General features: G+C 34.7%; 1 protein-coding gene across 1 annotated transcript; it reads left to right on the forward strand.

Moving 5' to 3' along the window:
* Window positions 1–22,273: 22,273 nt before the first annotated feature.
* On the forward strand, window positions 22,274–35,095 carry LOC149562273 (glutaredoxin-like). Its single transcript, XM_089825803.1, has 4 exons — window positions 22,274–22,465; window positions 22,631–22,719; window positions 32,611–32,709; window positions 34,803–35,095. The coding sequence occupies exons 1-4, from the start codon at window positions 22,410–22,412 to the stop codon at window positions 34,865–34,867; spliced, it is 309 nt and encodes a 102-aa protein (XP_089681929.1). The 5' UTR covers window positions 22,274–22,409; the 3' UTR covers window positions 34,868–35,095.
* Window positions 35,096–72,089: the final 36,994 nt, after the last annotated feature.

Below are 72,089 nucleotides of genomic sequence, written 5' to 3' on the forward strand. Positions count from 1 at the left end.
TTGGTTACCATAAGAACTTTGTGAATATGCAGTGTTAACTAAGTTCACTTGGTTAACATAGGAAAATCATTTATGAGTTAGGGTCAACAGAGCACGGCTAGCTAACGAAGGATTTTATTGTTTAGGCATATTAAGTTCAATTGATTTGGTTGTTGATTCTAGTCAACTAAGAAGATGAATATTAATTATTCTAGTCGACTAAGAAGATGAATATTAATTATTCTAAGTTGTATTCAAGTTGACTTGACTATGTGTAAGATATAAATATAAGGTCAAGCTGAGGATTGAATGTGTGGAAGTGATTAAAAGATTGCATGATGCTTAGAGGAAGTGAATTGGAAGGATAAGAAGAATATCCTTATTGAGCTAAAAATATACATTCGATCAGGAAGGATCAAGTATACAAGCCATAATTGAGATCTATAATCAACAATTCAGTTGCATCAGAAATTAGGTCATCTCATTGTTACATTCTAACCATTGTATCAATGATCTAAATCTCTTAACTAAATCAGCTTAACAACTATTTGTAAATCCTCTAACAAGGTGGTGTTTCTATTTGAAGTGTCTAAAGACCTCTAACAAGGCCACTCCTAATAGGGTGAGTAAATCCTCTAACAGGGCCACACCAAATCGTATGCTTTATAGCCTTTAACTAGGTTGGCTCCTAACATAGCTCACTTCAGAAGAGTGAAAATCAGTAACTAGTTGCAAATGGTGGTTTTTCCCAAATTAGGTTTCCATGTTAAATCTTGTTGTCACTTGTGTTCATGTTATTTCTCTTATGTGTATGCAACTAATTGAAGTAATATTAACCATAGATAATATCTTAAAGATTTTCATGTTAAGCAATTATCAAGTTATTTCAATGTTTACTGAGTTACAACATAATACAATTTAATTAGAGTTTTGATTTGTATTCACATCTAAGGGATCTGGGATTTATTTTAGTGATAACTGATTCAACCCTCCCCTCTCAGTTACTCCTCTTATATTTCCAACAATTGGTATCAGAGCTTATTGGTGCTTGTAGAAAAGGTTTCAATGACTTGGGCTAAAGATTAGGATGTCTTATAGAAGAGAGATTCCCAAGTTAAATAGAGACAACTTTGTAGCATGGTAGGAACTTATAAAGTGGCATCTTGCAACCATCAACAATTCAAGGTTTTGTAGATCCTAGCAAAGTAGATATGGTTTGTAAATTACACAAAGCTTTGTATGGTCTCAAGCAAGCTCCCAAAGCTTGGTATGAAAGACTTCATAACTACTTAGTAAAGATTGGTTTTCAAAGGACAAATGATAACAATAGTTTGTATATAAAAGGACCAAACAAAAAGATTGTGTTGGTAGAAATATTTGTGGATGACACTTTATTTACAAGAAATGGTGACTTATGCAAGGCATTTTTAGTAAAGATTTTGAGATGTCCATGTTTGGAGAGATAAAATTCTTTGTTGGATTGTAGATACAATATAAGAAAGATGGTATCTATATTACTCAATCCAAATATATCAAAGAGATACTGAAGAAGTTTGGAATGGAAGATTCAAAACCCATTGGAATACCTATGTCTACTAGACACAAGCTTTCCAAAAAGGATGATTTTGAAGAAGTAGATCAGATGACATACAGATCAATGATTGGAAAATTGTAATAGTTAGTGCACACAAGGCCTGATATTACATTAGTAGTTGGTATGGTGGAAAGATTCTCAACAAATCCCAAAGAAAATCACAAGATGGTAATCAAGATAATCATGAGATATCTAAAAGGTATTGAAGGATATGGTTTATGTTACAAAAAGGGAGGCAATTTGGATTTGAAAGCATTCACAGATGCTGATTGGACAGGAAGTGTTGATGACAGGAAGAGCACAAGTAGTGGAACATTCTTTCTTAGTAAAAGGCTAGTGTCTTGGACAAGAAAGAAGTAGAATTGTATTTCTCAGTCCACAACATAAGTAGAATATGTGGTAGCAACAATTAATTGTTCTAATGTTGTTTGGTTCAAGGAACTATTGGCAAGTATGAAGATAGAAATCAAGGATCTAGTGGTTATCTTCTGTGATAACACCAGTGCAATTAATATATCAAAGAATCCTATGATGCATACCAAAATGAGGCACATTGCCGTAAAATATCATTTTATGAGAGAATTGGTACATGATAAAGGGGTAAGATTGGAATATGTGAATACTAAAGAGAAAATTGCAAATATATTCACTAAGCCATTACCTAAGGATGCAAATGAATAAAGGAAGATATCACTAAACCTTTTGTTATATTATGTAACAACACAAGTTCTACAAACATATCTAAAAATATAGTGATGCATACCACGACAAGGAGTATTGCTATCAAGTACCATTACTTGATAGAGTTGGTATAAGACAAAGAAGTGAGATTGGAGTATGTGAATATGAAGGAACAAAAAGCTGATATATTCACAAAAGCTTTACCTAAGGATGCTCATGAATATCTACGAGGTAAATTGGGGGTTATTCCCCTAACTGAGGCTACTTAAGCTAAGCTGGAGCTCTACATCAAATGTTTTGATCAAAATATCATACAAATTGATGCAGAAGGTCCCACTTTATGACCTATTTAAAGATGTGAGGAGACAAGCACAAGATGTTGAACAAGTCATAAGTAAGATGACAGAGAGAGAATCTAGAGTTGAAAAAGATATATCTACATGTTTAAGATGTATGAGACAAAGTTAATTGAAGATGTTGAAGTGTCTTTGGCATTATTGTCAAAGAGGGAGAGTTATACAGTTACCATGAGAAGCATGAATAAAAATAAGGAGAATAAAAGAAGTAGAGTTATACAGTTACCATGTGAAGTATGAAAAAGGAAGAGTATGTCAGTAATGAGGGAGAAGTTTGTAAAGCTACCTCACAACAAGAGGGAGATCATGAAGAAGTTACCAAAGAGAGATTGTAAAGTGAGATTATGAAGCAGAGATATCTATCAAAGAGGGAGTATATATTGTTCTGATAGAAGGAGTTAAGACTAGAGGTGTTTTCAATTAGAGTTGCAAAAATGAGAATCAAAATGAGACTAAGGATATTAATGAAGATGTGATACTAAACACAGAGGTCGTTGATTATTGTTTAGTCAAGTATTTTGGCTTGCATGGTAACTTGAAGTGAGGTGTTGTCATCAATGCCAAAGAGGGAGATTATTGGAAACTACAATTGGAACAATTTTTATGTTGTCATTGATTTCAAACTTTATTGGTGAGATAGTTGATACCTGAGTAGAGTGTCATATCAAGATGATTGATAAAGAGAATTTGAGAAGAAGAGATAACAAGAGGACCTAGTGGAAAGGTTGAGTTATGTGGAACTACAATAGGCACTTGCTTAGTTGGGTCTTGACAAGATAATGTGTTTTTTAATCATAACACTAAATGGAGAAGATAGTTGTGATGAAGCCTAGAAGAGATGATCAATGAAGGACCAAATGCATAGGCTAAATTGAGCTTCAAAGAAGAAGATTAAGGAGCTTATAGTTGAAGTCAAGTTGTGTTAGTGTTGACTAAGTGAATAATAGAAGATGAGAAAATAAAGTGTTGATTGTGCACAAGTAAAGACAGAGTAATAGAAAAGTTAGACCGAACAAAGACAGTGTAAGCCGAGAAAGATAGTTAGTATTGACTAATTTATCTAGTGATGACCGAGACTGAGGAACACAATATTGACCAAGTATCAACATTTGTTATTTTTTAAAGGAGTTGAGATGCATGGCCAACATAGTTTGAATTTTGGAAATATGTAAAGCATGTTTAAGATAAGGAATGATGAGCTAGAGTATTTAATGTTGAGAAACCATGTTTGAGATTTTATTTGCAAGGATTTAAGAGAAGTTTATTTTAAGGAAGAAGATGAATGAGAAGGTGGACAGATTCACGCTATATGTTGAATCTAATCATAACCCTAAGATTGATGGTGATGTTTAAGTGGCAAAAGATCAAATCTACCCATCTAAGGAGGCATAAGGATTAACCTATAGAGGTTAGAAGAACTATAAAGGTTGGAGCAATTGTTGATTCTGTTGATTGATGAACTTGAGCATAAGACTTAACAATGAAGGGTTGAGGTGAAGAGTGATTGCTTGAAGGGTTTCCAAGAAAAAAGGTGATGGAGATGATAATGGAGGCCAATAAATGAATCAACTGTTGAACTGAATTGAGATCTGTATTTGCAAAGTGAGTTGTATTTATCATATCAACCTATTGTTACCTTCTAACCATTGTATCACTTAAAATCCTTTTATTTAAGATTGACCTAAGAATCATTTGTAAACCCTTTAATCAAGGTGACATTCTAATGGAATGTTCTAAAGTCCTCTAACAATGCCACTACTAATAGGGTGATTAAATCCTTTAATAGGGTCATGCCTAACAATGTGTATTGTAACCTTTAATAGGGTTGACTCCTAATAGAGCTCACTTCAGAAGAGTGAAAAATTGGTAGCATGTTACTAGTGGTTTTTCCAAAATTAGGTTTCCCCATTGAATCTCGGTGTCTTACTTGTGTGAATGTTATTTGAGATGTTTTATTGTTCAATGTTTTACATTCTGGAACTTAGTTACTATTGGGACACTAAATTGCAAGTTTATGTTATTGATAAGGTGCTATTGAGACCTAGTTGTTTAAAGACAAGATCTAAGTTTTTTTAAGTATTCAAAAGTTTAATTGGTACATCTGGACCTAAGGATTATTGATTCAATCCCCTTCTCCCCCCCTTCTTAGTTATTCTAAATCATTTAATAGTCCAATGCCCTAATTTCTATGGCATTACCTTCATTAAAAACTTAGAAAAGGTTAAAGTCCTAATAAAATTATCTCCCAAAGTGGAGCCCTTACACTGACCCACCTAGAGGTCCTTACTTTTTCTTTTTATTGTTTGTAAATTTCTTTGGTTACCACTAACTACTCCTATACCAACCCCTATATCCCTTTGGTCTTTAGAAGACAAGCATCATTTTCTAATAGTAGTCCTAACATTTGGTTTTTTCTTACCCTTTTTCCTGCCTACAACATTCCAATCAATTTTATCCTTAAAAGGGGTATCTAAGATATCTATAATAGGATAAAACCCAAGAGATGAGCTCTAAGGTCTTTAGGCCTGCCCAATAGGCGAGGAGGAAGGGAGGAAAATTACCCCAGACATAATTCTTCTAAAACATAGTCCAACAAAGGTAGAGAACTAGGAGCTCGAGGAGCTAGAGGCATATCACAATCACTAAGAACCTAGCTTCCCTTGTTACAATTAATCAAGAAATAGCCAAATCTAGTTCAACTTGATGGGGGTGGGAAGAGGATTTCTTGGGTTGAGTGACTCTAAGGATTCAAGGCTGCACCACTATGCAATTGAACCTCATCAACAACAATGGGGCCACCTTAACAAGCATTTTAGAAAAAACATAAATACCCAAAGGGCCCTTCAAACATGTGTTCGCAGTTGACAAGGAATCACCATTTGTGTTATGAGAGGGATCAACTATCTTAGTTAGTGAGACAACTTTCATATCCTTGTAGGAGTTATTTAAGTGACCATACTTTCTCTAAGTCGAACATGACAAATTTGCATTTTTGTATTCTAGGTTCTAGAGGTAGGACCCATACTTGGGTTCTAATGTGATTGAGGTTAGGAGTATAATGCTAACTTCCACACTAACACAAATCTTGGAAAAAATGAGTTGGTATTTGGTTTGGATAATCCTATCCACCATAATAAGGGATCCAAAAGAGCCCACAATGCCTCTAAACACTTCATTATTAAACAATTCCAATAGAAGGCTCAAGAGATGGACCCAAGTAGGGACATAAGCACCTAGGTCACATAGAATTGAGACCAAGCTTCCATTTACAAAGAGCCAAAATATTCCTATTGTTGTTGTCATATGTCTAGGGACCATTAGTGAGCACTAAGAGAATGTCCTCTCTATTCACAGACCCTAATAGGAACATGTCATGGCACAACACATTAATTTTAACGCTGCCCTTTAAGGTACAGGTAGCAATAACCCATTTCCTTAATTGGTCAACTAAGGGTCTAAAAGAAAAGAATCTTCCCACCAAGGATAGATCTAGGGAGCTAACCATATCAATCAATAGTTCAAGGACCTAAATCTTATTACTATGTATTGAACTATTTACCCAAAGCTCTACTTCTCCATGGGCTTAGTATAGGAGCCAAGAAACTTCTCTAAAAATGATGACTTGGGAGAGAAGGGGATGGCATAACCATTAGAACCTTCAAGTGCAATAAAGGAGGGTGAGGGAGAAGTCCTAGAGGAAGTCTCACCTGAAAATGAACCAAAAGTAGCGGTCCCAACAGAGAGAAGAGAAACATCCGTAGCACTCAAAATAGGAATTAGGGGATCCAAAGAGACCACCATTAAGGAGATCAGGATAGAGTTGAGAAGGGTGACACAAATAACAATAGGGGGAATAACGAGTTTGTCACTATGTTGCATAGTTTATTGATAGAGAAAGAAAATAGTAATTGGGAGGTCATAGATTCAACACCTTCATCCACCCAACCCCACACTGCCCTCAACACCCCCCCACACACCAAAAATAAAAAATAAAAAATAAAAATAATACAAATTTTCTTATTTATATATTGACTCTTATAAAAAAGAAATCTATTTATGTTATTGTGGATCTTTATGAGAACAAAGTATATTCAAATTTTATAAATGGATAGTTTCGAGGGAAAAAATATTATAAATAATAGTGCCATGATTTTATTTTTATCTTATAAAGAATTAATATGAGAAATTATGCATGAAAGAGGTAACATTGTCCTTGAGTTTTAATTTTGAATATATGTTTTCTTCGTTGTCCCTTTTGATTGGTTAAAGATGTCTTGGGAAAGGGCGTTAAATATGGATAATCAGATAAGGCTAGACATTTTCATTTTACCTACCTATTAATAGTAGTTTGGTATTAAATTCTTAGGCCTAAGATATGGAGACATGTGTTAGTTCTACTTAGACTTATTAGGAAAGTAGATAGGATCACAACTTGTATCAGATTACTTTTAATCCATCGATGCTAAGTTGCTAGGTTTCTCGTGCAGGGTCGGTGCACTCTTTATTTCAGGATGAGTCTCAAGGGAGCTAACCACTTTGTGGTTAGGTGGAAAAAGCATATGGACCACACTCTCATCTTGATATTTGCAAATGGACAAGTGTCCAATGGCTTAGTAGACATGAGTTTACATATAGATGATGATTTGCATGTATATTACTCTATTTTAAACTATAGGTCATGTACTTGATGCAATTTGCATAGTCATGATGTATGATGCATGGCATTTTGATCAACATCTTGATGTAGTTTTTTCATTTGTACAAAATGGTTTATCAGGTCCTTAAAAATAATCAATTAGACTTATTATATTTATTTATTTTGGAAATGGAAAAGTACTTTTGATTTAGTCTTAGTAATTGACCCACTATAACTATGTTGGTTCAATTTTCTAAGCTTTTTTTTATATCACTTATGTGGCATTGTTAGTAAAATCAATCTTTACAATAATACAATTTCATCTAAATTTAGAAAATTGAGTGGTGGAATCTACTTTGCTTAAATAAGACACTTTAAATATGTAAATAAAGATCACACTTGTTTTTGTTTATTTTATACAAAAATTACAACTAAGTCATTACACATAATGGGCATCAAAGTATCAAAATGTAACATAGTATTAATTTAATTCAATTCAAAGTGACTTTACAAATAAGACTTGTGGATGTTAACTACATCTCTAATGTCAAATATCCTTTTGTCCTTTTTAATTTCCTATAAAAATTTCATTACCAAATTTATTATTCCATGAGAACATTGAATACGAATGCTTTCTTCTTTCTATTGAACTCATTTCTTATTGTAAGTCATATATCTTTTTGCAATGAACTGTTGTCTCTTATCTTGAAATAAAATTCAAATGAAGAGTCAACTTATGTACTTAGATTTAGTCAAATGATAAGTGGTAGTTGATAAACATTTGCATTCACAATCATAAGAATGCAAAGTTTCTCCACTAGGAATACACCAACCCCTAAAATTGAACCCATAAAAAAGAAAAGCTAAGGCTCTGGAAAAAAAGAAGAAGAACAATTACTTATTAGTACACTCGAAAGTGTCCCGCTCTAAACCATTCTATCCAAACGATTCCATGAGTTGGAATGCTTGGATGCAGGCTTAGAGCTCCCTATCCACAGACTGCAAGAGAGTGTATTTCAAGTTCAAGGGCTCTCAGATGAGCCTTAGAGATACTCTTCTTGCTAGGAAAAAATGTGCACTCGAAAGTGTCCTGCTCTAAACCATTCTATCCAAACGATTCCATGAGTTGGAATGCTTGGATGCCAGCTTAGAGCTCCCTATCCACGGAGTGCAAGAGAGTGTATTTCAAGTTCAAGGGCTCTCAGATGAGCCTTAGAGATACTCTTCTTGCTAGTAAACCATGCAATGGGAGGTTCCAAAGACAAGATGCAAGAATGCAAATGTCCCAAGGAGTTCCTCAAGGATGCAATGCAAATGGAGATTAAGCTAGAATGAAATGTAAAGTGTAGCTATCCTAAACATGTATGAGAGTGTTACAATACCATTATTAAGCTATGTGAGATTAAGCTACATGTAAAAATGAAAGCTAAGCTAAGCTAGAATGCCATGATGCCATGGATGAGAGAATGTAGACAAGAAATAGAAGTTCTCCACAAAGCTCCAAAGAAACCTGTTAGAAAACCTGTAGCATAACAATATTCAAAATGAGGATTGATTGAGGGGGAAAGCTCTCTCCCTTTTAAAGATGTATGGATGGTAGAGATCAAGATGAAGATGGTGGACGATCAACGGTGGAATTTGAAAATAGGAGTGATCCATGTGCACACACAAGTTAACCAATAGAATATAAGTTGACTTGTCATATAAGACAAAAGTCACAAAGCCTTTCTTTTTAATTGCAAAATAGAAAAAGGACTTTATGTGTGCACTTTAAATGGGTTAGAAGAATGGAGTGTTTTATTTAATTAAAAGGGGACATGTTCTTTTAATCAAATAATGAACTGAGGATAGCATAGTCAAACTATAGGTTATAATCAAATAAATTGATTATTAGCAACTTGCTCTAGGTAAATGATTAAATTAATTTAGCCAAAATGTTGAAAAGGGGGCTAATAGTCTAGATGACCATTTTTAGGTGATTACATTTGCCCCTCTTTGAATAATGTGTGATCAATCTGGGAACACATTATGTCAAAGAAAATAGAAAGCCAAGTAGGCGGTGATAGATATAGATATCTAATTTTGAAGAACGAAATGCAGAAATAGATATCAAGTCCTGAATGCACAGCCTGATAGCAGTAGTACTGAACATTAGGAAGATGATGTTAGGATCCGAAAAGAATTCTAACATCTAGCAAAGTGAATAGATCAAGAGAAAGTGATAAGGTCAAACAAATGCTCCTAAGAAATAGATAGCTGTAACAATCAGCAATAGAGTATTTTTACCCCCTCGGGATCGAAATTGAAATGACGTAAGGGGATGCAAAAACTGGCTAGACATGAGAAAATTAGAATATAGCAATGTCCAAGATGACAGATAGATGATTAGAACCCATGAATGACTAGAAAAAAAAATGATAAAATGCCCCAGTTTGACTAGAGTTGACCTTGAAGGATATAGCATAAAAATTAGGTCGAAATGAGTAGAAAGGTGATTTTAGACATGAAATAGTGAATTTAAGTAGATATGAAGTATGGAAATGATGAAGACATGAAGAAATGAAGAAGCCCAAGTGATGATTTAGAGATTAGATCTCAAAAGGTCAGCTAACTACTCAGAAGAAAGTAGAATTTTAAAAGACAATTTTGACCATCAAGATGAACTCGAATTTGGATTTCGATCCCGAAAATGAATCTAGGATGTTGAAATTATTTAAGAGATCAAAACTTTATATAATGTGATGATAAGATAGAAATGAGATGAAGTGAAAGATTAAGAAGGTGAAAAGACATGAACAAGAAGAAAGTAAAGAAATATATGAAAGGAGTTAGCCGATATGTCCACAAAAAGATGAAGAGAGAGCTCTCCCCATATGCAAGAATGCAAGACTAAGCTATAAAATGAACCTAAAATGCAAGCTAATATGCAAAGTGGTTTGCCAGCAAGAAGCGCATAACAATTAGACTCTTAATTTCATCATTGAGCATTTATTAGGGACATCATGAGATCATACAACCATCACTAGTATAACTATGAGGATATGAATATGATCGATATTAGATAGGTATGTGGAAATCCAATCTAAGCATGAGAGACTTGTAAGTCAAGATAACTACGTGATTAGATTCCCTAAGTTTAATTTAGCAAGATTACACCTGTATCAAGGCATAAGTGCCAGGATAAACCCCAAGTGCGGTCTTGCGAAACAGTCAAGGATGATACATTTGTAAGTCAACATGTTGGATAGGACAAGCATAAATGCTTACAACACTATAGACAAACAAAGTATACCCACAAGCAAAAATCAAGAAAGTATGTCCCATGCCCCCAGTCTTCTAGTCAATGACATCCTTGAAAGACTATTAGGGAGGGAACACATGGAAAAGAAATCATCATAGACAACACACAAAGTAGATAAAGATTAGCATAGCTTAGTTGTTTAAGTGTTAAAGTGTGTGTGTGTAAGTCACTTGGCCATTTCTTCCAGACTTGATTCTGATAGTGAGAAATATCACGACATCGGAGACCGTAGGTAAACTATCTGTAAAGTGTTGAAAAACACTTGATGTCAAAGTGGGGGAAGTGTTGAGAAACACTATTTTGTGAGTTGTCCAAGAAACCCTAATGCACAAGAATACCTCAATAGGCTAAGCAGTTGTGCCCCCAAGATGAGGACAAGAAACAATTCCAAGCCAGGAAATGTGTAGCGAAGTGGATGATTGAGACTGATAGACATAGGTGTGAGGGTTTCAAGTAGCGCCTATTTCCAGGTTTTCACGACTTGACAGATTTATTTATTTTTTTCAATTTTTTTTGTATTTTTGTATTTTTTACTTTTTTTGGTGATACATCAAAGTGCCTATTGCTAGGTTTTCACTAAGAAGATCTTTTTTTTAGGACATTTTTTGATTTTTAAGATTTTTTTAGCATCATATATGATTTTTTGGATTTTTTAGAAGGTTTTAGAGATCACTAGTTCTTAAGCAAGATCACATCATTTTCTCCCAATGTCTAGCAAGGTATAGGACATGATGGAGGAGAAAGTTGGTAGATAGACAAAGATGGATAAGAAAGGAGTATGAAGCAAGTGAAAGTGATCCTCAAGGATGCACTCCTCAAGAGTACCCAAGCTAGGGAAAGATGCCATATAAAGTAGGTTTTGGATAAGCAATGGAAGAAATGAGCAAGATAGCGTGTAGGATGAGCGGTGAAGCCAACAAGTGTGATAGCATATAAGATAAGTGATGGAAGCCAATGAGTAAGATAACATGTAGGATAACCAGTGGAAGCCAATGAGAGAGATAGCATGCAATCCAAGAGAGTAGACATGTCAAGAGGCCTATGAGAACCATGTTTCATTTATTATGATCAAGACCCAGGGGTCAACTAGATAGGATAGCAATGGGATAGAGCAATAAAAATAAAGCTTAAGCTGGAGGCTATGAGTGAATGGGAGAGCACAATAGAAAATCTTGTGGATAAGATAGCCAATATGCAAAGATAGCTCAACATTGTCAAGATCAAAGAGAGAAGAGGGGATAGATGGATGATGGAAGAATTACGCATGATGCCTATTTGCCAGGTTTTCATCATGGTACTTATCCAAGGTGCCACAAGAAGTAGTTTTCACTATAGGATAAATTTATTTCTCTTTACTTTTGCTACCAAAGTGCCACAAGAAGTGGTTTTCACTAAGGCACATTTTCATTTTTTTCATTTTTTTTTTTTTTTTTTTTTGAAATTTTAGAAAGAGCTCAAGCTGTTTGAATGTTGACAGTGCTCCTATAGGAAAGATAAGTCATGATAAGCCAAGACCATATAAAGGTATGCTCAAAGATGCTGATAGGGTGATGAAAGAGAAATGGTAGTAGGAAGAATATATTGAGGATAAGAGTTCATGTATAGAAAGTAAGTGTAAGCTTTAGAGAATTTCATGAGGGTAGTTGAAATATTGGACAAGATCAACATTGACACACACCTTGAAGGGTATTGGAATGGTGGAGGAATCATGGATGAAGTAGCTCGAGGTTTAGATCTATGAAGTGGTAGAAGAGATTTGGAAAAAAGTGGAGTGGAAGGCTTTGGAATAATTTTAGGAAGATTTTTGGAAGAAGATGGAATGGAAGCCTTTGGAAGCTTGAATGTCAACTTTGAAATATTTTCAATATTCAAGTCTTTTAAAAGGGACTTGGGAATCCACATTGCTTTAGATTTTCCTCGTTCTTTGGGTGCTTGAGAGTGCCTTTGTATAATGATGGATTTAGGAACCCATATTTTCTTTCATTTAGCTCTTTGAGTAGTGGACCTTTCCAGTCTCTTGAATTTTTGTCCTTCCTTAGCTTTCACATGTCTATTAGATGGGACATAGTGATCTTTCTTTTTCAATGGATTCTTATGTTTATTCTCACTTCCAAAGGACTTGGGATTTGTGGATGAATAAGGCTGATATGACTGGTTTAGGTGGATAGATGGGTGATAATTCATCAAGGATGAGCGTCTTTGTTGATCTTGAGGTATGACGAGAGAGCTAGGAGTGGAAAATGTAGGAGATGATGGAATATAAGGTCCCAATATAGATGGAAGGTTTGAAGGCTTTAGCTTTGATGGATAACGACCAAGGATAGACTTAGGAGATGCAAATGGATAGTGAAAAGGGACATCGACATCTTTAGAGTGAGCAATGTGGTCAAAGCTATCAATAGACTCATGAGTAGCTTTGACAGGAGCAACATTTTTAATAGGAGCACTTGAAGCTTGAGTAAAATTTTGAAGTGGATATGGAGAAGTAGAACACGAGGGGACACTTTGATCTTGACAAGTAGCTTTGGATAGCATAGGAAGAAAACTTTTCTCATAATTTTTAGTAAGCTCAAGGGAGATAATGGAAGTGCTATCTTCATCATACTTAGGAGGTGGATAAGACATAGTATATGGAGGAGTGACATTTTGAAGGAGATGAAAGGGTGCTTGATCTTGATCTTTCTTGACATTTATAGCTTTTTCTTTTTGAGAGTCCTCTTGACATGGAGCCACTTCTAAGGACAAGGGATAATGAAGAGTGAATGGAGTAGTGCTTATATTAGGCATTGTAATGCATAAAGGTTGAGGATGTTCTGGATTAGTAGCATGGAAAAGGTTTGCAACCAAGTGAAGGTTAGCTTGAGTTTCTTTTAGAGGTAGCCCTTGAGGATACACGTAGTCTATGTGGAAAGCATTAGGTTCTTTATTTGATGGAGGCATGTTGGAAAGATTTGAAGTGCTAGGAGATGCATGAGTGTTGGAAGAAGTGGAGGTTGTAATAGAGCCACTACTAGACATAGGTTCATTAATGTAATCTTACTCAAGAGAAGTATCTTCACCACATGAGTCACTAGAGGTTCCAAGATCAACAATCTCATCATCAATGAGATCTTGGATTTTATGTTTCAGCTCTATACAATCAAAAGTAGCATGGTCATTAGATTGATGATAAGCACAATAATCATCCAAGAAAGGATTTCCATAGGAGCTAGACTTAGGCAACATGATGATCTTATTGCCAAGAAGTTTTTGCAAAGTGTCATCATAAGAATTTTCCAAGGGAGCAAAAGTTCTATTAGAAGTATGTCTAGAGTCCTTTTGTTGTTTCTCAAGTGAATGGTATACATCCATGTCTTTATCATCAGCTTGGTCAAAGATAGGTCCATCATGAAATTTTAGCATAGGTTCAAAGGAGGTATCACTTGCTTGTTCTCTAAAGAGGTCTTTATATCTAGAAGATGAAGACATTTGATGTCTTGAAGTAGAGCATGTAGACCTAGAAGAAGAGGATGACCTCAAAGAAGGTGACTTACATGCATGTAAAGACCTTAAGGAAGATTCATGTAATGATGCAATCTTCTCCTCTAACCTTTTCTCAAGTTTAGACTTCATTTTTGTCATGCGCTTAGAGAAATAAAGGTAAGAAAGATTATTTGTCTCTTTAGTGACATGGAGGATATCATGATCATCTAGATTTGGCCGAGATTTGATAGCACAAGCTTTGAATGCCATAGTTTTAGATGCAAAGCCAAGCATAAAAGAGCCTAGAAGATAACTTGATGTTGAAACTATAGGAGGTAGAGTATTCACTTGCCAAGATATTAGAGAGAGATTAAAGCGACTTGTCAAACAATATGTCCAAGAAACTTACGACATGAATGACTCAAGTCAATAGCTAGGCAAGATGCCCAAATAGCCAAATAGATAGAGCAAGCAGGGTGACAAGTGAACAACTCTCCAACCCAAGAGTGTAATCAAGAAATCAAGGCAACCATTTCAGCAAAAGGATAACTAGCAAGCAGACATAGACCATGAAGACAAAAAGACCAAGAGCACTAAGACCAAAGAGCCACTTTAAGCATGTTCAAGAACTAGAGACATAGAAAATAAAAGTCAAATGATGAGACTCCTCTTAGCAAGCAACACAAGAAAAATGTTAAGACTTGATGCTTTGACTTGGTTGACAAAGTTTGACAATAGTTGATAGCATAGCAAGTTTGATGTTCAAAAGCAATTTCTTCCCAAGAAAGATAGTGACACAAGGAGTAGTCTTCAAACAATCAAGCAAGGGACAAAGCAACCTTGCATGATACAAGCATATGTGAGGTCTTAAAATAAAGTCGTATAACTATCATCATGTAAATGTTCCAAAGATTTCTACAAGTCTAGCACATTCGAGAACACATCAAACAATATCTACCTAAAGGACATGGTTCATTACTCAACAACTTGGCCCACGCTTGATGCTCCTTCACCTCACACCAAGTGGTTTCCCACAAGAGATATTGGCTTTGTCATGGAAATGCCATAAGCATAACCAAGGGAACACATATGGTGAGTGTAAATCTTGGGGTGATCCGGGTAGTCCACTAGGATCAATCCTTGCACCAAGAAGTTGAGAGGCTAAAAAGGGTAGTTACTAACTTGGGATGTTTAGATAGGGCTTTCGTTTATAGTGTTCCTCTTGCTCCCAATTACGGGACACCTCACCTTGCGATGAGTAATCGATCTCGCGATCACAAAAGTACCTTAAGCATTCTTGCCTATGGATCTCCCTATGGTTGAAATCCCATAAGCGATCACACTAGGCGAGGAAAAACACTACGTCTACTAAAGTTTTGTGTCCTTGGTAGCCTTGAGTTTATAGTGGGTTGGAAGAGCCAGATAATCTGCTTGTCCCCACTTGGGTCGTTCCTCTCAGGTTGTCCGAGAGCAGGCCCTCTAAAGGATTCTAACTACAAAAAGAGTGGATCAACTTTCGGAAGTCAAGATTTCTAATTCACCACAAGGGTGAAGAGCATACTCTCCTATTCCAATCATTTTCTCCCAAACACGCTAGGAAGATTCAGTTGCCTCTTACTCTTGAAACCAAATGGTAAGTCAAGATTTCTGATTCACCACAAGGGTAAAGAGCATACTCTCCTATCACCAAAAGATCCCAATTGTAAGTTTTAATGTGCCTAAAAATAAACAACTAGTATATGCCGCACATGTAAAAGTAAAGAACAAGAAAAATTGGGTTTTTATGCGTTGGGCAACCCTGCAAACAATCATTAGTAGCCCTTGTGCATTTAAAGCTTTGACATGCGTTCTTTTTATGCAATGTTTCAATTTTTTTTTTTCACAAGGATGGCAACCTGCAATCACAACTTGTTAGCACCACAAGTTAGTGTGAAATAACATAAAATACTACAATAAAAAGTGGTTAGTTTCCTCAAATACCCAAGTTATCTTCCAATCAAGTGTATGCAAAGAAAGTGCAAACTAATCACAAATGCTCTCATTTGTACTCTTTGTTTTTGACCTAGTCAACAAGATTAGACTTTTTTGCTATTATTTTGGATCCAAAAACATAAATTAAAAGAAGAGACCTCTATTAAAAATCAGAGAGCTTTCCAAAAATGCAAGATATTTAAAAAAATCTCTTCATTTGCGCTCTAGAGATTGATTTTGTCAAAATAGGCCAAATTTATCAAATCAAGTTTTTGGTCCTTAATACGACCTCAAAATTCAAAACACAAAGAAAGAACCCCCATTAGAATTGAAAACCCTTTCTGGAAATGTAAATTTTTCTAAAAAAGACGCTGATGTGCGACCAAAAATGACTTTTTATGAAAAAAAAAAAGAAAATATCATAACTTTCACAAATCACATCAAAATGCTCTAAAAATCAGACTAAAACATTTTGAATACATACCCAACCTAAAAAAAAAATTCAGAATCAAAATCCAAGCGATTTAAAAGATACGATCAAATCTTTAAACCAACTAGATTTTTGGCCTTCAAACCAATCTACTTATGGGTTGGCCTTAAAATCAAAGTGATAATCCTACAAAAGCACTTAATTAGATCCAATATGCTGCTGTAAAAAATCAAAGATGAAATATAAAAGAAAATGGAGCTAGAAACTTGATTCAAGCCCCACGGTGGGCGCCAAAAATGTACATTCGAAAGTGTCCCGCTCTAAACCATTCTATCCAAACGATTCCATGAGTTGGAATTCTTGGATGCCGGTTTAGAGCTCCCTATCCATGGAGTGAAAAAGAGTATATTTCAAGTTCAAGGGCTCTCAGATGAGCCTTAGAGATACTCTTCTTGCTAGTAAACCATGCAATGGGAGGTTCCAAAGACAAGATGCAAGAATGCAAATGTCCCAAGGAGTTCCTCAAGGATGCAATGCAAATGAAGATTAAGCTAGAATGAAATGTGAAGTGTAGCTATCCTAAACATGTATGAGAGTGTTACAATACCATTATTAAGCTATGTGAGATTAAGCTAAATGTAAAAATGAAAGCTAAGCTAAGCTATAATGCCATGATGCCATGGATGAGAGAATATAGACAAGAAATAGAAGTTCTCCACAAAGCTCCAAAGAAACCTATTAGAAAACCTGCAGCATAACAATATTCAAAATGAGGATTGATAAAGGGGGAAAGCTCTCTCCCTTTTAAATATGTATGGACGATAGAGATCAAGATGAAGATGGTGGATGATCAATGGTGGAATTCAAAAATAGGAGTGATCCATGTGCACACACAAGTCAACCAATAGAATATAAGTTGACTTGTCATATAAGACAAAAGTCACAAAGCCTTTCTTTTTAATTGCAAAATAGAAAAAGGACTTTATGTGTGCACTTTAAGTGGGTTAGAAGAATGGGGTGTTTTATTTAATTAAAAGGGGACATGTTCTTTTAATCAAATAATGAACTTAGGATAGCATAGTCAAACTATAGGTTATAATCAAATAAATTGATTATTAGGAACTTGGTCTAGGTAAATGATTAAATTAATTTACCCAAAATGTTGAAAAGGGGGCTAATAGGCTAGATGACCATTTTTAGCTGATTACAGTAGTTGATAAACATTTGCATTCACAATCATAAGAATACAAAGTTTCTCCACTAGGAATACACCAACCCCTAAAATTGAACCCATAAAAAAGAAAAGCTAAGGCTCTGGAAAAAAAGAAGAAGAACAATTACTTATTAGTGATTTTATTGTAGAATGATGGATGACATTTATGTTCCATTGAGCATTCATTGTTAGAATATTTAAAATAAACGAGAGGGGAGTGAATCAATTATCCTTAGGTCTAGATGTACCAATTCAACATTTAATAACGTCAAACAACTTAAAAAAACTCATTAAACAACTTAGTCTATATAGCATCTCATCAACAACTTAACATTCTTTAGCTCTCTATTATGTGTATGTGTCGACAAACAATAAAATAAATAACTACAAAAGTAGCATGCATAACATAACATTCACACAAGTAAATGGCACCAAGATTTAATGTGAAAACTTAATTTGGGAAAAACCACTAGTACATGCTACCAACTTTTCACTCTTCTGAAGTGAGATCAGTTAAGAGCCAACCATGTAAAAAGTTACAAAACACACTATTAGGTGTGACTCTATTAAAGGATTTAATCACCCTACTAGGAGTGGCCTAGTTAGAGGACTTTGTGGATCATTCGATTAGAATGTCACCTTGATTAAAGGATTTACAAATTATTGTTAGGTCAACCTTGATTGAATGAGTTTGAATACCCCAATGGTTAGAAAGTAGCATGAGGTTTGATCTATAAAACATAACCCACTTTGCAAATTCAAATCATGCCGATTCATTGATTGGCCTCCATCATGTTCTCCTTCTCTAATCTTCTTGGCAACCCTTCAAGAAATCACACTTCACCAATCTTCTCCCTTTTCCTCTGATACTTTGTTCTTCACAGGTTCACGAAAAAATACCAATCAACAATTAACCAACCTTAGAAAACATCTCTTTTGCCTCCTTAAATTGGGTGGCTTTGATCTTTTTTTGCTTAAACATCACCATATATCTTAGGGTTAGGTTAGATCCATTAAATCTATCCATAATTTTGTCCTTCCTCTTCTTTCTTGATACTTCTAGAAACTTCTTCTTAAATCCTTGCCTTTGATCACCTAACAAACTCAATTCTTGCATTAAATATGCTTATCCACACATTTTGACCATCTCAAAATTTCAACTATGTCGGCCTCACAACTCGATCCTTTGACAAACTATTATTTTGCTGACACTCAGTCATCACTAGATTGCTCAGTCATTACTATTCACTTCAACACTCAACTTTCCCTAGCTTGCTTGGTCTTCACTATGCTCGGTCATAGCTATCACTCGACTAATACTGTTTACTCGACTAACCTTAAGTTCCTTAATCATTTGGTTCAATAGCCTTGTAAAACTATTTACTTAATTGCTTATCTCCTCTTTTAAAGAGATTAAATTTCCACAATCCATAGCAAATAAACTGATATATTTCTGGATTCGATTGTGTAAAGAATCTTTACACAATCGAATCCAGAAATATATCAGTTTATTATCTCCTCTTTTCAAAACATCAACTCAATTGTATGTCTCACTTCATTTAATTATTAAACAACACATTATCTTGTTAAACACTAATTGATCAAGTGTCATTATTATTCCATCATACTTAATTCTCATCACTCATCAACTTGACTAGCTCATTTAGTTATCTCTCTTTTCAAATCCTCTTCATCAATTAAATAGATACAACTCTCAACATTGTTAGTAAATGTCTTTGTAGTAGGTTTGACATCAATGACAACATAACAATTACTCCAATTATAGTTTCCAACATTCATTCTAATATGTTTTCACATATGATTATATAATTATATAATTTTTAGATTTTTTCTTGGATTAACTAGTCAATAACATTAAGGGTGAGTGAGTAGCTAAGTTGGTGTAAAGGTGAGTCATGAGGTGTAGTGTAAGGCTAATGATCCCAGTGCTACACATGAACCACAATTTGAGTCACACTAGATTACCACAAACCCTTTTAGCTTGTGAATGAGATCCCAAAGGTTAATCTTTCCTCTCTACCCTTGGTTCCAGTTTGTTGGGAAAAACCACAATGGGGATGACATAAGTGTAATTTTGATGGCACATCCAAAGGCAACCCAAGACCACCATGGGATGGATTCATCCTTAGAAATGATAATGGTGACTTTGTAGAACTAGGGGGGGGGGGGGAATGCTTCTAAATGGCATAGATAATGTGGTTGAAGTAGAGGTATCTTTGTTGGCTATTAGAGCTTCCAAAAAATTAGGGATAACCAAACTCCATGTAGAAGAGGATGATTTCAAAATCTCCACGTAAGATGGGAGGGAAACATGGAGGTAGATCGAATGTCAAATTGGGTATTAAATCTTACCATGCTTGAAATAGTGATTGAAGATTTTTGAGATGTGCCTTGGTAGGATGTAATCCATGGGTACAATTATTGAAACATTAATTGAAAGAGACACAATACTTTTGCATTGGAAATTATGTTGGAAAAGTATGTTGTAACTTGTGTTGTTTGCTTGAGATTTAAGTTGTTGGGACCTTTATTTATGGCACTGTTACTAGCAATTTTTTATTCAGTTCTCGTTGCCCACTCAAGAGTTGTATACATTATTGTAGAATGTTTTCTTTATTTAGGGCTAACAAAGTCATTGTGTTCTAGCTGAGGTATTTACATGAAGCAACAATTGAAACATCATTTACCTTGGAGTTCCTAAAGCAACATAATATATTATAAGGATTGATAGGAATAATTAGGATTGACAATTTATTTGAAATTGAACACCCTCAACTCACATAGGTTGTAGAGCTCTTGCTAGGGGAGATGTTCTTCCTAGTCCAGAACTGTCACCACACAAACATCTACTTGATGATAATGGTCTAGGCTCTACAATTGAGAGAATTGAAAGACATTGTGAGATTCATTATGCACCAACTGACTCCACAAGAGACCATATAGGGTTTTGAAAGAATTCTATTAGTTTCAGTACCAGGTTGGGGTATAAACCCTAGAGAAAGGGAGATTGGAATTGATAAAATTCTAGGAACATAACTCACTCCCTTTGTGTGGTGTTGTGTAGAAAGCCAAAGACACTAGAGGTTTAAAGAAGCCAAAATGGGTTGGGAAGCCCTTAAATTGTTAGTGATGATCAACCTCTATGACAATGCCATTGAGAAAATGAAGAAAAGTGTTGGTTGGTTGAAAAATGGTGAGGAGAACTTAAAAGAGAGATTGATTGTACAAGCGGCTACTCCTCAAGGAATTCAAGATGCAAACCTAGTCCTGAATGCAATGATTCGAGAAAGAATTGATGAGTTTGTGCTGCAAACCCTACAATGGAGCCTTTGGCTTTTGGTCAACCCTAAAGTGGGTAATTTCTTTGTGCATGGATGTGATGGTTGTTGTTGTCTACTTTTCCATTTTAAAATTTTTGTGGAACTATGTTTTATTTAGGGAGGCAACTACTTGAGTACTTTTTTGTAGATAAAAACATTAACAAATGTGTAGCATGAACAACAATCCTTTGGCCCAGTTCATTGTAGTAACTATGTAATTACTACTTTGATAGTGAGGGTTTTTGTTTTGGATAATTTTGGGTCATCATTTTGGAAATGGTTAGTATTACTAAACTCTTAGTTTGTTTCTTCCATTGGTACTTCTATTAATCCAGTTTGTGAAGCTCATTCAAGGACAAACAATCGGTGGAGTAGAAATTGGTGTAGGCATGAAGTGACTTGGTGGATGAGACGTTTGATAAAGGTCATTGATGTAGTATAGAGACTATTTTTGGATGTAGGGGTGACACAAAACATTAAAACGTGGCAGTATGTAGGGGCTCTATTGTATTTTGGTGTGTTGTTTATGACAATCCTTTTTGTTGCACTCACTGTAATCAAACTTTTGAAGGATCTAGTGATGATTGTAATGCAAATCTAGTGATAGATCCCTGTGAAGGAAAAATTTGAGGAGGATAAATTGCAACTCTTTATTTATTACCAATAAAATATAATACTTTTATCGAGAAAAAAATAAAAACAAGTCAATAAATATTGTTGTGGAACTTATAATAAAATATTAGACTTCTTAATTAGTCAAATTGATCACATTTCCACAATCCGCTTGAGTGTTGCATAGTGAATTTTTATTTTTTATTGTGTATGTGTTTTTTTAATCAACATTTGAGATCACACACTATCATCCATCATGACAACTAAAGAACAAATAGAGTGTTTATAATGTAAGTTGCTTTCAATATTACTTTCAAATATAAAAGTCATTTGATATAAATCACAATTGATATAACCATGAACTTTCATATAAATTAGTTTGACTTTATATCTAATTAGAACAAAAATGTCATTATAAATTGTTATACATATTTATATATTAATAACATATATTATTATTATTATGATGTTAATGATTGAAACCTTATAATATAATATTTTATATGGATATGAATGAATCTGATATGAATATAATGTACAAAAGAACGAAAACAAAACAACATATATTCATTAAGAAAATTAAAACTATAAAATGATTCTTAAATAAATGAAAACAACTCTTAAAATATAAATAAAATAAAATAATCTTCAATTTTGTTAAAATAAAGTAAAATGATTCTTGAGGAAATGACAGATGGCACAATTTAAAATCCATGACGTAAACACGTATTTTGAAACGCGGTAAAGACCCGAGTTGTCATCTCGTCTGATATAAGGGCAGAGCAGGGGAGTTTGTTTGTGAGTCAATCAGCGATAATTTTGAATTAGTGGCAATGGCAATGGAGAAGGCTAAGTCTCTTGTTTCCTCCCACCCTGCTGTTGTTTTCAGGTTCCATTCTTACCTTTTGATGTTATTCTGGATAATTCAAAATGAGAAACAATGAGGCCTGATTTGGCCTGATTTGGATTTCCGATCTTTTCATGATTTATTTGATAAATCAAAATGGAAAAATAAGTGTGGGCTGCTTCTGTATTTTGTGTTTCTGTATTGCAGCAAGACATCCTGCCCGTATTGCTCTCAAGTCAAGCAACTCTTGGCAACGTTGAGCGCCAAGACAGAGGTCGTTGAACTTGATACCACAAGTTAGTATTATCCCGCAGCCATCAATTTTTTTTGCAATTTTTCCTTGCAAATTTGCTAGCCGATGTCCCCAGTTATGGGCCACTTTAGTATTTTGCCCCAGTTTCGTTATTCTTTACTGCCAATGAATATGTGGATTAGGTTTTAAGCAGTTTTGATTAATGATTTCTTGATCCATAGAGTAATTGGATTGACACTGAATGTTTTGTATCAATTGGAAGCGTATCAGGGTCATATTTCGAGAAAGTGCCTACATATTACTCCCACATAGATCTCGAGGGAGCAGCCAAGGAAAGAATTTGTTTGCTCAAATTGATGTTGGGTTTAGGGTTTTGGTTAAGAGACTTCATTTTACAAGTAGTTGATGATTGTAGATGATAGGTTCTCGGTTCTTAGGCGTTATTTCATGTTTACCATACCATAAAGCATGTTTCTCAACCTATCTTCCTTGATGATCTCTTAGCTGCCTTCTTGTCGCTATTCACTCTTCGGAGGTCAATATAAATTATGTTTGACCAGAAAAAATCATTTTGACCTAGATTTTCTTAAATTCAACACAGACAGCATTTTATCTTGTGCCCACAGTTTTCTACTTTGATAAATGTGAATAAATAGTGTCGATTTAGAGTTTTGTCTTTGGATATAGAGATTGCTCTACGAACTTGCAAAATACTTTGTCTAAGAATGCCACAATTGAAGATGATTAAAGATCAAGAGGTATAAAGACTGAAAGATTCCAATGGATACTAACCTTTTTAAGAAAATGAGAAAAGGCTTGTCCTTGTTAGTAGAGGGAAAATACAAATAACATTCATATCATGAAAACTAGCTTGTTGACCCCTCTCTCTCTCTCTCTCGACACACACACACATATGTATATGTATATATATGTATACATATATACATATACATATATGTGTGTGCGCGCGCGCGCGTGCGTGTGTATGTATATTAAAATAATATCTCCTATGTTATTGTAGAGATTGCCCTATGGACTAGAAAAAAACCCGACTCTAACAATACACCAATTGAAGATGTTTAAAGAACAAGCGCTGGAAAGAATGAAAGATTCCAATCTAGTTCATAGAAAAAGCTTTGATTTTATAAAACATGGATAGTAACCTTCTTTAGAACATTAGGTTTGATGAGAAAAGGCGTGTCTTTGTTATTAGAGGGAAAAGACAAATTAACATTCATTTCATGAAAGCTCTATTAATAATTGTGGGTCCTCTTTGCTAGGATTCATCACTTTTGCAACATAGAATGGTGATGATGATAAGGACAAAAATGGGAATATGTGTATGGGAGACAAAGTGGGTTTTAGAGTTTGTAATTGCTCACATACAATAGGCACATCTCTCTCTCTCTCTCTCTCTCTCTCTCTCTCTCTCTCTTTGTGCGCGCGCGTGCGTGTGTATTAATGTATATGTGTGTTTGTGTGTGTGAGTGTGAGTATTTGTGTTGTTGATGTGAGTTTTATTCCACTACAACTTGCAGAATCAATACCCAATTTTTCGAGATGAAACATCAACTACCCAATCCTCTTTTGATATAAGGCCATCTCTAATGCCAAGATCATGAAATGGCTTCAACGCTGTTTCTTAATTGTGGACTTCACTTAGTTTTATGATGTGCAAGGTTGGTTATCACAAAGGGACTTACACTATTGATTCAGTGAATATCAACTCTTTCTCTTATAGATTTGGCTTTACAATGTGCAATGAAAATATAGTTTTGATCTTCAAACCTTTCCACTTCACCTCAAAATTAACTTCTACTTCTAACTAGGAATGCAAGGAATCATGGTTGAACTTGGACTCTACTAGATGTAATGTAATCAACAACTATACCCAACTAGTGCAAGCTTCTAAGGAACACTCGAATGGTTTTCAAATCAACATCTCCTCTCCAATCCATCAAATGGATGCAAACTAAAGATTCAACATCAATTGAAGTTAGGCACATTCAATCATCGACTTACCACATAAGGCACTTCTACCATCGACAAGAGGCTAGTGGCTCCGATTTGTTCGAGTTAGGCAAATAAACATCAAGATCAACTTCCATTCAACTAAACTACTCCAACATGAAAAGAAATCTACTCCAAGTGAAAGATTGAGGAAACCATGCAACACTTAAAAGCAATATTACGTAATCCACCATGAAAAACCAACAATGAATTATCAATTACTTTTACAAGCATTTTAGCAACATTGTCATCAAGTTTCTTCCTTAGCTATCCTACTCTAATAGCTCTCTCCTGCTCTAATCTCCTAAGCTCATGAATTACAAATGACAAAGCCTTGGCCTTTTGTAGGTGTTCCATTACAACGAATGGCCAAGATCGATTCAAGATCAAGGGCCAAGATTTCTTCCCACAAACCCTAATTAAGGTTGCCAAATTTACAATCGATTACATGAGGGCATCAATTCACGGGCCAGCAAGAAAATTACAATAATTTTGATAGCTAATGAGAAAATAAGACACTTGGCATGTTGTGATTGAGTGTGCTTGAAATTGAAATTTTTTGCTTGGAGGAGACAAGCAATTGTCACCTCATCATTCTTATCCTGTGTTTGGAGTCTTGGTTTGTAGAAGGTGTTAGTTAAAACACTGCAATTTCTTGCTTGATTGTTAGAAAATAACTTTTGATTAACGTTTCAACTCTTTGAGGATGATGGTGATGACATTTGCTTTCAAGTTGCTTCAATCGAATCTCCTTCATCCCTTCAAAATTTTCTTATGGTCTTTACTTGAATTTGGACTTAGGACCTGTAAGCTGGATGTAATTCTTGATTTTTTTTAAAGATGTCCTCGTGTGGTTGGATTTTCTCTGCCTTCTAGAATTTCCTCTTGATTTCGATATGAATTTGTGGATTGATAGCTTGAACATGAATTTGTCCTTCGCACTTGAGTCCTTGAGCTCTAGCCATCTTCGTGTAGCATCTACTTGGTTGTCCTCTTGAGGTCTCAAGATTAGCCTTAACATCACTCCATCTTTTGCCTTGCAAAACAGAAAAGAAAGCTTCATTAAGTTTGTGAAAGAAGTCTGAAAATAAAATCACATCAATTATGAACAAAATGGATTTCTCTTATTCAAGACTAAGCCTTTCTATCTTCTTGAAATGATTAATGTCTCAAGTATTTCCAAAGGCTTGGAAGAAAAAGTTCTTGGGTGGAAATCCTAAGGCGAGAGGATTCCACCAAGCACGACAAAAAAATCATCCCAATTCAGTCACTTAGTGTTTAAATTCCTTTCTTCTATAACTCTCTGATCTACCCATATGATTCATCTTTCATTTTGGATGAGGAAAATAAGGCTAAAGGGAAATTCCAAGTTGGGAGAATTATTGTGGTAGGAATTCTTTGGAGAGAGAATTTCCACCACCAAACATGATCTAGCTTCCCCTTCAACAATTTCTGACATTTCCCTTATTATTGATTAATTTCGCCTCAACTCATCATTCTTCACCTGTAACACTTGCTCAAAGTCAATTTTGGCACAAAGTAAAAGGGGGAAATTCGGGTTTGAGAGGATTAATATGGCGGAAATCCTCTGGAGAGAGGATTTCCTGATTATTTTAAACCTTTCTCTTGTTATCATTAAATCTCTTCTCAAGAGGCATCCTTAATCTCAAACTCTTGTTTAGATTTTTTAAAAACGGAGGGGGTGGAATTCTTGACATTGAAGGAATTCGTGGGTGGAAATCCTAAGCCCAAAGGATTTCCACCAAGTTGCTTTGTTGCCTTACATCTTTTCGAAACTTCATCGTTGCTAAATAATTTCACTTCAACTCAATATCCCTCACCTCTAATACTTTCTTGAAATCCATTTTGGTACAAAGTGAATAGGGGGGAAATTTGGGTTTGGGAGGATTAATGTGGTGGGAATCCCCTCTTTTCAAAGGATTTCCACCAAGCATGATTTCCTTGAAATGTTATTGCCAAAACTTGTTCCTTTTCAACCTCTCCTTGATAGTTCTTCACTTCATTTTTCCTTTTAACTTTGGATTCATGCCTAGATCATATTTGAGTGACTTAGAGGGTGGTGGAGTTTTGGGCTTAGGAGGATTAATGTGGTGGGAATCCTAATTAGAGAGAATTTCCATGGTGGGAACCCGTTGGTCTGAGGGTTTCCACCAAACACAATTTTGCCACTTAGACTCCCAAAACTTGCTATCTCGCATAGCTAATGCTATTCATTTTCAAGTTGCCATGCCTTAGCATGATTTTGGATCAATTTTGAGTTGATGACAAGAATGGTGGAGATCCTAAGGGGAGAGGATATCCACAGTGGGAACCCTCTGGTTAGAGGATTTCCACCAAACATGATTTTGTTGACTCCCAATACTTGCCATCTCACACCCCTCATGCTATTCATTTTCAAGTTGCCATTCCTTAGCATGATTTTTGATCAATTTTGAGTCATCAGGGAGAAGGGTGGAAATCCTAAGGAGAGAGGATTTCCACCGAACATGATTGTAGCAGCTATCCTAAGGAAAATTACCATTCTTCCCTCTCTTAATTATTTTAACATTGTATCAATTAGTTTTCTGCCTTAGCAGAGATCCCTTACAACAAAGTTTGCACCACATCCCTTTGTACTAAGGAGATTCTTGGTCCAATAATTATAGTTGGTGGAATCTCAGAGTTGAGGATTTCCACCACTTTCCAAATTTTCTCACAATCCTTCTCCCATCTCCCAAGCATGTAAAGAATTCTTTCTCAGACTAAAACTATACCCTTCCACTAGGACTTAGGTGACAAGATTGCCTCAAAATACCCTTGCACAAACCCAAACATATATTACTTCCTAGTAGGCTAAAATTGCTCAAACTTAACCTTAGACTTGGAGACTTGAAAATGTTTTGCTAAAGTAAAAGGAGGGGGTCCCCATTTGCAATGGGACAATGGTGTGAAAAGCTCACAACATGTGTATGTGTGTGTGCGCGTGTATGTGATGTAGTGCAAGGTAGTTGTACCTCCAAAGGAGATGACCAAGCCCCCAACAAATACAACACAACAGAAATAAAACAAGATGTAATTGCAAATAACACACGTAGGAACAACAGATCTTCATATACATCACTGAATACTGATTGATTATACAACTCGCATATGAAATGATCAGCAACATGTCAAGATGTAAGGTCCTCCTAGTTACGGCAAGTAGATTCCAAATTATAGACCAAAACTTGCTACTCTCGAGCTTTCTCCAAGCATTTCCTTGATCACCATTTCCATGCTACCAGGGCTCCAAGACATTACATATATAGCCATTAGGACACAGGTTGGCTTTGAGTTCACAATCTCCAATAATAGGAAATGTGCATTACAATATAGACTGGCCCTCAAATAATTAATGACTAGATACATAATACATGAGATAACATTATGCGACCTCAGGTATAGGTTCACATGTTAACCAATTGCCTAGATCCAAGAGGGTGTAAGCTAACTCTTAAATATAGAACCTTATCGAATTAAATACTAGGCATTGTATGAAGAACAACACAAGAAATCAGCACCCGAGAAGATGAAGCATAACTTCTGCCAGTTGTCACATTAAATTCTGTGCACTTAGGATAATGTTCCATGATAGGTCCACAATATGAAACCAAGCTTGTGGAATCTAGAAAGAACAAACAAGTGTTTGCTGAAACAAACTGTCAATCAGATAACTGGAAAATAGGAAACAACAAATATTATTTGGGTGATGCAAGATTGTCAACAGCCCAAGGATATGCCCCTCCATCAGTATGTGTGTATGTATATATGTATCAAAATAATATCTCCTATGTTTTTGTACAAATTGTCCTATGGACTAGCAAAAACCTTCCTCTAACAATACCACAATTAAAGGTGATTAAAGAACAAGAGCTAGAAAGAACAAAAGATTCCAATCTAGTTCGCAGAAAAGATTTGATGCTATAAAACATGGATACAAACCTTCTTTAGAACATCAGTGAGAAAAGGTTTGCCTTTGTTAGCAGAGGGAAAATACAACTTAACATTCCATCATATCATGGAAAGTAGCTTGTTGACCTTGAGAATTTCTCTCTCTCTCTCTCACTCTCTCTCTCTCTCTCTATATATATATATGTATGTATGTATGTATGATGTGTGGAAAAGTATGGTCGGTCCAATTTTACAAGCATTCAAAATCCCTTTCGTATCAATCTTTTTTGAACATTGATATGTTGCAAACCGAAGGAACTATTTAGAATTGAACTAACTTGAGGCCTTCGATTTTGTAATGTGCTTAAAATTCATCTTCGAAGAGCTCATGCACCAAAGATTTTAGGGACTAGAGATGCCTTTGTAGGCTCAATTTAATACAATTAGGTTATAGATGATTCCAAAGGATGGTGATATCAATTTTAATTGCGCCATGCTAATTCCACATGGCCAATCCATATTAGCCACACATTCTAGAGTACTTAATGCATATGAGGAGAAATGCAACCTACACATCATCAAATTAAATTAAATATGTAGTTCACACTATTAATGCACAGTTTAAAGCCCTAGCAACCCTTAAACCCCCATGATTTCATGCTCCTTCTTGCCATGCAAGATCTAAATGACGACAAATTTGATGTCTTACACCCTAGATAACTAGGTTTTAATAATTTGTATGTGAAAATTTTAGTTCGAAATTAATTTTCATTTGCATATGTAAATCCTAAGGGCACAACCAAGATCAAACTCTTAAGTTCTCTTAATCAATCCACCATTAATGTAGGTTAATAGCTAACCTTTGCTCAAATATCAAAATCTCACAAAAGAACCTAAATTACCACAAAGGCATCTTGTAATATCTTCCTGGCAAAATTAGCATTAGCTATTAAGGAGCATATACACACACAATCAAAACACAAGGCTGAATGTGGAACTCTCAAGCATTGTTTTCCAAACACATCATAATCTTTAAATTGTAGTGTAAATTTGTGTAAGCTTAAAGAACCATCGAACAACATATATCCAATAATTAGTCTTTGGTGTCAACATGAAGACAATAGGAGGATTACACATTGCTTGCAAGCAACCTTGATAAGTTCCTAGAGGATGCATTTTTTCTACAAAGAGGTTGCGAGGTTTCAAGGACTTGAAAATGGTCTTCCTGGTGTGGATTTCCGACATGAAAACTTAAAATTGTCAGCTATAATGCCTAAGCTCCCCAAGATTACACATTGCAAGCAACCTTGATAAATTCCTAGAGGATGTATTTTTTCTACAAAGAGGTTGCGAGGTTTCAAGGACTTGAAAATGGTCTTCCTGGTGTGGATTTCCGACACAAGAACTTAAAATTGTCAGCTATAATGCCTAAGCTCCCCCATATAAAATTATGTAGGATCTAGACTACCCAATCCTTAGAACATTACAAGATAACTTTGTCACTACTCATCAATTTTAGAATAAACTTAGTCAGACAAAGAGTTACACTAAAGTTTCTTTATGATCTTCAAATATTTAAGGATTAGTTCTCCCAATATAATCCAAAATGTCAAATGGAATTCAGGGACAAGGTTTTCATCTTATAATCATTTAACATCCAAAGGTAAATATAGAAGGATCAGGCCATTCTCTATACATATTTGAATTTGAAAGGAAAGCTATCTATATTTCCTAGACATAATTAAAACACTCTCGGCACTGCTTATGTGTTGTTATAGAATGAATTAAAAATAGGACATATGAGCTCTAAATACTGCTTTCTTAAACAATTCCCTTTATCTAATTACTTATTTCTCCAAAGTGACCTATGCCATCACCTCCTAAATCTTAAAGCAATTTCTTGTTTTAAGTGTGGGACTTGACAAGTAAGCAGCTGTACAAAATTCAAAATAATTTGAAATATATAAGACAGATTTCGGGGGGTGCAAAGTTAGGGTGCTCCACTATAGGGCCATCCCTCCATCAAAATGCAGAGTTTGTAATTTCTCAGTGTAGCAAGGTATGATTTTCCACATTGGAGAGGTCTGGCAGTGTGCCACAAATGTTGTAATGAGCCATTTATCATTTTTCCAATCATATATAAATTGTTGTGGACTAGCAACTAAGGTACAATGCATTTTGGACAATACACTGTAGCATGCCTGATTTTCAGCATCATTGGTGTTCTGAGAAATTCAATAAGGAAATATGTTTATTGTCTGTATTCTCAATGATCTCTTGTTTAGGGATAAATCCTGTATTTTCTTTTGAGAGTGATTTGTAGATTAGCAGCATTTTGAAATGATGTATGCAGTAAGTCATGATTGCAGCATGACTAAATATTTTAAATTTTAAATTTGAAGATTTCAATAGAGCAGAGAGATTGGCGTTGATTTTCTCGGAAGGCATAAACAACAGAATTGAAGTCTTGTGTGGGGAGTTGTACTGGTTCTCTTTCCACCTTTTTGCATGACAGACATTCCATTATTATTTTGTAAATTCCTGTATCCAGCCTTCAGCATAAAATCACTCAGAGAGGTATCTGCAAGAAATTCTTTCTTCATGGGAAGGCAAGGAGGGATTGAACAAAGTTTTCTTGAGAATTGCATTCTAGCAAACTAGTCCTTGGATTTCTAATTTATCTCCAATCGAAGGTAGAAGTCCTCCACCATCTTTCTCAAGATTGTATGTAGTTGACTAAATTAGATGCAAGTGGGAGGATGCTAGAGTGGCATTTTTAGCAGCCCTCATGAAGGGAGCAAGCTTGTACAAATGATTGATAGTGTATACTTTGCTAAAGTTTTCTACCTTATTGGGTTTATCTAGGGTTAACCTCATGTTACTGTTTTTTTGGCATCTCACTGGGTATCCCCACGACTCAACTCAGGATCCAACCTGCCTTACCTTGGTCTCATGTCCTTTTTATGTTGTTGTTATCATTTACTTGCTTTATGCTTATTCTTGCAAGTTGCTTACAACCAGAGCTCCACTGAATACAGAATCTGAAAGTAAGTTTTTCTTTTGTTAATGTTAAATGTGATGCTAATGTACTTTGAGCATTCTATGTTATTCAATTGAAGCCTAGAAATGGGGAATAACAAACTAATGAATGTAACATTAATATTGGTGAATGGTGCAGTGGAAAATCCATACCACTTGGAGATCAGTGCAATTCCATGCAAAAACATATCTAGAAGTTCTTAAGAGTCATCTTTAAAAAAGGCTACTTAGAACCATCCATCAGAAAACAATGGAGACAAAACAATGTCAAATGTAACACGTTTCTTATTTCTACTACTTGATAGCTAGAAGGGAGATAGAAGACTCCGCTGAGGTTGATGATTAATATCCAAAACAGCTTTACTCATCTGCAAAAAGGTTTGATCTCATATACACAAGTACATGGTATGGTGTTCGCATTAAGATTGTGTGAAAATAACCTAGAACAAGCTTGAAGATGAAGTACCAATTGAGGAGAAAAACCAGGAATGGAAAGAGATATTATTCGTTTCCTTGCTTCCATGGTAGGAATCAGTTGACACCAATGATTGCTGGTAAAGAGAAAAAGTAAAGAAAGGATGTTTCAGTCAATACCTGACATGATAGTAAAGAGAAAAGTGAATAGAAGAATGCTTTGATCCTCATTGATCTGAGCAGCATTCATGAAATAATGAAATTGGGGCTTGGCATCTGTTAGCCTGAGATTTGTTTTCTTGTGAATATTTTTCATATGAGTGACCAATAATACCGTCTAGGCTTGGAGTGGCAAGGGGATGATAATAAGGGTGGAATTGTGCATGGGCTTATGCAAATGCAGTTTTGATTCTCATATGTTGTACTGAGCATATATTGATTCATTGAATGTATTTTGTAGATTTCTGTTCAATAATTTACCTTGAGCTCTGTTAATATGTTTTTGATTATATGCTATTATTGTTTGATTTCACTCATACAGGTGATGGACCAGATATACAGGCAGCTTTGAAAGAATGGACAGGACAACGAACTGTCCCAAATGTATTCATTGGAGGCACACACATTGGTGGCTGTGATGGTTAGTAATTTAATGCAGAAACTTAAATAGTGCTTAGTTTATAGTATGCTTTTTACATTAATAGAAGTTTTTCATTTCAACATTTTTAATTCAATGTCATAACATCTTTCTTTCCTTTGATAGCCGAATTCCTTTTTATATCACTGTATTGCTATGTAATATTTCATACGGGGATGTGTTTTATATAATTTGCACATTTGCAACTTTTTGAAAGAGAGTCATAAAGCCTCTAAAAGTACGTAAAAGGAACTTTATTTTTTGTTTTCAATATATTAGTGAGGGTTCTATAGAGTCTCTCTCCTGTGTGTGTGAAATGATGAGAAAACATAAATCTGGTAAAGAATTATCATAGAAAGCCTTTTGAACTCTTACTACCTCATATACGCACATTAGATGGTATTTTTGTTGTTTTCCCAGGATTCTGATTGAAAACCAAAGCCCAATCCACGCCTCCTGGAGATTCCATATCATGCTGCTTCATTGATTTGAGAGGTTGTGGCTCATATGGAATAAATTCCTTATTTAAAAGGATGAGAGGCTCTCAGGATTAATTGGAGGCTTTCTTGCTGCTTCCACCCTATACTTTATAGGGGATTTAATCACAGCACCACAACTCAGAGAAAGCAAAAGAAATCTTGGGAGGTTGCTTGCTGACTGTAATACTTATAACTACTCTATTAATACCATTTTAAACGGCTCTCTGTTCTATCTCACACCTCTAGAGAAGAAAGAGATTTAGGAGCCACATCAATGCCCCCAACCTTTTGAAAAAGCTGAACACTTAGTTCCTAGAAGTAGGCACAACAATGCTACTAGAGGAGAATTGTAAACCGAATGGATGATAAAATTCAAGGTAGACTTCACTTAAAAATTGGGCTGCTGAAATAGATAAAGATTTCATTTGTCTTCCTCATTGCGTGAAGGTTTAGGATTTGCATGATTGAAGTTATTAAAATTAAGTTTAGGAAGATTTACATAAATTTTTTAAAAACCAAATCACACAGGCACAATTGGAAAATTATGGTTTTTTGGGCATGTGTGGGTATGGTATCCAAAATACATCCATGCTGTATCAAACACACCCAGCGAAGGGCAGCCTCAAGTAACTAATACCTAATGGAATACAATGAGGGCCATTAGATTATATTTTGGATCAATAGTGGCAACTAAAGCTTGATGATTTAAGTCCTACAGTAACTTATTTTAATATTATATGTTTGGTAAACTAATTTAGGTTTCTGGGATTACTTAAAAAATATGTAGGCAAATTTGATATAATTATGTACATAAATGCTTTGGTAATTTAAATAAAAATAAAATAAAATATTGCAAAAATGTGGCTTTTCTCACCGTAAAACTTGAAGCATTAGCCAAATTATGGCATCCAACGTGCATCCATGCTGTATTGAACACACTGAGGAAGGGGCAGCCTCAAGTAAATAATACCTTATCGAATACAATGAGGGCCATTAGATTATAGTTTGGATCAGTGGTGGCAAACAAAATGAGGGCCATTAAATTATATTTTGGATCAATGTTGGCAACTAAAGATTGATGATACAAGTCCTAAAGTAGCTAATAATAATATATTTTTGGCAAATTAATTTAGATTTCTAGGATAACTTAAACAATATGTAGGAAAATTTGATCTAGTCATGTACATAAATGCTTTGATTATTTAAATAAAAATAAAATAAAATTTTGTTAAATGTGGCCTTTCCCACTGTACTCGAACCATTAGCCAAATTTTGATTTCTAGACTTTTAACTATTAACCAATTGCTGAATATCAGCTACTAAAAAAACACTATTTTGACTAATCAGCCACTACAAAAACCACTGTCTGAATTCTGAGCCCATAACTGAACAAAAGGAGAAAAAGCCATATTGATGTATCTGAACCCCCAAGTTCTTATCCATCACCATAATCCCCATAATAGGATCAACTCTTATTATTATGCAGCGAATTTCCAGGAATCAAAATATGAACAGTATACATTGTAATGTTAGCCTTTTGGACTCTGTTTTTTTTGGGCTGTTCCTCACGTTTACAAAGATTGCATTACTTGAAGACCTTTATTTTTCTGTGTGCAGATACTGTTGCAAAGCATAAAAGTGGACAGCTTGTACCACTATTATCAGCGGCTGGTGCTCTTTGAGAATTGTTTGGTTAGTGTTAATATGACAACAAATGAAGGAATTTTGTTTACGGAACAATGGATATGTATAATTGCACATGCATATTGTACACAGACTCTGCTTCATATTTAAAATAGTATACGGTTGTACTTGAGATATATGCCAGGTTTTCATATTAATAAATTCTCTGAGAAGTATTTGGTTGGTTTTAATATGAAGATAAATAAAGGATATTCTTCTATAAAAAATCACCGCAGACTGCATATAGTGCAGCATATATAAGGCACTATATGGTTGTATTTGAGATTTATACTAGGATTCAATCTTAATTCTTTCTGTGGTTGACACTAGAGAACATTTAATAGAACTGTAATAGAGTCTGTTGTGTTGAAAAAGGTGAATTAGTAAGAAATTCTGTGCTACTTAACACCCAATGATTATATCCAATCAAATCTATTTCTGCCGCTTTTATTGGTAGCCAGAATCTGTTGTGTTAGGTGAAAAAATTAATCATATATGAAACAAGAAAGTCTGCTACTTTACCCCATTAAATCCATATCCATCAACCCATTTCTTTCACATGGTTTTGGCAAGCAAGAATTTTTTGAGGTCATTTGATTTTTTGGCTTAATGAAAAATTCAAAAATCCATTATCAAAACTTAGATCTCCCCTGATTGTATTGGTGGGCGTGAAAATTTTGGAAGGATTGCGACAATCTTTTGTATCCATATATATTTATAAAATTAAATTATGTCCTAGACAGCTGTCAATTTGTAAATGGCAACCTTCAAAGTTTACCAAAGCTTGTATATGTTAAACGTATGCGAGAAATTTTTAGAAGATTACTGTTATTTGGATTTTGTTTTTTATGCCATTTAAAAAAAAATAGATTGTCCTGAACTAAGCAATTTTTAAATTGTAACCAGCAACGTTTAACCAGTCTTGTATCTGTGCAAATTTATGGATGTTAACTGTAACTTGTGGCTTTCCTTTTCTTGCAGTTATATGTCTAAAATATTTTTCAACCGACGGAAGAAATATTATTACTTTTATTAACAAAGAATTATTATTATATTCATTACTAGAATAGACGAAAAGCAGTATTAGTTACATATAAAAGTAATATTACTTGCATATTTATATATAGGAGAACAATATCATTTTTTGAATGAAAGATTTTTTTTTAAAATATTAGATATAGAAAATAAACCATTACAAACTCCTGTAGCAATCTTTAGGTTTGATCAGATCATTAAAATAGCTAAATATGACTAAGAGATACTATCGGGTACTAGCAGATGTAGCAGTGAAATTCTTCGAATTCCATACAACCGATAGATATAGACTATGAAAAAGGCAGTTATATGCCACTGCAATTCCCCTTCTTGGTTCTCTTAGTATCAGCATCTTCATCCTTCTCATTGTATTGTTTGACGAACTCGAGGATGCCCTGCAGAAAGGGTTGGTTCTCTTTCTTGTTATTTGCCCATATCTGGCCATATAGACTCTCTGTTACACTGACAATTACTAGCCCCTTTCAGAGTAGCTTTTCAAAATTTCCTTTTTGAAGCCTTGAGGTCACTTAATCTGAGAGGAAACGTATAAGAATATGCATTTTTAATAAAACTTGGAAATTACTCTTCCTCTACCTTGATAATTTTCTTCATTTCTAAGTGTCCATAGATGTCATAAATCTTAGTGGATAAAATAAACTAGAAGTGATTCATTTGATTTGAAATATGTGTGATTTTACCAGGTAAGATATCAAATCAATCAGAGTTACCATGTCGATCATGCAAGTTAGGACAAAACATGTACTACACTTCTCTAGCAAAACAACAATAAAAATAATTCTGTTTAACAATATGGAATTCTGTATATGTTACAGATTTCATCTGTCTCGTATGATGCTTTATATGGCGATCCCTGAAGGAGTAACGATCATTTGAATATTACCTTTTCACAATCCAAGCTGTTCTTCCGAATGTCATCAAGAAAATTTTGCTAATCCTTGTTAGTTAACATTATATTCCATCTGTTATTAAGGACAGTAAAAATAGAATCATTGTTTGATAAAAAGTCAAAAATGCTTTTAGAGGAAGCAGTCCCAAACCAGAGCCATCTGGCCAACAAATCATTTTTGGTCAGTCATTCTTGGATAAACTTAGGTGGGCTAGTGGTGGTGAGAGAGCTTCTCAAGATGGACTATGTGTGCCAATGGGTAGGGGGAATGTCAAATTGCTCACTGAGGCATGCCCAAGGTTTAAGTTGGCCGTTGATTAGGATATCTTGGAGCCTGCTAATGCCCTTGTTGTGCTACCTTTTGGCTGAATAGCCTTGAAGTCGAGGAAGGGCCGTCCCTTTGTATTGCAGATTCCACCATATTGATCAATGAGAATCCTAGAATCTTTCATGTCATTGGCAAGGATTTGTTTTACAAACTTCCGAACCTTCATTCCATATGCTCCTGAAAACACAAGAACTCAAGGATAACAAAGAAGGATCCAACCATGAGGTTGAAGAGGTGAAACTCCTTCCAGGTTTTAGCTTCCTTGGGAACAGCCCGTAAGATATTGTGCCTAACCAACAGTTTCCAAGGTTTATCACCTTTGATGGCCTTGATTGTCCATTTTACAGCAAGAGCCATACCTTGGATTTTTAAGTCCTTGAGCCCCAGACCTCCCCATTTTTTTACCCATCGTGCACCATTTTCAGTTCACAGCATCCTGCACCATTTTCAATTCACAGCATGTTATAACCTTATTCCCTTTGCCGTTAAACCAAAAGGAACTTCTTGATAGCTTTTTCGATTTCATCCATCTGATCGCACTAAATAGCCAAACTAAAGAGTAATGTGTTGTAGGAGTATTTTCTGATAGATTTGGAATGACTAGCAAGAGAGATGTTGTTTTTCCCATTTGTTAAGCTTGTTTAGTATGTAGATTTTATCAATCCCACATGTTCTTAAGACATCGATTGGCAATAAATGGGATGTCATTTATGTAATGTTGGTTTACTAATAGGTCAATATATTGAGAGGGGGTGATTTAGTACACAATAGGTAGTTTCAACTTTCCTCTTTTATTCAACTTCACACTAGTGTATAGGTTAGTGCTAGCTACAATTTAATCGGCCAGGATAAACAAAAAACAAAAAATGAAGATAATCATAGCAACACATAACATAGTATTTATCTTGTGAAAACCCAACTAGAGTTAAAACCATAGGTGTGAGTCACCTTACAAAGCTTGCACTCTTGAAATGCACCCTATCAAGAGCTTATCTTTGTGAGAAGGTTACAAAGACACTGTTAGGTGCCACCTGATTTTAAGGGATTTGAATAATATTTTTGAAAATCTTGCCTTGTTAGGAGTAGTCTGGTGAAAGGACTTTAGAACACAAGTTAATGTGTCACCCTATTAGGGGATTTAGTACAAAGAACCTGTTAGGGCCACCTTCGATGATATTTGCTATTGTAGAGATTAGTAAACAATAGAGAAATGACTTAATGAATTTGCTACTACACTTAGCTTGAGTATAGATTCCTTTATTGCTTCTTGGACCTGTTTGCAACTATGCTCTGCCATCTTCTTCAACTCAATAACTTCAGACATGATCACTTATGCACTTAGCATTGCTTGCTTTCTCACTTGTGTTGTTTGAGCTCACTGGCATTTCCTCAACACATTAACTCCTTGGTCATGACTTCTTACTGTCACACTTCTCACTTTGAGATTACACTTAGCTTGACTCTCTTTGCTCTCTTGCTAATCAATCTACAATCTAACAATTTCCCTTAAAGCAATGTTCTCTTTTGTAGTCTCTATGTACTCTACTTCGAAACCCTAAATTGCGAGTTCAAAATTTGAATTCTTAAGCCTACTACTAGCTTGTTCTCTTGTCATTGTTATATGCCATTCATGTCAGATGTAGTATGTACGAACATAAGTCATAGATGTTTTTGACATTGAGGGCTTGCATTATTGGAAAGAATTCAAATTCGTCTGTTCTTTGATACGTCGACTTCATCACTATTAAATGCAACAAGGAGTGCACTTCTATCTACTTTGTGATGTGGCTGTCACAGGTATCTTGTTACATGCTTCCTCTTCTTGACTTGGCCAATCCATCCTGCATGACTACTGATCTTATGAACTCGCTTGCCTACTTATCTTTGGTCTTCACATTATTACTTCACTTAGCATAACTTACATCAAGGTGGTTATACTTTGTCATCGCCTTTGGGATTGGTCTTTCCTCTTTGTTCACCTTTGTGAACAAGAGTCCCACATATAAATTCAATGTGCTTCATCGATCATAGCTCAATACCAGTCATTGTTCCTTCGCCTTGACATCAATGATAACATAGTCATAATTGACTGCATCGATCACTTCACCGGTTAGTCCTTAGGATTTTGGTCAGCTATGCCAACTCTTTACTAGTTTTGTCGGTCCACCCCATTGAAAATTACATTTAGAAAATCATACAGGAGGGATATCTTCCCATCGTAACATACCCAATTTGGCACGAGAAAGGTTAGCTCTAGATTTCACACAAAATGCGTTCATCTTTTGAATCAAAAACTCATTTTGACTCCTCTAATTTGACAAAAAGAGAAGTATCATTTGCTAACTATAGATTGATTAGCTTTATAGTGTTTGGTAATAAAATGCTTGCAATTTGGGGTCGGATGCATTCACCTCTGAGAATGTAATGTAGTGCAACTATTGCAATAACAAAAAGTGAATGAGAAAGGTGGGGACCCCTGTCTTATAGATCCCTCAAATTGAAAAGCATATTTTTTCCCTAGTTTACTTATACTTGAGCTTCAACATCTTCTATTAACACCTTAACTTGTTCACAAAAAGTATTAGAAAATCCAAAAGCTTTAAGGACCATCAGTAGGAAACTACATTCAAGTGTAAATTTCCATCATACACCTACTCAAAATCCAAGAGGAACATTCCCATAGTTTGGTTATTTTGCTTAGTCTAGCATTCCCAACTTTGTACAAGATTTTCTAGGATATACTTGCCTTGAATGAAGCTAATTTGAATGCTACTCACAAACTCAAGCAAAATGCTTGTTAGTCGTAGAATGGGAACCTTAGCCAATAACTTGCATGACAAATTTAACAATGTGATGGAGTGTCGATTCTTAATAACATCTTTAAGGGTCCTGTCTCCATCTTTAAGGAGCAACTTGACAATGCCCTAATTAATCACTTTATTTAGCATACCTTTGTTCTTGGCCTCATTGTAATATGTGAAAAACCTTTCAAAACAAATTCTTTAATGGTCCTTTAGAACTTTATTAGGATCCCATCATCATTCGACAACTTGTCATTTTGTAGGGTATTGATGGATTTTCAAATCTCAAATGTATCTCCTTCAACAATTTTATAAGGAATGATAGATTCACAAACTCTCCTAACTTGCACACAACTACTGTATTGATCTTCAAATTTGAAGAGATTCTTGTATGATTTTGTAAACAATTTCTTAGTACCCTCCTAGTCTTCCACAAAGATGTTTCTATAAGAAATCTTACTTGTACTTTCTATTGCTTGTTAGCTCTAACATGCTAAAGTACTAGAGCCCTTTTCACCATGGCTGATCCAATTAAGTTTGGATCTAACCTTCATGCACTAGTAGAATTGACCTCTTTTCTTGATGAAGATTGGTCAAACTTTCTACTCAAATAGGTTGAATGATCCATAAATGGTCTTGTTGGTATTTTTCTTGTCAAAATTTTGACAAGTCCTTGCTAAGGTTGCAATTTTTACGCAGGTCTTGGTCAAAAGTGGCCTCCACAATTGGCCAATGGGTTCGTCGAAAGTTCAACAAACTTTGGTTGAAATGTTTGCCCCATCCAACCATGATGCCAAACCCACGATAACATCCTGGTTGGTGATTTAGTCAAAATTTTGATGAATATGAATTATTTGAAAAAAAGAACACTTGAAGATAAATATCCAGAGTGATTAGTCTTGATATTTAACTCTAGGTGTTACTTTGCATTCTAACTACCCAATTCATTATTGGAATGAAGGTAGTTGGTGTGCTAGATGGTCTAAATAGCATCACCCCCCACTGAAGCAACCCATTCTAAGCTTTGAAAGGACTTTACTTGCAAGTGTTGAATAGTTTTCTTAGGTTTGGAGACCCTCGCGGGTTAGAAGCCATTTTGTCCATCATATCCCATGATTCATTTTTCCTTCTATAACAGATCTCACTTACATTTTGCACCATGTTGTCAAAGTCGTATTTCATGATAGTAAGGGTGATATTAAGTGAAAGAGATAAATAAGCATACTCTGAAATCTTTGGTGACCATGCTGCCATAAACATAGGTGGGGTGATGTTGTCAAACTGAAGGATATGCACAAATGATGCAACCCCACCAATTGTTAGGTGCAGGTACTTGAGGCAAAACCATGCAGCTAGCACTGCAAGAGTACCATCTTAATAATTGAATTCCACTTATTTTAAATCATTAATTCATTTGTATCATCTAGATGCAATGAGTGTTAAGTATTCTATTCATTCTTATGGTAGATGCATTCTTGTAACTCATGTAACATAGATCAACGAGTTTGATTCCAAAACTACCCAACTGAATCTTGATAACAATATCAAAATAAATCCTGCTTACTTCCATCATAAGATGCACCAAACATAGCCACTGAGAAATTATCTACCTTCAATATTTTCTTCAAATCAATGATGATGGTTGCATAATTAGCCAAGGCCTGGGTGGATGTGAAATAACCCTTTGTGCTTGCATTCGCATACAGCTTCTCCTTTCCTCCAAATGGCATTGATGTCCCATAGTAACGATGCTACATACATACTTTTTCACAATTAACTTTCAAATTATCATCGATTGACATTCTTCAATGACAACAAAAAAATAGTATACAATGATGACAATCTATTAGTCTAAAGATATTAAAAACAAAAAATCTTTAACTTATAAATTTGACTACCATTTACATGGAACATGTAAAAAATATAGAATTAATGAGAAACTAGAATACTGCCTCTATGTAGACCATGAAAGCTTTGAATTTGGGAGCTTGATCTATAAAGATGCTCATATCTAAGTTGAAAGTAATGTCAATTTTAGCACCCAACCATGAAGATATGGGAGAATTTTTTTGAGCACCACCCTAGGTGGAATTGTCCATGAAATATCTCTGGGGAAATGTTTGATAACTCTCTATCATGTATGCAAAATGATCCAGAACTTGGGTATAGTTTTACAAAACCAAATTTGTACTCAAACCTGGAGAATTTTTTGATTGGATGCCTCTCTAAATTCTCAAGAAAAAAATGCTCATCAACTAACAAAACATAAACCATGACCAGTAGAATTGTACATAGAAATCCAAACTTCAAAGAATTGAATTCCATTTTGTTTTCTTTTGTACAATGCTGTGTTGAGTCCAAGTTTCTCCAATTTAGACAGATATATCAAAGCATGTATGTGCATGCCACAAAAATAGCAATGAAAGCATTAACATAGAATCATTTATTCCAAGCTCATGTCAATTTGGAGGTTAAAAACTTCTTGCACTAACAAAATAAGATGCTACAACTCTAGGAAGATTATCATAGAATCATTTATTCCAAGCTTGATCATTTGCAATTGATAAGAGGAATTGATTTTTACAATAACTATGCTCAAGCAATTCAACTTCTTATCAATTAAAGGCATTCCATGAGTTTAACCATATCATAGAAACACATGCTTAAAACTTATTGATAAATGCAAGAAGGGAAGGCACTATAATACATTCACACCCTTCTTAACATAGTCAAGGGTTCTTACTAGTAGAGTCCTATCCTTGAGTGGAAAATCATCTGGCTGTAGTTTCCAAGAAAGGTAATGTTGACCATTCTTGCTTGCATTTCATTATCAAAAGGGTTGGAGAACAATAATTTTACAAATCCAATGTAACACTTGAAAGTTTATTATAGTGTTCATCAAATGCTTGTGCTTGAAGCAAATTGATTTTTCCATATAATATACATTATTCTACCCTTTATTAAATTCTAAAACAATACCATAATAAATGATATTAATACAAGGGTGCCAAACAAAGGGACATCTCGTGGTTCAAAAAAGTGCAACTATTCATCTCCAATTGGCTCACTTCATCATTTTTGTAACTTTCCCAAAATGTTGTTAACTAGCCACACAAAACAAGACTTCCATTTGACTAATTTTATCATTTTTATAACTTCCCAAAATGTTGCTAACTAGCCAAACAAAAAAAGACTTCTAGTTGACTCAATCATTTTTACAATGTTCCACAAATGTTGCTAGCTAGCCATACAAAACAAGACTAACATTACTGGAGTTGTGTTATGGACCTTATGGTAAGTGTACCATATGCACTAAACAATTTTTCTTCATCTACCCCATATCAATACCAAGTGTACTACACCTCAAGTTGATATCGACTTTGTATAGGCAACTTGTGGGAGTCTTCTACACTTGGCTCATGCTAGATCTGTTATGATCATGCATGTGCAAATTCAAATAAGAGCCAAAGAAGATATTAGGATACAACCAAGCAAATACTCAGAGTTAGGTATATTTAGAATACTACTCAATTGTGATGAAGAACTATAGAGTTAATAATGAAAGATTAGTAGGTTCTATCAATATGGAGTCAAATTAAGTAAGTGACATAGGTATACAAAATTCTACTTTTGGTTGTGTAATTAGCTTTAATTAGGTTTACTTATTTAGTTATATGACAAGCTAAATGTGATTGCATTGCTAATTGTTGATGATGTAGGAGCAATGAGTGCAACATAAGAGGCAATGTGCATACAAGAATAGTCATGTAGACTTGGCTTTCCACATACGTGATCACACCTGATCTTTAACTGTGCTTTTCAAACTTCTCAAACCCATTTAAGCATGCATAAACAAAGAATATTGACATTTTTAATATTATATTTAACATTATATTCAAGTGGAGATGTTGGATCTCTGATAGTAGGGAATGATGATTGTATTCAACATATTCACAAAGCCACTCATTGATACTATGTGTTTTATATTTAGAAACTGATTGGGGCTTTTGGGAGATGTCATTATGGGCTATGGCAACCAAAAACCCAATTCATTGGGTAATTTTGAGTTGTGTTTTATGGAGAATGTTATGATCCATTTCATCCAACCCATATGTAATGTCCCCATTTTTCATGAGCATCTTAGTTAATGGGATTAGTTTATTATTTAACCCTTGTAGAATAATCAAATGGATAGAGGACCATTGTTGGTATTGTTAGAGGCTATTGTCCCACCAAAAGTCAGAGATGTTTAGGTTTTCTCTTTGTTTTGGTACACTTCTATTTAGTAAGCCATTTATCTAGCATTTCTACATTTGGCAGAGAACCTAGACCAACCTTAGTTACAATGATGACCCTTGAAATCTTTGTTGATCAGGTACTCAAGGATTTACCAATCATAGTAGGTTAAGGGTAGATAGAGATGGACCCTCACTATTTTTTGTAAGACAGTTGGATGCACAGTGGATAAAAATGTTAACTCTTAGGATTAGTAAAAAAGTGAAATAATGATTAATGATCGAGTTATAACATTATAAAAATTATAAAATGAAGAAGAATACTCATTTGGTAGCGATATCACATGAGATACAATAGATTTGTGGAGCAAAGAACAAGTCCCTGACTAACTGCGAACAATCAGCCATGTAGGTGATATCCATAGATGGGATTAAGGAATTGTTATTGATTTGAAAATCATTTGAATGCACCTTGGAAGCTTGCACTAGGTAAGTGGAGTAGATAACAAGAGTACGTCTAGTATAGTCCAAGTGTATTTGCTCCTTGCATCCTTATGTAGAAGTACTAGTCTAAATTCACAAGTTCAAGTTGCATTTTGTAAGTTGGAATATCATGCACATTGTGAAGCCATATTAATCCAAGTTAAGTAAAAATATACCAATAAATCTTATTTGTTTCGTTTTCAATGTTCCTAATATCTCCCATCAATCGTGGAAGGTGGTCTTGATTTAATCTAATATTAATTGCAACAATGACCATAATACCAATAAAGAGAACCATAGTAGAATTAAAGAAAACAAATATGGTATTTCTCAATGTAATAATTTTCATATACAAAGGACTTAATTTCAATGTCAAACTGAAAACTTGATCTCTGCAAGAGGAACCGTGCAGATTTGATGCATTCTATTGGGATTTACAAGTGGGGCGGGGGGTGAATAAGAAGTACTAAACTTTAACCAATAAAACTTTTAACTTTAAAACATTACATGCATAAACATATGAAAATAACATGTAAAGCAAATGCATTCACATACATACTTAACACTAGATATGATTACCCAGAAACCCTCCAATGATAAGGTAAAACTGGGGTGGGGATGACACCCACAACTCTTCACTATTACAATAGTACAGTTCACCTGTTAAGGTTACATGATTTGAACCATTCTCATGATCTACCCTGTGAAAGGCCTGCCCTGTTAAAGGCTTACAAGGATTGTTAGATCCTACCCTGTTAAAGGATTTTAACACTCTATCAAAAGTGTACCTGGCTGAAGGATTTACAAAACATTCACTTGGAATGTCACCTTGTTAAAGGCTTTATTCAATGGCTGTTAAACCAACCTATTTCCATAGGATTTCATTCTACTAATACAATTGTTAGAAAGTATAGGGGAATGTTTGACCTGATTACTTGCAATCTACTATTGCTGATTTTAGATCCTTGTTCTCTCCAATCTGATCCTCACTGATCTGGTATGAAAAATGCTGCAACCTTTATCTTTTTCTCTAATAACTAATTCTGCAATTCCATCCTCCTTCTAAGTCACCTTCAACTTGATCAATTCACCCCTTTCACTTCCTTCAAATATTTGCTAGCATTATCTCCTTGCATGCATTCTCTTTTTGCACATACACTATAAAGTATGGGGCTTCCTCTCCTTAAAAAGATTTTGTGACTTAGGGTTAGGTATGAATCTACGATCAAGATTCATCTTTCTCGCTCATATCTTTCCATTTTTCTAATTGGTTGCATGTTGATTGCATAGGGAATCCAAATAGATTCAATCTTATCTCTAAGCTTCTAGATCTATCTATATGTTGGCTCAAAAACGGTTTACATCTTAGTTTGTGAGGGTACAAACTCTTATGTTGATTCTATGTTGGTCAACACTTGCTGATTACTGATGCTCGACACATACTAAATTCTAGCTTGCTCGACACTTGAACTTGCTCGGCATCTATTAGTCACTCGACACTTGAAACTTGCTCGACACTGTCTGTTTGCTCGACATCTAAATGACTCGACACTCGTTGAATTTCTTGCTCGATACATTTTTTAACTGTAATGTCCCCATTTTAGTAGTTGACCAAGTGTGTGTGCGTTAGCCTTGTTCTACATGGTCCTGAGGGCTAACAAAGGGTTTAATGGGATCCTGGAGTGTTTTGGCCTAGTCATTTCTAGTTTGGGCCAAAATGAAGTTGATTTACTCAGTTTCAGGCATACTTACTATTTTTAGTAAGTTGGCAGGACACAGTGCAGGTCAATTTTGGTGATTGGATTCGATACTCCTCGGTGAGAGCTTTCCGATAAGCTATCACTTGCATTATTCGGAGTCCGATTGCTAATACATTTTAATGCCTGAAGTTTTATTAAAGTAACATCTAATTTAATTGTAAAATATTAAAGTGTTACTTTAATATTTATTTTATGGCGATGTGTATCCAAGGGAGACATAAGGGGTATTTTAATATATGTTTTATAGATTACACATCTTTTATCCCACATTGCCCATATGAGTTGAGCGGACCCTTGGAAATAGAATAAAATGAAGCATTTTTGGCTTCATTAGACAGGTTGAATATGAGGAGAAATTGGTGTGTGAGTTGTAGCTCCGTTCTTGGCATTTGAGGACGTTTATCCTCTCTTGTAACATTCTAGATGTCATTCCCTTGGGGTTTGGCCTTTGGAATTCTTTGTTATCAGCTTCATTATTAGGCAGTTTAGTTGCATTTTCGGCTACAGGCGGATTTGGTATTTTGCTCATATCTTCTTCACTACTTGTTCGATGCTTATGCCGCTTTGAGAGAATGATATTACGAAGGTAGTGGACTGATTGAAGGACAAAGTACTGTAGCAGCAAGTTCGAAAGCATGGGCTGGAGTATTATGTCAATAATGCTGAAGTAATTAGTGAGTTGATAAATCTGCCATGTATTTGGTTTTATGAATTCTGAAAATAACATTTATTTGGCTGTAGTTCATTTCCACTTTGAATATTATTGTAGTTTCTTCCTCGTTTATGTTGTATGATACCAATTCCATGCACAAACACAACAAACAAATAAACGTTTGATTTCTGGAGTTATAAGGGGTTTAAAACATTAAATGGAGAAATAAGAGGTTGAATGCAAACTGTTTGACATAATTCCTTTCAGCAATTTGGTTTAGTTTTTGGGACATTTAGGGGTGCCCATTACAGTGGTATCAGAGCTATAAGTCCTGCCATCCTGTGGAGGTCTTATAGGGAATTTGGAACAGTCGGATAGAGGGAAAAAGTGTTTGACGAAATGTCAAAACACTAAAATCAGAAATAAGTAAAAAACACAGGCTAAGCATTTATGTTTGAGCATGCAACAGGGGTCTTATATGTTCTGCGATACCAGAGCAAGACAAAATAGGATTTCAGACTTGCAAAGCAAACAGTCTAGTACGTCTGTGTAGGTGGACATTAAATCCAACCATACAGACACAGAGGAGATATTCTTTGATCAGGACAATAATATGGGTGATCGAGATGACAGGAATATAGGATTAGGCGGAGGCGAAAATGCTGGTCCAGATCAGGGGGAGGTACTGTTCAGACAGTTACTGGATACATTAGAGCAGGGGCAGCGTATGCAGCAGGAGCAGAATAGGCAAATGGACATGATGTTGCAACTCATGGCTAGACAGATGGGTGTTAATATTAATCCAAGTGATGCCAACAACAGAAACAATAACAATGAGGGAAAGTATTTCGATGGACTTCATCACTGGTTTACCACGAGTGCAGGGAAGGGATTGCATCTATGTGGTGGTGGACCGCTTGACGAAGTTTGTTCACTTCTTTGCTATTTCGTCCACTTACACAGTAGCACAGGTGACAAATCTTTTCTTTAGAGAGATATTCAGGTTACATGGGCTGCCCAGATTCATTGTCAGCGATCGAGATAGTAAGTTTATGAGTATTTTTTGGCAAGAGTTGTTTAGGTTGTGTGGTACAGATCTTACACCTAGCACTAGTTATCATCCACAAACAGATGGGCAAACAAAGATTGTGAATAAATGGATGGAAGGATATTTGAGGAACTATGTAACTACACAACAAAAGGCTTGGATTAGATGGTTGCATATGGGAGAGTATTGTTATAACACCACTTATCATATGTCCATCAAGATGACTCCTTTCATGGCACTCTATGGTTATGAAGCACCTAGCTTCATGGATTTAGTTTTGGGGGACAGTAGAGTGCCCAAAGCCAAAAACTTATTGCAAGATAGTTAGGACATCCTGAAAGTGCTCAAAGAGAATATACAAAAGGCCCAGAATCAACAAAAATTGTATGCTGATCAACACCGAATAGAGTGTAGCTTCGAGGTAGGGGATATGGTTTACTTGAGGCTACAACCATATAGACAGTCATCGCTCAAGAAGAGCGGAGCTGAAAAGTTGAAACCTAGATTTTATGGTCCCTACAGGGTGATTCACAAAGTGGGAAAAGTCGCCTATGAGCTTGAGCTTCCAGAGGGCAATCGAGTGCACAATGTGTTTCATGTGTCTAGGCTTAAGAAAGCCATTGGTTAGAGTGTAGTGCCTTCTGTAGATTTACCCCCTTTGGATGAGGAGGGGAAGCTTGTGTTAGTACCCGAGGCTATTCTGGACACTAGAGAGAGGAAGCTTAGAAACAGGATAGTGAAGGAGTATTTGGTCAGATGGAAAGACCTGCCGGAGGAAGATTCTACATGGGAGAGTGAGCAGGTTATTCAACAGGCTGGACTGAGATTGCTTGAGGACAAGCAATTTCAAGGGGGGTGGACTGTAATGTCTCCATTTTAGCAGTTGACCAAGTGTGTGTGTGTTAGCCTTGTTCTACATGGTCCCGAGGGCTAACGAAGGGTTTAATGGGATCCTGGAGTGTTTTGGCCTAGTCATTTCTAGTTTGGGCCAAAACGAAGTTGATTTACTCAGTTTTAGGCATACTTAGTATTTTTAGTAAGTCGGTAGGACACAGTGCAGGTCAATTTTGGTGATTGGATTCGATACTCCTCGATGAGAGCTTTTCGATGAGCTATCACTCGCATTATTCGGAGTTCGATTGCTAATACATTTTAATGCCTGAAGTTTTATTAAAGTAACGTCTAATTTAATTGTAAAATATTAAAGTGTTACTTTAATATTTATTTTATGGCGATGTGTATCCAAGGGAGACATAAGGGGTATTTTAATATATGTTTTATATATTACACATCTTTTATCCCACATTGCCCATATGAGTTGAGCGGACCCTTGGAAATAGAATAAAAGGAAGCATTTGTGGCTTCATTAGACAGGTTGAATATGAGGAGAAATTGGTGTGTGAGTTGCAGCTCTGTTCTTGGCATTTGAGGACGTTTATCCTCTCTTGTAACATTCTAGACGTCATTCCCTTGGGGTTTGGCCTTTGGAATTCTTTGTTATCGGCTTCATTATCAGGCAGTTTAGTTGCATTTTCGGCTACAGGCGGATTTGGTATTTTGCTCATATCTTCTTCACTACTTGTCCGATGCTTATGCCGCTTTGAGAGAATGATATTACGAAGGTAGTGGACTGATTGAAGGACAAAGTACTGTAACAACAAGTTTGAAAGCATGGGCTGGAGTATTATGTCAATAATGCTGAAGTAATTAGTGGGTTGATAAATCTGCCATGTATTTGGTTTTATGAATTCTGAAAATAACATTTATTTGGCTGTAGTTCATTTTCACTTTGCATATTATTGTAGTTTCTTCCTCGTTTATGTTGTATGATACCAATTCCATGCACAAACACAACAAACAAATAAACGTTTGATTTTTGGAGTTATAAGGGGTTTAAAACATTAAACGGAGAAATAAGAGGTTGAATGCAAACTGTTTGACATAATTCCTTTCAGTAATTTGGTTTAGTTTTTGGGACATTTAGGGGTGCCCATTACAATTGTAATGTTCCCACTTTAGCAATTAAATTAATTTCTTATAAAGCCATTAAATAAATTAAAATTAAAAGGTGGCTTTATATTTAGTTAATTTAATTAATTATTGTATTACAAAGGAGATGCTTCTAGAGTGTTTATTAATTATTGGAAAGGTGGAAGCCTCTAGAAGCACAATTAATTATTGCAAGAGAGGAGTTTCTAGAGAGTGCATTAATTATTGGAAGGGGAAGCTTCTAGCACTTGCAATTAATTAATGTATTAGTTCTTTTTAGAAGGGTGAAGGAATAGGATAAATAGGGATGAGAGTCTCATTGTTTTGCATGGGATTATTGTATCAGATGATTATGACTTGCATTTGATAAGAGCTTGGATGTGTGAATCACACTCTTTTTTGGCAATAGAGGACGTTCATTCTCTGTTGTAACATTCTAGACGTCATTCCCTTAGGGTTTGGCCTTTGGAATACATCTCTTTGTAATTGATTACAACATTCTCAGCATCAATATAATTTCAGCCTTGGTTCAGCTTTTGGACATTCCTGGGTGTCCATTACAGTGGTATCAGAGCTATAAGTCTTGCCATCCTGTGGAGGTCGACACATACTAAATTCTATCTTGCTCGACACTTGAACTTGCTCGGTATCTATTAGTCACTCGACACTTGAAACTTGCTCGACATCTAAATGACTCGACACTCATTGAATTTCTCGCTCGGCACATTTTTTAACTCAGCATCTATATTATACTCGGCATCAAGTTAGAAAAATTCTTAAGTGTGTTGACACTCAATTGCCAAAACTAATCTGAAATCAACAACCTCCCCCTTTGACATGAGTGTCAAAAACACTTAACTATATATGATGAAACTAATCTCCTGGAGTATAACATACATTTTGTTTGGCATATATACAAAACTTCAAAATTGTTCAAAATCTTGTAAAGGACTATATACCTCAAATTTGTTTTATCTCCCCTTGAGTTGATGTGCCATATCCTTATATCCAAAATCTCTCTGAGTAGATTGATTTGCCTCTGCTGATACTCCTTGTCTTTATTCTGAATTATGAATTCTAATACTTTTTATCTGATGTAACCTGCTATGCCCTGTTTCCTATTTTTCTCTTCTCCTTTCTTTTCTCTATTTATTTTATCACTCCCCCTTTCATTTTAGCTCCCCCTTGCACGTCTCCCCTTGCAGATTAAGTGTCCTTTTGGCTTTTCAATTTCCCCCCCTTTTCTTTTAATTTCTCCCACTTTTTGACACTTATGTCAAAGGGTCTATACATTGATTGAATATCTTGCCAAGAAGGTTTTGTTCACTTCCATTACAATTCTCAAAGCAACATCCTAGTTTTGTATTGCAACTTCTAGGGATTTGATTTGTATAGCTGCCTCTGCTGCAAGGTGAAATAAGACATCTAATGTAGAAAGATTTGGATATTTCTTTATCACATTTTCTGCATAGGCTAGTTCTTTTTGTAAAATTTCCATGTGAGGGGTTAGGGCATATTGAATCTGAACTAATTTAGCTCTTGTATTAGCCTCTTCTACTGTTAGGACAACTAGTTCTTTCTATGTGTGAAGCGTTGTGTTAAAGCACGTCTCACTTTGAGCTAGATCTTTAGGCAGTTGCATGCTTGATATCTTTAAGTTCCTTTCCAAGCTCATTATTCTCTGGTTCCTTTCCTGTGTGAAGATGGAAGGATCACACAATTTTGAGTATAATGAAAAAATATTCTCAAGTACTGTCTTCACCTTTTCAATTTTCTTAGTGAGCTCTACCTATGATAGTGCTATCTCACCAGATATTCTTTGATTCACCTATGTTTGAAACTTCTTTTTTGACCATTCCATCAGTTTTGCATTAGTATCATGGTCTTCACTTTGCACCTGGTCCACTATGTCTAAAAGTTGCTCCATAATGGGCTTTGTTTCATCAAGTGCCTGCAAGCTAAATGCATCTAGAAAGATGTCCTTTATTTCAATTAGTGCTTCCCTTTGTTTATACTCATTTTCGAGTATCTCCTGCTTCTTCTTCCTTTCTAGTGCCTCTTGCACTTCATTGATCTTATCAATGTTCATGGTTACATAGTCATACTTAGGAATGATTATTTCTTCATCTAGTGTAGGGTCTCCATAGTGAAGTACCCCTGCAACCTTTGTAGAGCTCGAACCTCTTGCTGAAATTTGAAGTGGTATTGCTTCAGTGCTTGACTTTTGAGGCATTTTTGCTGGAGTCCTAGTGGTTGGTAGATTAACTAAAGTTTGAATTGCTTCTTGCTCCTTTTCCTTTGTGGTCTCCTTCTCCTCCTCCAATCTTCCTTGGTCAATTACTATTATTTGTGGTGGTGCACCTTGTACTAATGCAATAGGAATAGAAGTATCCATCTGTCTTGTTTAGTCTTTTGCTGGCTCCTTGGTAGTTGTAGTGAATTTATTTGTGGAATCAACCTTGGCTGATGTATCTTGTGAAGCTTGCTCTTTAGGTTGTCCACTTGTAGCCGTAGGGATGACAGAAGATGTTTTTTGTGTTGCCATCTTATCCCTAGTCAAGTTAGCTATTGCTTTTTGCAACTCATCTACACTGACCAACACTGGATTACTGCATAATTGAGCTTGTAGATTTGATTGGTCAAGGATCTTCTTGAGATCCTTTGCATTCAATGGGATTATGTTCTGACTAGATTTTTCAGGAACATCTTTTACTTTTATTGATTCTACAGGTGTCATGTGGAGGACTTGGAGGTGGCAATTGTGTGTCTTGCACACTTTGTTCTATTTGCTGCTCTTCAGCAGTTGCCATATCATCTTTTTGAGTTTCCTCCTCCACTATATCATCTGCCTTTTCTTTTTCACCTTCACCTTCCTTTTCATTGTCATCCTCTTCTCCATTTTTTCTCCCTTCAATGGGATCTTCCTCTCCTTCTTTGATAGTTGCTAGGCCATAGATTAATTTCCACATTTGAGTGGACTTCTTAATAACATCTTCAATCTTATTCTGAAGAATGCTAAAGGCTCTATATTTGGGTGCAAATTTTCTCCCATGCTTCTTATTGGCCTTGGTTATTTGCCCTTTTGTGAGCTCAAGCATTACTCAAGCCAATGTTGACTCTCTTATTTCTTTCTCCATATCAAGGCAATAATGCCATTTATTTATAACAATAGAATATAAATCTTTGGGCATTGAATTGTCAAGTTCAAGTGCGGTGTTCTTGAACTTTGCCATCATGGTGTAGACTGATTCTTCAACCATGTTTTTTTCTCCTCTACTCAACGTATTAAAATCAATGCTCTTTAAGCCAGTTAAGTCTGTATTATCTCTAATATTATCACATATATTTTCTAAATCAGACTTGGTGGTGTGACTTACCACTCTAAATTGGCTTGTGCCTTTTGACTTTGTTCTCTCTTCATCTGAGTTAAGTTGAACAACATATTTTCTTCTCAGCGTCTTCTTTGATGGACCTTGCTACTCGGTAGCCTTTTTCTTTTCTTGCTCCTTAGCCTCATTAGTTGTGGCTCTTGTACTTGCCATTGTAGTAGGCTTAGATGGGCTTGGCTTGGCAGTCTTTTTGCCCTTAGGCTATGCTAGAGGCTATTTCTGAGTTTTTCTCTTTTTGGGCTCTGGTTTGGTTGGTGCTTCCTCAGCTTGCTCTTCCTCCTTGACACCTTCTTCCTCTTCAACATCTTCTCCCATGCCTTGTGTCAAGGCAAGTGGCTCTTGGCCTTGATCTTCTTCTTCTTCATCTTCATCATCTTCTTCTTCTACTTCTCTTGTCCCTTCTCCAAATTTGGCCTTAAGCTTTTTGACCAAATTTTCCTTTTTCTTTAAGGTTGAAGCAGTTTTCAACTCCATTTCTACTTTAGACTTTACAACATCAAAAGTGCCAAAAGGTTTTGCACTTTTATCAATGTCTTCTGCAGGCAATGCTATGATTGCTGCTGAGGCCTCATCTATGTTTATCTCATATCCAAGTGGCCTTAGCTATCTCACCCTTGGTACTGTTGCTTGAATATAAGTGTAGTCAATGTCAACTAAGAAACAAATGTCATTGATGTGCTGATCCACAAGAGAAATTGGTATTCTAAGCATTTGCTTCATACACTTTTTGAAGTCTTCAAAATAGCTTGTCATTAAGGTTTCAAAATTGGCTCCCATCTACTCTATGTACTTATTTACTTGTATTGCTATAGACCTATTTGTCTTTCAACTTATCTTACCAAAAGAGGGAAATTCATTCTAAACATAGAAAAATATGCATATCAAAAAAGATCCAAACTTACACTGAGCACTCTTGGATCTCCTTATTGCTCTCGAATTCTCCATAATCTGTTGTAGTTGCAGTTCTGCTAGATCATATGTATGATCCTTCTTGACAAGTTTGTATTCCACATCAATTGCAATGCATGGTACATTGTTCAGTCAGCTTGACTAGTACAATTTATGGGATATAACCCTAACAACAAATTCTACAAGTGGATCTTTGATTGTGTCAATAGTCATGCCTCTTTTATTCCACTTTGACCCAGTGTTCTTCTCTATGGCTTCTTTTGAATCACTCCTTAGGGTATTTGGCCATTCTAGGGTTGGGTATCCTATAAACCTATGTATGATTCTTTTTGATAGTTTAATAGGTCCATCTTCCAACCATAGGCATCCATCGTGAATTTTGCTCAAAACTATTCTTATCCATTCAGTTTTGAAGACTACGGGGAAATCTAGGGCACATGTTAAGCCCTTCCTTTCAACAATCTAAAATTCTTCCTTTAATACCTCATTCTCACAAAGTTTATCATAGGCTTGATGAATATTGATGTCACCAATTTCTCCAACCTTACAGTTATAACACTTTTTGACATCTTGCACCATAACAACCTTAGGTGGAATAATAGATAAAGCACCAGTAGGGTCATTTTTGTAAGCCACTTTAGGAATTGACCTAAAATTTGGTTGTTTAACTTCATTACTAACCAACTAAGCCTCAAATGGTTCCTTGTCCTTGGGATTCCTAGAGCTAGATGCCATTTCTGAAAACTAGGTTTTCAAGATGTAAAAATTTCATAACTCCGTAGCTTGACACTTGAGTAGATACCTTGAATCAATGATATCACTCTGAATCACTTTTGGAATCTGCTTGAATTCTTCATCCTCACTTGAAATCACTTCTATGCTCTTCTCTCTCTCTCGCTCTGTGTTTGCAATGATGAAAAAATGATCAAAAACTTGACCTTATACTCTCCATTACATAGCATTTAATACTTAGTGCATAGACAACTGTCCACTCGGCTCCTTATGCAATTCTATTTTACTCAGCTTCCATTGATTTTCCAACACTCTACATCATTGGACTTTCTCTTACTCGGCCTCAATAAGAATATCATTTTACTTGGCAACCACTACTAACTTAGCTGAAACTGACTTTGGTAGACGGCTCGACATATACTAGAATTTTACTCAGCATCTAAAGGAAACTTTCCTTACTTGATAGCAATGTGAAAACTTTGAAGATTTAACCTTGCATCTATATTCATGTTAATCTATCCTTTTTAGTACTTACTTATTCTAGGAATTGATGTAAGATAAAACATTTAAATATCAGTCCCACATACCTTCTTTTGCTTTGTTTGATGAAGTATGACCACTTGACCCTTTAGGTGAAGTGATCCCTTCATTTGATGTGCTGCATCCATCTTTCTTCTTCCATGTCTTATTCATCTCTCCTCTAATGTGCTCAACATCTATCTTTCCTTTTCCTTTGTTTGACTTTGAGTTAGGTACCTTTGATCTTGTTGGGCAGTGCTTGCTGATATGACCAGTTTTTAAATGACTAAAGCATGTAGTTTGGCTTAACCATTTGTTGTAGCTTCCACTGAAATGTGTTCTTATGCAATTTTCAGGGATGTATCCACACTCTTAACAGCTACGTCTTGTATTGTAGTCCCAATTATAGGAATTTTCATGGCTTCTTCCCTTGTTTAATGACCATGTGGTCTTGGATCTGCACTCAAAGGCTTTGTGTCCAAACTTCTGACAATTGTAGTAGTGTCCTTCAAATCTTGGTGCATGCATAGTCCTGGTTCTGCATTCATGTGCCTGGTGACCTTGTTTGTTGCACTTGTAACAATGGATCATATTCTTTGGCTTGGCATTCTGACTACCATTCTTGTTCCTGCAAACATTAGCTGTATGTCCTTTCTTACCAAAAAAATGACAAGTGGGTTTGGAGTTCTTACCTTTGTCATTCCTTTGTTCAACAATCTTGGATGACTCTCATTCTTCAATGCTTGTATAGCTCAAACTTGATGTGTCTTTATTGGATCTAGGGGATTTCAATAGTTGCTCAAAGTACTTGATGGCTTCATTTGGCTTGTTGAAGCTTTTAGCAAACTCCTTATTTGTTTTTAGGTCATTCTGTAGTTGTTCATTTTGTAACTTCAATGTAGTTATCTCAATGTCCTTGAAATTCAACTCATGATGGGCATTCACCATTTGGCTTAGGATATCCAACTGCATGTTTGAGATCCTAGACAACTTCGCTAATTTTTCTTCCAATCTGTTTGACAAGATTCTTTTGTCTTCTTCAATCATGATCTTATCCTCAATGGCTTTCTTCTTTTGTTCAATCACTTCACATAACAGTATTGCTTGTGATTCTTGCTCCAATTTGAGATTTATGATCTCTTTAGCTTGTGCTTTATTCTTGTCCATGAGATCTATAATTGCTGCATCAAACTCACATGAGTTACCATCTGCAAATAACTTTGTGGTGTCAATCTCCTTATATTGGGTGTCATTTTCAGCTATGGCAATCTCCTTCCTTGTCTTTAATGAACTCCTCAAAGCATTTCTAGCTTCATCCAATTGTTGCAGTAAGAGGTGTATCTCAATCTCTTGATTCTCAATGGTCTTTCCCAACTTGTAAACTTCCATCTCAAGATCTTTTCTCCAAGCTGTAAGGCTTCTCCTGATGAGAACTTAGCTTTGATACCAATTGTTGGGATTTACAAGTGGGAAGTATACTTCTATGGGGGGGAGGGGTGAATCAGAAATACTAAAATTTAACCAATAAAACTTTTAACTTTAAAATATTGCATGCAGAAACATATGGAAATAACATGTAAAGAAAATGGATTCACATACACACTTAACATCAGATATGATTACCTAGAAACCCTCCAATGAGACGGTAAAATTGGGTTGGGGATAACACCCACAACTCTTCACTACTACAACAATAAAGTTCACCTGTTAAGGTTACATGTTTTGACCATTCTCATGATCTACCCTGTGAAAGGCCTACCTTGTTAAAGGCTTACAAGGATTGTTAGATCCTACCCTGTTAAAGGATTTTAACACTTTATCAAAAGTGTACCTGGCTAAATGATTTACAAAACATTCACTTGGAATGTCACCTTGTTAAAGGCTTTATTCAATGGCTGTTAAACCAACCAATCTCCATAGGATTTCATCCTGCTAATACAATTGTTAGAAAGTATAGTGGAATGTTTGACTTGATTACTTGCAATCTACTATTGCTGATTTTAGATCCTTATTCTGTCCAATCTGATCCTCACTGATCTGGTATGAAAAATGCTGCAACCTTTATCCTTTGCTCTGATAACTGATTTTGTAATTCTATCCTTCTTCTAAGTCACCTTCAAATTGATCAATTCACCCCTTTCACTTCCTTCAAATCTTTGCTAGCATTATCTCCTCACATGCATTCTCTTTTCACACACACACAATAAAGTATGAGGCTTTGTCTCCTTAAAAAGATTTCGTGACTTAGGGTTAGGTATGAATCTACGATTGAGATTCATCTAACTTTCTCACTCATATCTTTCCATTTTTCTGATTGGTTGAATGTTGATTGCATAGGGAATCCAAATAGATTTGATCTTATTTATAAGCTTCGAGATCTATACATATCTCAGCTCAAAAATAGTTTACATCTTAGTTTGTGAGGACACAAACTCTTATGCCAATTTTGTATTGCTTGACACTTACTGATTACTAATGCTCGACACATACTAAATTCTATCTTGCTCGATACTTGAACTTACTTGACATCTATTAGTCACTCAGCACTTGAAACTTGCTTGACACTATCTGTTTTTTCGACATCCGAATGACTTGGCACTTGTTGAATTTCTTGCTCAACACATATTGTAACTCGGCATCTATATTATACTTGGCATCAACTTAGAAAATTTCTTAAGTGTGTTGACACTCAATTGTCAAAATCAATCTGAGATCAATAACATTCAAGAAGATAATACTTACACAAAATAAAGCTGAATCATGCCAGACAAGTTGAGTATTGATCCTTCCAGTTCATTAGTTGATAGTTGCTTGAAAATGACACATTCAAAATGCACTTATGAGAAAAGACTAAGAACAAAAGAAATTGATTAATTAATGAAGGTATGTTAGTTTTAGTTTCACTTGGTATCAAGAATACTTTTATATTCTCTACTTAAGAAGGCCAACTACATGAAGGTGGAAGCTCATCTAGCCTCACCCCCCTCCTCCTAACATCAATCAAAATTCCCCATTAACATCTAATTACTTACTTCATTCATTCATTCATCAATTTTTGAACTAAACCATTCAATCAATACAATCGCATAACATTCATTAATATGACATAAAATTCATTAATACACAACACTAATCAAGAATTCATTAACACAAAAATATTCATTAACATGACATAAAATTTAATATTAATACACAAAATTCATATATAATTACTTAAAACAACGTTCTTTCATTATCCAACCAAGTTTATCAAAGACCGTTTAAAAAAAATGATTTCTTTTTGTTTTGTTTTTCTTAGTTTTCTTAAGGAAAAGGTTCATAGGAGCATCAATATCTTGCTCATTCTCCTCCTCTTGTGGCTGTAATGTCAAATTATGATGCTTCCTCCTATTTTGAGGAGCACAAGGCTGCTACAATAAAGGGGGGGTTTGCTGCAATAACCAGTAAATGAGTCAAATTCACATACCTTTTTTTACTGTTACAAGTATGTAATTAACCAATAGAACATAACAAGCATTTTTCTTTACATGACAATGCCACATCATGTACAATAACATTTTGATCGGCCACCACCTCAACATGCTGAACACTTCGAACATACTCCAGTTGTTCAACATGCTCTAAATTATTTAAAAAAAAGGTTACATGACCAATTGCAATTGAAGATGTTAAATTCCATTAATAATTATGTAATTTATTTCCAATAGTAAATTAATACCTCCATCACTGTGATGCACATCATGGCCTTCGTTACGCATAGTTTTTGTGATAAGATTTGAAGGTTGTAATGAAATGTCATGCACATTGTTATGATTGTTTGATATATAAAATAGAAATAGTCAATTTATGTTCGAAATTAACACCAAACATGAAATTTCTCAACTGTTTAATTTGATTTACTTTTCATTTGAACAATTTACCTATCTCATCTAGTTCACTAGATTCTTCGATATGGATTTTAGATTCTTGGCGTAGGCATGCAACCACAACTTTATAGCCTTGCTTCAAGGCAATTATTTTGTCTCCATACATGGGCTCTACATTGAATTTCGTGCCCTATATTTTTTTTTCTTAATATTGTCAGTTTTGCATGTATGATTTGATTAAATAAAATTGTTTGCAACCTTATATAAAAAAATTGATATGAAATTCCATTGCTACTACTTACAAGTCGAGAGTGAAGTTTCATATAGTCCCCAAAGCCAAGTTTGTGTTGTCTGACCTTTTTTACTCTCGCTACTATAGCAATTGATGTGCCTTAGAGTCTATGAAAAGTTTGAAACATATTAGATTATATAAATACAAAGATCACTAATTAGTACATGATTACATTATACTTAATACTATCATGACATACCTTCTTTTGTCGTCTTTTGGTTGAATTCCTCTACCCTTTATCCTTTTCTACTTTATGTCTTCCATTATTTCATTCCACTCCATTGGTGGAATCATAGGAGGATGCTTGAACTTTGGATTATCCTCTAGAGCCCTTCTATATTGGTCCCTCACAGTCTTTATATGTTTTTTTAAGAATTAGGGCACTGTCAAAAATATTATTTCCAAATAGGTACTCTAAAGATTTAATGAGCTGATTTTTAAAGTCAAGACCCTGTTCATTCCACCTTTTTTGAAAAAAACAAAATTGTTAGATACATAACTTTAATATAGTACAATAAATGGAAGAAAAGAAAAATATTGTACCAATGATATGAAGCTACATACCTTTTATGTATGGTGGGCCCAAATAGCTTCAATGTCATTTCAAAAAGAGTATCATAAAAAACATCATGGGATTATCAGTTCAAAATGAGTTATGTATAAGTAAACTACAATTACAATGCAAATAATAACAATTTTAAAGCACGTGGAAGCTTTGGTACTTTTAACAGAAACATATTTATCTTGTTCAACAATAATGGCCCTACAAACAAACTAGTACTAGTAACACATGTTGATCTAGGAAATGGTTGAGCTTCACTGATATTGGTCTCTATTCTTGTATCAACTGTAGGTATATCTATTAGTGCACAAAATATGTCCATGAGTATAAAATGCACCCAATAAAAATAAATCAATGCATGATTAACACATAACAAAATATATCAAAACAAGGTTTTACAAGTTGTATTTGGTACAAACAAAGATGTTTGCAAGCTCTTTATTGCCAACAATGTAGTCATCAATAGCAAAGTGGTGATCGAAGGAGGCGTTCACACTTCATCATGAGCTAAAGAATACATTATTAGCAAAGATATTTGAAATGGATAAAGATCAAATGAGGTACTAGATCCCAAACACAAGTTGAGTCAATAATGCATGCAAAGATTAAATGAATGGTTAAAGGTTCAAGGATTATTTACATGAAGGTTGTGCGTTACAACCCTCACCATGTTGACCACATTAAAAAGGTGTCAAAAAATCTTGTAAGAAGAACACATACATATTTTAGATCATGATCCATAAGATAGTATAAAATATAAACATTTATTAAACTTTTGTTATTGCTTAAGATTAATTATTGCTTACCTTCATACAATTGACTCTACGTATCAATTCATCTTTGAGTACCTCTATATCCTTAGTTTTGTCTTGTTCCAGGAAAGGGTAAGAATTTCTTTACTATATTTATTTATCATCTGCCTAGCCGTGAAGATGGGGTTAGCGCTACATATGATGTCATCTAAAAATGTCGCCATAATTTCAGATTGCATTTGATCTGCTGTCATTTTTACTTTTCCCTATCAATAAGTATCAAGTTGTGACATCAATATCAATAAACTACTATCAAAATAACTCCAAATCCATAAAGAAAAGAACATAATAATATGACATTTTGTTTCTATATAATTTGTACAAATACACTAATTAAGGTTTACCTTTGTCAAAGAAGGCGTGTGAGGAACATCCCCGCCCATGCCTTGTGGTGGATCCATGTCGCCCTATGACAAAGATTAGTAATTCTTAGCAATCAAAAATGATACGAAAGTAATAGACTTAGCAAAAAATTTATTAATAAAATAGTAGATTGTGTATTGGAGTCAATATTAATTGGAGGCAATTGATTTAAATGTTATACTTACCAGTCCCATGATAGTGATTTTTTTGTATCTACACGATTTAAATTGTAATCGATCAGAAGCTCTTCCCCTACACTTATTGATTTTATTGCACATACAAAAACAAAATTTCCCTCGTGTACCTCGAATACATAATTCAACCGCTTATTAGTTGACATAGGTCGAGAACTATTTATAAAACTTGCAATATTCCTTGTTACTTTTGGCCTTCCATCAATATACATAGTGAGCATTTTACTTTGATAATTTTCTTTGCATTGTATATAATTTGTTGATAATGCATTATTTTTTTATGTTGCACAATCTGCATCCAATTATTGTAATTGTAACAAGCTCCTACATACTCCATCAATTCAATAATTTTATTATAACTGACCTTTATGCCATCCATGGAAAATAAGCCCAAACCATGTAATGAAGATGGAAGTATGTGATAAAAAATTAGTGTTAACTGGAGGTAGTTCCTTGGGAACCCATTCTTTCTGAAGATGTGTGTACCTTAAGAGAACCTTCCTATTGCCTTCGGTCTCATTATCATAAGAACATGACCCCCCTTGGTAAGGAAAAAATTACATAAATTTATTGAATTTTCTTCTAATTTTTTGACCTCTAGTTGATCTCCCTATTTTAGACCTACTTGATGTCTGACTTTTGTCTTCTATTCCTGCAATTTCTAACTCAAGGAAGACATATTAGACAAATACACTTTTGGTGATATCTGCAATCCATCAAATGAGAGACATAGTAGGACTAAAGTTGATGTGGATGGTAAAGAGAAGACACACAAATAATAAATTGTATCTATAGGGTCTATTGACTTATACTTGCCAATCCATGTCACTGTGCATCATCCTGGTCAAAGGCATTGAATTTCCTCCATATGTAAATCATTTAGCTTAAGTTAGCCAAAAGTTACATGATATCTATGCTACAAATTATATAGAAGACAAAAATTACATGATGCATTTATCAAAATCATTATATATATTTTTAATTCCTTACGTCTAATTTATGTGTGGTAGCTATGCAAAATCATTGTATATACTCCATGACATTAGAGTTTAACATATAATAACTTAATTATAAAAACATACAAGTCAAACAAATTTCTATGAATAAATCAATACCTCATACGTGACATTGATCATACATTGACATACTTTTCATTGATCATCCTCTTCATCCATGTGATCATCATGACTATCATCATCATCATCATCATCATCATCACCACCACCACCACCATTATCATACTTTTCACGTTGATCATCATCACCGTTATCATCATCATCATCACAACCAATACCACCACCATTTTCATTTCCATCATCATCGTCATTATCATCTTCATCACCATTATCATGACCATCATCATCATGATCGTCATTACCTTGATCTTCACCATCTTCATCACCATGATCATGATCATGATCATCATCACCATCATCATCAACATCACCTGAATCATCATCATCATCTTCTCTATCATTGTGTAACAATTGTTCGTGATCATCATTTGCTTCTTCTAATTCTTTAGTATCTTCTTCTTCCATCACATTATACTTTACTGACCTTCCTCTTGGATCATGTCTAGCAAAAAATGGCCAACCCGATTTATGTGGAACACCAAAATAAAACACTTTCTCACATTGGCTTGGAAGAGCATAGGGCTCATCTCCAATTGACTCGAATGACTTTGTATTAATCATTGTAAATCCACTATCATGTTCAACAACAGTCTTGTCAGGATCATTTTGATTTAGATGTAGCTTGTACTATTTGATGACAAATAGAACTACTTTGAATGAATTAAAGTTGCACTCAAGTATATCATCCAAAATGCCATAGTATTGATTTTCAGATTGTTGAGGATGTATTTCATTTCTAGATGAAATATTGGTGACCTTAAAGATTGCACTTATCCCAGAATCACAAGTTTTCTTCATTTCATCTAACTTTTAAAAGAAAAATTTATGACCATAGCAGTACACAACTTTGTGGTATTTGATATGCAATTATTCAAGTATGTCAAGATTATTTGCATTGATCTATGAGTTGATATTAAACTTATGGGTCATGATTAGTAATCTTATATGCACCTTTCTAATTCTTAAACCATATGTAAAATCAAGAACCCTTGACATAACATTGAGATCTCTATTACGATGAGATTTTTTAACTAATGATGCAATGCCATCCCATGTTAATGAGATACCATTTTCTTGAAATTATTGAATCCATACCATCATCGAATCAAAATTGTTTGCAATATACAATGTAGTGCATCCCACTCATGACCAACTGTAAAGAAAATAAATAGATCACTTAGAAACAACTTTTATTGAATATTTATAAGAATTAATAAAATACAATAACATCTTATAATTACCTCTCATTTTTCTCAATCTACCTTTCCCCGTCAAGTACTCCCCTTTGAATTTGTTAATAGAGTTGGGATCCCAAATGTGATCTACATGGATATTTGCTGCAAATTTGAGAAGATATTGACCAATGTACACCATGGTCTAGTATACCATATATCCCTCTACCATAGAACCCTTAGGACATGCTCTTTGTCAAACCAAGCCCTTCATAAATTGCAAGTGTATCTCAACCATCCACATTGACTTAGTTTGTATAGGTCCACACAATTCAATCTCCTCAACTTGATGTATGAGGTAGTGTTCTTGAGCATTGGAAAAAGTTGAAGGTAGACACTTTTGCATTTCACACATAAGATGAGAAAATTTTCTCTTCTAATATTTTATGTCTTTTTAATCAATCTCTTTAGATGATAGCCACCTAAAAGATATTCAACATGCAAGAACATATAAATGATATTTTAGAAAAATTCTACAATAAATTATATAAAAAGTAAATCAAGTTGTAAATATAATATCTGTACAACAAATCTAAGAAAGAACACTTCTAACCTCATGTATTTTTTAAGATCATATATAACTTGTTTAACACTATTTTCAAACTAGTGTTGGAGGGATAGAGGTAGGACGTACTACAATAATTAAAAAATAATATTTTCAATATATTATAAAATAATACAATAAAAAGTACATGTAATTTTACAAATATATTATAAATAGAGAACATGACTTACCTTGATGAAGGTATGCCAATCATGTGTTTTCAACACTGGTCCAAAATCACTTTTCTTTGATATAAGATTTCTTATACTTGGAGAAAATCCTATGGATTATTATTATTATTATTATTATGACTTCTTTTAATGCATCACTTTGCTGCTCCGCTAATAACTAAGGAAAGGCACTTGTATTTATGAGGTCTCCATTGCTATTTGATTCAATGATATTTTATAGTGCGCAATTGGATTCATGAATGTCATTACAAATTTTGAAATTTTTTTCTTTGTCATGTCTTCCATCCAATATTTTTCACAATGTCTATGTTACATTCTTTCCAATATGCATAACATCAAACAAATGCACGATTGAGGGATCCTTATAGTATGACAACCTACTCAATTGACTAGTTATTCCTCTAGGAATTTGGTCATTGATGCCATGAAAACTTTCACAAGCATCAATTACATCATTATTAAATAAAAGACAATATCAAAATATAAATTTCAAACAAAAATCATTAGAAGAAATGATATTACCTTGACGATTAGTCTATTGTATTCCAAGTTTCATAGACGAGGTGTCATTCTTCGTGGTCTTGATGTTGTCTTTTCTTTCTCATTAAAAATATATTTTTTAGTAATTTGATACTTATGACTATTGTAGATAAAGTGCCTAAACTCATCGAATACCTACTTTCCTAAACTTCTTGAATGATAAGATTTCATCTTCGGACCACAAACTAGACATGCAAATTTTCTCTTTGTCTGAAGACCTAAAAAATCATGTATAGTTATCATGCACAACTTAAATATACAACAATGATGTGTAAGCACTATAATATACCAAAAAAATGTGACCTTAACAATATAACATACCACAAAAATGAGTTAGCCCAAGGGCATCATGTATTATCCATACAAGCATTGCATGGAATTGAAATTGTCTTTGTCCTATTGGTCTAGAGATGTCATACATAGTGATCTAATTCAATAACTTCAACAACTCATCAATAAGGGGCTCAACATAAATGTTCATATCTTTAACTTGGTACTTACCTAGTTGAATGGACATAAACATTGCATAATTATTATGACCATTTTAATGCGGTGTTTATAAATTAATCTAGATAATTATTAAATAAAAAAATACCTAGTACAATTATTGACAACATTATGTGCTCCCTCTTTATGGACATATAAGGATGAATTTTATTGGTAATAACAAAATCAATCCACACTAAGTAAACAGATCTCATATCTCCAAATGAATTGACATCATCCACTGCCAATGAAAGCTTGAGATTACAAGGTTCTTTTTAAAACTGTGATCAAATTTTTTTTGTCTTTAAATGCAAAACTATCTGCATGCATTCACATAATGTCATCTTGACTTCTATTATGTGCATGGTAATCCATAAATTGTGTCAAGCTAGTGCACTTGAATAATCATTCAAGTTGTGGAATAATGGGAATGTACCGAAGAACCTTGTGAGGCACCTTTTTTGTTATTTGATTTGACTTATATCTACTAATATGACAATCAGGGCATTCTGTTGCAAATTCATGTTGTTTATGACATAAAATGTGATCATTGGGACATGCATGTATTGTCTAATACTTCATTCCAATTTGATTCAAAATAGTAGATAATTCTTGGTACGAATGAGGCAAAATATTTGATGGTGGTAAGAAAAACTCACCTATCAACCTACAACAACAAATATGATTTTTTAATATAATGAATAGTAATGATATGCTAACATTGAAGATGACAAAAATGACATGCCTTAGCATACATGACATTTCTACATTGGATAAACCATTCATAACCTTCAAGTTCACCAACAATAGTATAGTGGAGAGAAGAGTTGTTTGGAAGCCTTGGTATAGGGGCCCATATGCCTACTCAAGTATAGGTATATCAAGACCATCTTCATCATCATTATCAGATGCAATAGTACCATCATCATGATCATCTTGATTAGCTATGCCAATACCATCTTCTTCAATCATGTCCTCTGGTACATTATCAACTATGCTAATACCATCATCTTCAATTGTGTTCTTTTTTGCAGGATCGTCTTCTTCCATGGGAGCATTATCCTTGGCTTGGATATTCACACCTCCATGTTCCTCCAATTGGAAATCCACATTCACCAATCAACAAAAAATGTGGCCCCCTTCAATGTGACCATGTTGCCTACAATGAATCTAAGTTTTTGCGATTAGAATTATTCAATTCTTTAATCCCTTACATTTTTTGAAAGGACAATTACATTTATCAACTTTTCTTTAGAATTGAGACCACAATCTAGCAATTGTCTTGTTATTTTGTTCTAGGTTCATATTGCCAAGCGTGGTTTTTATTCACATGCAAATATTAGGGCTATAAATATATAAAATGTAAATATACAAGCATTAGTAGTATTTTGTATGATAAAACATAATAAAATATTACAAGATTATACAAGATATAAAAATACACACACAAATTATGCTCACAAGATTAGGCCAACCAATTTACACATTCCTTCACAAATCATCTTTCCTAATATCTTTTTTCCACCATGATTTGGACTTAGTATTTTAATGTGATTAAGGAATTTTTCATTCTATAATACCACACACACGCTCGCGATCACACACACATGCACACGCGTGCATGCTCGCTTGCATGATCACACACACACACACACAAAGTGCAATCATGTGAAAATTTATGGAACCAAATGTGATGGAACTTAGATTAAATGGTATATGGATGGTTGATTTCTTCCTAACCAAGTTTTGAAACATATGATGAGGTGGTTTGTGACACTTTTTGTGGCCATGAACATTGAATCATGAACTACATTTGATTTTCTAATTGTAACGATTTTTTGATTTTCATTGGAATCATGAATAAAGACATGATATTGCTTATTTGGATATTTTTGAATTGTCAATTGGAATTTAACATTTATCTTGATCAATGATGATGTATCATACTATCAAATGATTTAATTCTATATATTTATTGTATTCTCTCTCTCTCTCTCTCTATATATATATATATGTGTGCATGTATATATATCTATAAACACACAAACACATCCAAAACCCCACAAAAAAATTTCATGGATCTGCATACCAGATTCTTGTACCTTCATTTGAATCTGCACTTGCATCAGTAATTTAGTTCTTGCCCAATGCTTAATGAATTTATGAAAATATGTATATCTAGCCTAACATGCCTCATATTTTTGAATTGTATAATGACCTTGCCCAATCTAGCCTTGAAATCCAATTTTTTCTTAACAATGTTTTCCCAACCCCAATCATACTTTGCCCAATCACCTTTAAGTTGTGAATTTGCCTAATTTACTTTCAAAATTCAACGAGAATGGCCTAAGAGGTTAGTCTTAGAGGAGATCAAGTCATTAAATGCTGAAATATAAATATTAATTAATGGAAATCATTCAATGGTGATTAATTTTATTAATTGCCATTTAATTAAAAAATCCTGCATTAAATGAAGAACATCAGTTTGGCTTTCTTATGGAGTGAAAATATACGTTTTCGTCAAATTTTGTTGCTAAGAAACCAAATTGGCCTTAATTGAGAGACATGACCATTGGGCATTGTGGCATATATTAATTGAGTGTTGAATCGAGTTCAACACCCTAATCAAAGCAATATCAAGGGCAAATCGAATTTCTCTCCAAGCAGTTTGAATATAGAGGAGCAACAAATATTTGATTTTTTATTTAAACCTTGAGGAAATAATAATTATATTTAGAAGCTAGTTCAAAATACTTCCTAATCTAGATAGGTTGAAGGTATAAAGACCTGATCTAACGAAGAAAATTAGACCTACTAAAGTTTGAATTACTTGTAGATATGAGATTTAGACTCAAAATTTCATTATTGACAATAGGGTGATTTGGTTTTCTCATGATAAACCTAAAATGGGGAAGGGATTTGTATGAAAATTTAGACATTAGATTGAACGGATGTTGGAATTATGCTTCAGTTCTCTAAATTTGAAATCCTCATTCATTTCAAATTAGATAGAAGTCTTGCTTTTAAAATTCAATGAATATCTTTATTGAAGGCTTTATTTTCTAAAGTACTGGTCCATGTAATTTGGGATGTGAAATTTGAATGTTTAACAATATAATGTTGTTTTGCAAGATAAAAGGATCAATGAGGGAGAAGGGTGAGGCTCGAGTTGAAGATCAAGTTGAGTGGAATGGTGCAAACAAGATGCTTGCAAATTCAAGATCAAGTTCAAAGTGCAACATCATGATGGAGTCTATAAGTCAAAGATAGAAGAAGACACTACAAACTTCATGAATTTCCTTCAGAAATCCAAGTTCAATTGGAAGATCCATCTATACACCACACTTACGCTACAAATGTCAAATCAAAATCACAACATCAAGATTTCATGTATAGGTATGAGTTCAAAGTCATGAAAATGAAAATATCTCAAGGTAAAGAATTTTAAAGGAAAAATAGTGTTACAAGATAAAGCAATTTGTAAATATGAGCCATCAAAATTGAAGGCTTGATGATATTTAGCACACTTTATTTTCTCATCACCTAGGAAGGCTAGGAGTTAATCAAGTTTACGAGTTTAGTATGTTGAAGTGGCGCCCTTTCATCCCAACCAGTCATATTGTGTCCCTATTGAAGAGCTCAAAAATATTATATCTAGATTTGTTGAATTTTTCAAAAGAGAAAAGTCAAAAGAAATTATATTCTAAAGGAAAATTTGATGTAAGCCCACATGACATTTTATCATTGGCCCACTGATTGGTAATCCATTTTCTAATTGGTTGATAAAAGCATTACAATTTTCTTATTGGTCCATGATGTGGTGCCTTCATGTAATTGGTTAGCATTTAATGCTTGTAGTTGTTGGTTGGATTAGGGCTTTACTAGCATAATCTTGGCCCTTGATCTTGAATTGATTATTGTGATTCATTGTACTTGGAGTCTCTATAAAAGGCCATCTCAAGTCATTTGTAAAGGGGGAGACTTGGATAAGTTATTTCAATAATAATGCCAACATTTTTCATAATTCATTGTTGGTCTTCTTGGAAGATTATTTATATCATTGTAAATCATTGTGTGGTTTTATATATTCTCACTTAGATTAGGATTTTATTGCATGTCGATTAGAAATAGTGATTAGTTGAATGAAAGATATTTTGGATGCAACAATTGTAATTTTTCTTTGTGTGGTCACTTAGAAGTTTAATGAGCTCTACTTTGATTATTGCTTGCACATTGATATGCATTCATTGATGGTGTTAATGTAATGGTAGTAGCTTGAACACCTTACATTTACCTTAGGAGTTGTACTAGGTTGGTTGAGGTCGATGGCTAAACTAAGTGTGATAGAGCCACACAGACATTCATTATCTCTTGCATCCTAGGAATAGATTCATTTTCTAAACCCTTTTCCCTTTGTAGTTTGTTGGTTAGAAGTAATTAAAGTAGATGGTATCCATTGAATGAACAAAAATGCCCCTTTGTGATACCAACATATCAAATAACTATAGCTGAGAGAAAGTCCTCAATAAGAAGGAATATTAGGGTTATCTATGTTGACAAAGTAACCGTAGGGTTGTCTCTATTCACAAAGTAATTTAGAAGTGCATCCATGAATACGATACTATAGATGACCCCAAGCATTTTCATCATTAGCGAGAATGCCTCCAAAATATGATGACATATTTTCTCAAGAACCACCAAATGCAATACACCATGTGTGCTCAGTTGTGTCTATAGATAGCTTGAGACCTTATAGTTTTCTTTTCAAAAATCATTAATTAGATTGTGTTTACAAGAAAAGAGTTTACGTTTCCACTGAGATTTCTAGACAAGGAGGTCCATCATCAAGATGGGCTTAATATGATTGTAAGAATGCAACTTCTATCCTCAAACCATAGATTTAATGTTATGTGCTAATAGAAAAAATCTAGATAAAGAAATCACCTCAAAATGCTCGCACACGCGTAGACCTCCAAACCTCCTGCATTCCCACAATAGCCCAATACTGAATAATGAATCTTGAACCTTTTTCTTTTTTTGGTTCATGAGCCTGTATTAGTCATCATGAACATTAAAATCCAAATTTGGTCGAACTTTCGACCAAATTGGGCTCATAAACAAAAAAAAATTGAATCTAACAAGCAAAAAAGGCCTTGGTCAAAATTAAAGGTCAAAAATTGACCTCAAATGTATTAGTGATGCCAACTATTTTTGGTTTTAGAGTTTCCTCAGAGCATCTTGATCCCAACCAATTGTTTGATAATAACATAATCAATAGGGTGCTCTTGTATTTCTTATTCAAGAACACACAAAATGTTATTGAGGGAAAATTCCTCTCTTCTATAATCAAGTACTTTCTTTTTAGTTCAAAGAATGACTTCTTGTGGGGGAAATGTCAATCAAGGTTACAAGACTTAAGTTCGCGACATAACCTACAAGTGCAAGTATATGATATAGAAGGAGAGAAAATAAGGAAAAAATCCTTTCAATCCCAATTCTAGAGAACTATCTTTAGAGAGATTAGTGCTTACCAAATAGTAAAGGAGCACTAATGCAAACTAGATCTAAGAAGAATAGAGGAAAGATACCTAAATTCTTGAAAAACCCTTGATGTTTGTGTGTGTGTAATGAAAGCTAGATATATGTAGATATACTCAAAAGACAAAGGAGGAAAAGGAGCACATCTTTGAGATCTATTTATACTTGTTTCTCTTGATCAAAATGAGTGGAAGTTGTTGGATCCCATTCAAAAACTATGCAATAGACGAAACCCAGAAATCTTTCAGAAACTATTATGGGAGAACTAGATCTTTAGGGGTGAAATAGAGCATCAGGGGTGCAATACAACCCTGATTGACTATGTGTGATGCTGATTTTGACTTTGTAGTTTTGAAGAAAGATGAAAAGGGTATTCCAATCCACAACTTGTTGTCGATTTGATATTTGCAACTTGCAATAAAAAGGGATTGTTTTGTTGATGAAGGGATATGCCTCAGCCAAATCCTAGTTTATGAATTAACATTGAACTAAAATAATTGAAATAACATGAATGTAAAGTAAATGTACGAATTCACCTTACAAAAAGTCAAATCTCTTGAAGCGGATGCAATGTGCTTACTTCACCAACAAATTTGGACAAGGAAGATGAATGGATGTAGAAGATGTAACAAAGGATCTTGGATGGATTGAAGAAGATATTGAAAATAAAATCTTTCA

Source organism: Cupressus sempervirens, chromosome 4, assembly GCF_028749045.1.
Source record: "Cupressus sempervirens isolate cs-2001-9-10 chromosome 4, ASM2874904v1, whole genome shotgun sequence".
Classification (NCBI taxonomy): domain Eukaryota; kingdom Viridiplantae; phylum Streptophyta; class Pinopsida; order Cupressales; family Cupressaceae; genus Cupressus; species Cupressus sempervirens.

Bases quoted from the DNA above. Each gene is read 5' to 3' on its own strand.
- LOC149562273 (XM_089825803.1), top strand. From the start codon at position 22,410: ATGGCAATGGAGAAGGCTAAGTCTCTTGTTTCCTCCCACCCTGCTGTT. The intron at 22,720-32,610 runs GTTAGTATTATC...TCACTCATACAG, and splicing joins CGTTGAACTTGATACCACAA to GTGATGGACCAGATATACAG. The intron at 32,710-34,802 runs GTTAGTAATTTA...TTCTGTGTGCAG, and splicing joins ACACATTGGTGGCTGTGATG to ATACTGTTGCAAAGCATAAA.